The 72089-nt window shown below is 34.5% G+C and overlaps 2 protein-coding genes across 2 annotated transcripts; one reads left to right on the plus strand and one right to left on the minus strand.

The window, feature by feature from the left end:
* The first annotated feature begins 13093 nt into the window (after window positions 1-13093).
* On the plus strand, window positions 13094-32562 carry LOC130968335 (protein SEEDLING PLASTID DEVELOPMENT 1). The gene is made up of 9 exons (XM_057893541.1): window positions 13094-13676; window positions 15519-15733; window positions 18403-18553; window positions 19508-19699; window positions 29342-29504; window positions 29579-29808; window positions 30648-30827; window positions 30915-31037; window positions 32074-32562. Exons 1-9 carry the CDS (start codon window positions 13278-13280, stop codon window positions 32365-32367), a joined length of 1947 nt encoding a protein of 648 aa, XP_057749524.1. The 5' UTR covers window positions 13094-13277; the 3' UTR covers window positions 32368-32562.
* A 35626-nt stretch (window positions 32563-68188) lies between these two features.
* Window positions 68189-70547, minus strand: LOC130969105 (malate dehydrogenase, mitochondrial). Its single transcript, XM_057894691.1, has 7 exons — window positions 70201-70547; window positions 69945-70118; window positions 69288-69456; window positions 69136-69197; window positions 68926-69047; window positions 68719-68836; window positions 68189-68532 (listed from the first exon to the last, which is right to left on the minus strand). The coding sequence occupies exons 1-7, from the start codon at window positions 70453-70455 to the stop codon at window positions 68395-68397; spliced, it is 1038 nt and encodes a 345-aa protein (XP_057750674.1). The 5' UTR covers window positions 70456-70547; the 3' UTR covers window positions 68189-68394.
* Between the last annotated feature and the right edge of the window lie 1542 nt (window positions 70548-72089).

Raw genomic sequence — 72089 nt, forward strand, 5'->3', positions numbered from 1 at the left:
GTGCAGATTCAAACTGTATTATGGAAGGTCTGGTCCCCACAAAATATTTTGAAAAAACTACTGAACGCCTTAGCTCAATAACGGGTGAAAGGCTAAGTATCAATTTTAAAATAACCAATGTTTTTATTGAAAAAGGAAATATCAGTATTCCCACCGATTTCATCATCTCAAAAGAGATAAAAAATGATGTAGTTTTGGGGACACCTTTTATAAATCTTTTGTTTCCTTATCTGGCAGATTGGCCTGGACTTACCTCTTTTGTAGGAGGACAAATAACTTTCTTTGAGTTCTTAGACTCACCAAAGCAAAGATCTCTAAACCTAATTGAATCTAAAACCAAACAGATTTATTTTCTAAAACAAGAAATCTCTTTCAAAACCCTTGAATCGCAGCTTTCGCAACCAAAGACTCAAGAAAAAATAAAAAATCTTTTAAACCAAATTGAAAAATCTATTTGTTCTGATTTGCCTCATGCCTTCTGGGATAGGAAACAACACATAGTTGATCTTCCATATGAAAAGGATTTCAAAGAATCTAAAATCCCTACAAAAGCCCGTCCCATTCAAATGAATGAGCAGCTTTTGCAGCATTGTCAACAAGAAATTAAAGATCTCTTGGATAAAAGATTAATCAGGCCCAGCAAAAGTCCTTGGTCTTGCTCTGCTTTTTATGTTAATAAACAAGCTGAGATAGAAAGAGGAACTCCCAGGCTTGTTATCAATTACAAACCTTTGAATCAAGCTTTACAGTGGATTCGTTATCCCATCCCAAATAAAAAGGATTTGCTTAATAGGTTAAACTCGGCAAATATTTTTTCAAAATTTGATATGAAGTCGGGCTTCTGGCAAATCCAAATCACTGAATCAGATCGATATAAAACAGCTTTTACAGTTCCATTCGGGCAATATGAATGGAATGTAATGCCTTTTGGTCTGAAAAATGCCCCTTCAGAATTTCAGAAAATCATGAATGATATTTTCAATCCATACTCAAACTTTGCAATCGTTTATATTGATGATGTCTTAATTTTTTCCCAAACTCTGGATGAACATTTCAAACATGTTAAAACTTTTATGTACATCATCCAAAAAAATGGACTCGCTGTTTCTAAACCAAAAATTGTTCTTTTTCAAACAAAAATCCGATTTCTTGGTCACATAATCTTCCAAGGAACAATAACTCCTATTGAAAGATCAATTTTGTTTGCAGAAAAGTTTCCAGATTATATCCTCGATAAACCCCAGCTCCAGAGGTTCCTGGGATGTCTTAATTATGTTTCAGATTTCATCCCGAATCTGAACAATCTCTTTAAGCCCCTCCATGATAGGCTTAAGAAAAATCCCCCACCTTGGACGGACAAACATTCGGATATCATCAGATTTCTTAAAACCAAAGTTCGCAATCTTCCATGTCTTTACCTACCCATTCCTCATGCATTCAAAATTGTAGAAACTGATGCATCAGATTTAGGATATGGTGGTATTTTAAAACAAAAACTGCATGATAAAGAAGGTATCATTGCATTTACATCCAAACACTGGAATTCTACTCAACAAAAATATTTCACAATCAAAAAAGAAATTTTAGCCATTATTTTATGCATCACAAAATTTCAATCAGATTTACTCAATCAAAAATTTTTAGTCCGAGTTGATTGTAAATCAGCTAAAGACGTGTTACAAAATGATGTAAAAAATCTTGCATCAAAACAAATTTTTGCCAGATGGCAAGCAATTTTAAGTGTCTTTGATTTCGACATTGAGCACATCAAGGGTAACTCAAACTCTCTCCCTGACTTTCTCACGCGTGAATATTTGCAGGGAGATAATCAAGGAAAAGATGCCTAGAAAGGCAACATTAGCCTCGGTAAGAGGCAGAGGTATTCGCCTAGCCCTTCCTGGGCCGACAAAGAGATCTGGGTCAAGTACCCCAACTGGGTCATCTACCCAACAACCTTCCCCTTTAACCCAAGAGCCGACTGGGTCATCTACTCAGATCACAAAAAATGTAGTTGAGTCATCTACTCAACCCCCAAGTAGCCAAACAGCCAAACAAACAAAGGCAGACTATGCCTTCCCAATCCAAATCTTGTTGGCCTTACAAGATGCAGGCCTTACAAAACTTCATAAAAAATCCTGGGCTGACATATGTGACAGCTCAGATGAAGATGAAATAGACCTTACCAAACTTATATCACAAATGGCAACTCAAAAAACCATTTGCAATGATCCAAAAGGAAAAACAATTGCCCAAACCATGCCACCTCAATCAAACCAAACCCACCCTGTCAACACTCAATTAAAACAACCAACCACATACATTTCAAAAAACAAGTTCTCTTCTGTCCTTCTAATGGAACCTGAGTTTTGGGAAAAATCACCTTTTAAAGTTATTCCTAAAGTCTTTCCACCAGGATTCCATTTTAGACCAACAGCCCTGAATAAAACCAGACAGTTTTATGAATTCATATTAGTGGATTCAGATTCAGTCTCAATAAAACATTATAAAGATCCTAAAGATGCCACCAACATAACTCATTCAACCATTCAAATTCTAAAAGTACTCGCCCCTAATCAATTTGGTAAGAACCCAAACAATACAAAAAAATTCTTTAATCCTTATGACCCGATAGGATATTCTTACTGGGATTATGTGGATGCCTGGACAAGAGTATTTTGGTTGCAAAATAATCAGAACAGACATTCTTGGCTCATTTATTTCAAGAAAAATACCAATTATCAATTCCCAAATTGGTTCACCCAATGGTGGGATTACTTTGGCCCTCTACCAGAAATCTTGCCCCCACCTGCCGATGAGGGGTTCAAAATTTTCACCAAAAAATTTGACCAACAGGAAACAAGCATTCCTGCAGATCTTCAATTTTTCTCTGTTTTCTCCCTGGCCTGGGTATTCTCATGGCAGTACAGGTACGGCAAGCAAGAACATCCAAAATCACCACCTATGCTTCAAAGGAATGTCTATGTAAAATGGTGGTCTCAGTTTGATGCCTCCATGGCTCATCCAGACAAAGTTCGTAATTGGTTCAAAGAGCACCCCAAGTTCACCAAACCATTCGACCATGAAGAATCAGTATTTCTCAACCAGAAAGCCCAAATTGCAGCAGCCCTTGCAGGGGCCCAATCAAAAGAAACCTTAGCAAGACACCTTCAAGAAATCATGCAGATGATAGAGGAAGACAAAAAACACAAAGATGATCCTACTCCCTCAGAAGAATCATCAAGTGATTACAATCAAAATGAAGACGATTGTTTTGGAATCAATCTAGGAGAAGATTAGAAGACAAATTTGCAAAAAATAATTTGTATCAACTTGTTCTGTAGCAATAGTACCGGTTAACATAACCGGCACTGTAGAAACAGTATTTTTCTCAACTATAAAAGGAGGCTACGCTTTCATAGTAAGGCACCCTTTTCATTTTACAAAAAACATAGAGAGAAGTTAGTGAGAGATGCTCTGAGAGTTTCCCTTGTAAGCTCTCCAGCTCTTCTTCCCTCTTCTCCCTTTTCAATACATTCAATAAAAATCTTTTATTCAGTTCTTCATTTTAGTATTTCCATATTTATATTTCTGCAATTGCATATGCGTGCGGACTACCGCCACATCTAACTTCATATTTACCTACCTGCTCTTGCATATCATACTACATTCATACTAACGCTTACCCTTCTTCCCCTTTCCCTCCTTGATCCACCTCGGGCCATCAGATATGTAGTTAGATGTGGTATCAGAAATGTCGAGAGCTCCCCAATCAGAACCTGGCTCTGATACCAGATGGTCCGAGGTGGATCAAGGAGGGAAAGGGGAAGAAGGGTAAGCGTTAGTATGAATGCAGTATGATATGCAAGAGCAGGTAGGTAAATATGAAGTTAGATGTGGCGGTAGTCCGCACGCATATGCAAGTCAGATATGTAGTTAGATGTGGCGGTAGTCCGCACGCATATGCAATTGCAGAAATATAAATATGGAAATAATAAAATGAAGAACTGAATAAAAGATTTTTATTGAATGTATTGAAAAGGGAGAAGAGGGAAGAAGAGCTGGAGAGCTTACAAGGGGAACTCTCAGAGCATCTCTCACTAACTTCTCTCTATGTTTTTTGTAAAATGAAAAGGGTGCCTTACTATGAAAGCGTAGCCTCCTTTTATAGTTGAGAAAAATACTGTTTCTACAGTGCCGGTTATGTTAACCGGTACTATTGCTACAGAACAAGTTGATACAAATTATTTTTTGCAAATTTGTCTTCTAATCTTCTCCTAGATTGATTCCAAAACAATCGTCTTCATTTTGATTGTAATCACTTGATGATTCTTCTGAGGGAGTAGGATCATCTTTGTGTTTTTTGTCTTCCTCTATCATCTGCATGATTTCTTGAAGGTGTCTTGCTAAGGTTTCTTTTGATTGGGCCCCTGCAAGGGCTGCTACAATTTGGGCTTTCTGGTTGAGAAATACTGATTCTTCATGGTCGAATGGTTTGGTGAACTTGGGGTGCTCTTTGAACCAATTACGAACTTTGTCTGGATGAGCCATGGAGGCATCAAACTGAGACCACCATTTTACATAGACATTCCTTTGAAGCATAGGTGGTGATTTTGGATGTTCTTGCTTGCCGTACCTGTACTGCCATGAGAATACCCAGGCCAGGGAGAAAACAGAGAAAAATTGAAGATCTGCAGGAATGCTTGTTTCCTGTTGGTCAAATTTTTTGGTGAAAATTTTGAACCCCTCATCGGCAGGTGGGGGCAAGATTTCTGGTAGAGGGCCAAAGTAATCCCACCATTGGGTGAACCAATTTGGGAATTGATAATTGGTATTTTTCTTGAAATAAATGAGCCAAGAATGTCTGTTCTGATTATTTTGCAACCAAAATACTCTTGTCCAGGCATCCACATAATCCCAGTAAGAATATCCTATCGGGTCATTAGGATTAGAGAATTTTTTTGTATTGTTTGGGTTCTTACCAAATTGATTAGGGGTGAGTACTTTTAGAATTTGAATGGTTGAATGAGTTATGTTGGTGGCATCTTTAGGATCTTTGTAATGTTTTATTGAGATTGAATCTGAATCCACTAATATGAATTCATAAAACTGTCTGGTTTTATTCAGGGCTGTTGGTCTAAAATGGAATCCTGGTGGAAAGACTTTAGGAATAACTTTAAAAGGTGATTTTTCCCAAAACTCAGGTTCCATTAGAAGGACAGAAGAGAACTTGTTTTTGAAATGTATGTGGTTGGTTGTTTTAATTGAGTGTTGACAGGGTGGGTTTGGTTTGATTGAGGTGGCATGGTTTGGGCAATTGTTTTTCCTTTTGGATCATTGCAAATGGTTTTTTGAGTTGCCATTTGTGATATAAGTTTGGTAAGGTCTATTTCATCTTCATCTGAGCTGTCACATATGTCAGCCCAGGATTTTTTATGAAGTTTTGTAAGGCCTGCATCTTGTAAGGCCAACAAGGTTTGGATTGGGAAGGCATAGTCTGCCTTTGTTTGTTTGGCTGTTTGGCTACTTGGGGGTTGAGTAGATGACTCAACTACATTTTTTGTGATCTGAGTAGATGACCCAGTCGGCTCTTGGGTTAAAGGGGAAGGTTGTTGGGTAGATGACCCAGTTGGGGTACTTGACCCAGATCTCTTTGTCGGCCCAGGAAGGGCTAGGCGAATACCTCTGCCTCTTACCGAGGCTAATGTTGCCTTTCTAGGCATCTTTTCCTTGATTATCTCCCTGCAAATATTCACGCGTGAGAAAGTCAGGGAGAGAGTTTGAGTTACCCTTGATGTGCTCAATGTCGAAATCAAAGACACTTAAAATTGCTTGCCATCTGGCAAAATTTGTTTTGATGCAAGATTTTTTACATCATTTTGTAACACGTCTTTAGCTGATTTACAATCAACTCGGACTAAAAATTTTTGATTGAGTAAATCTGATTGAAATTTTGTGATGCATAAAACAATGGCTAAAATTTCTTTTTTGATTGTGGAATATTTTTGTTGAGTAGAATTCCAGTGTTTGGATGTAAATGCAATGATACCTTCTTTATCATGTAGTTTTTGTTTTAAAATACCACCATATCCTAAATCTGATGCATCAGTTTCTACAATTTTGAATGCATGAGGAATGGGTAGGTAAAGACATGGAAGATTGCGAACTTTGGTTTTAAGAAATCTGATGATATCCGAATGTTTGTCCGTCCAAGGTGGGGGATTTTTCTTAAGCCTATCATGGAGGGGCTTAAGGAGATTGTTCAGATTCGGGATGAAATCTGAAACATAATTAAGACATCCCAGGAACCTCTGGAGCTGGGGTTTATCGAGGATATAATCTGGAAACTTTTCTGCAAACAAAATTGATCTTTCAATAGGAGTTATTGTTCCTTGGAAGATTATGTGACCAAGAAATCGGATTTTGTTTGAAAAAGAACAATTTTTGGTTTAGAAACAGCGAGTCCATTTTTTTGGATGATGTACATAAAGTTTTAACATGTTTGAAATGTTCATCCAGAGTTTGGGAAAAAATTAAGACATCATCAATATAAACGATTGCAAAGTTTGAGTATGGATTGAAAATATCATTCATGATTTTCTGAAATTCTGAAGGGGCATTTTTCAGACCAAAAGGCATTACATTCCATTCATATTGCCCGAATGGAACTGTAAAAGCTGTTTTATATCGATCTGATTCAATGATTTGGATTTGCCAGAAGCCCGACTTCATATCAAATTTTGAAAAAATATTTGCCGAGTTTAACCTATTAAGCAAATCCTTTTTATTTGGGATGGGATAACGAATCCACTGTAAAGCTTGATTCAAAGGTTTGTAATTGATAACAAGCCTGGGAGTTCCTCTTTCTATCTCAGCTTGTTTATTAACATAAAAAGCAGAGCAAGACCAAGGACTTTTGCTGGGCCTGATTAATCTTTTATCCAAGAGATCTTTAATTTCTTGTTGACAATGCTGCAAAAGCTGCTCATTCATTTGAATGGGACGGGCTTTTGTAGGGATTTTAGATTCTTTGAAATCCTTTTCATATGGAAGATCAACTATGTGTTGTTTCCTATCCCAGAAGGCATGAGGCAAATCAGAACAAATAGATTTTTCAATTTGGTTTAAAAGATTTTTATTTTTTCTTGAGTCTTTGGTTGCGAAAGCTGCGATTCAAGGGTTTTGAAGAGATTTCTTGTTTTAGAAAATAAATCTGTTTGGTTTTAGATTCAATTAGGTTTAGAGATCTTTGCTTTGGTGAGTCTAAGAACTCAAAGAAAGTTATTTGTCCTCCTACAAAAGAGGTAAGTCCAGGCCAATCTGCCAGATAAGGAAACAAAAGATTTATAAAAGGTGTCCCCAAAACTACATCATTTTTTATCTCTTTTGAGATGATGAAATCGGTGGGAATACTGATATTTCCTTTTTCAATAAAAACATTGGTTATTTTAAAATTGATACTTAGCCTTTCACCCGTTATTGAGCTAAGGCGTTCAGTAGTTTTTTCAAATATTTTGTGGGGACCAGACCTTCCATAATACAGTTTGAATCTGCACCTGAATCAAAGAGTGCAATGGTGTCAAAAACAAATCTCTAACGACAATTCGGACATTAACACGATGCTTCATGAAGGAGAATACATTTATTATTCTTAAAATTTGTTTTACCTCATTGTCGTTAGAAATTTTATTTTCTTGTTCCTTAGAGCACTCAGTTTGGTTTAAAAGAGAACCAAGATCCTCATCACCAGATTCTTCTTCTTGTACCAATTGTGAGAGAATAAGATGATGATCGTTTTGGTTTCTTTTGATTTCTTGGATTTCTCTCTTAAGGTTGTTAACCTCACTTTGGAGGTCCTGAATGGTTACGGGACGAATAACTTGTTTTTCTAATTTTTTGAAAATAGGTTTGACGTCATATTTGTTATTAAGGACCAAACTTTTGGGTTTTTTCTCCTTTTGTAAAGATCTTTTTAGTTTCAAAAGAAAGTCTTTCTTTTGTTCTGGATTGTCAATAGCCTCGATTGCATCAAATAAGAGATCTTGATCTTTGGATAAACATTAATTTGCTTGATATCTGAATCTGAGGATGACTCAACATCATCAACTTGGATGTTGTTGATATTATTATCAGAAGATTCTGGTCCAGAGTTATCATCTGAACTCTCAATCATAAGATTATTAATCTGTTCCTCAATTGAGGATCAAGGTTCAGATTATTAATCTTTCCTTTTAACCGACAATATTTGCTAACATGTCCTGGTTTTTTACATGTGTAACAAATAATGGGGTTTTTCTGGGGATACTTTTGGAAATTCTTTTGGAAACCTATTTCATTTTTAGGTTTTTGAAAACCCTTTTTGAAACGTCTGAAATTCTTTTCAGGGTTAGGTTTAAAAACTTTTCGGTTGGAAGGTCTTTTAGATTTCCTTGGATGACAAGCAGGAAGACCAAATTGTTCACAGAAAGTTCCCAAATCGATACGATTTTGAGTTTTCTCACGAGCAAGTTGCCTTTGGATTTTATCATCTTGACAAATCTTTAGGGCAACCTTTTGGATAAAAGAAATGAGTTGGCCATAACTTAACTCATCATAGGGTATTATCCCATCTGGAGTTAAGCTACGAATTTTGTCCCTTACCTTATCTCCAAGTGATTTGGGGAGTCCAGCAAGAAATTTTTCTTTCCAGAAAGGTTGTTGACTGTCTTCTCTGGTATAAACCCTAGTAAGAAAGGTATCTTTATACCATCGAAAGTCAGACAAAGTTTTGCATCTAAGATTGGAAAGCAATTCCGCAGAACGATCTTTCCAAAGAGATGGATCACCAATGAAGTGGCTTGCTATGGTAAAAATTAAGGTATTTACAGCATCGGGGATAGGTTCCCCGTCGTCACTAATGATGGGTTCGTTCTGGTCGTTGACTTTTATGGCAGAAAAGATTGAGTGTTTTTGGTTATCGGAAAGGTAGTTATCCCACCATCCCTTCAGTTGACCACTAAACCCAGAAACAATAACATTGGCTATAGCTTCTTCAGAGGTATCATGGGCTGCTTGATAGGCTGTTCCTACCATTGTCATATGCTGGAGCATACTCATGATATTATATTCCGTTTTGCCATCTATATTCCATTCATAGACATTATTGGCATTGAAGCTAACAAAACCTAGTTCTCTTTCTTCGAGAGCTAGATCTGGAGCGGATACACGATTATAACCATACGTAGAGGGTTTAGTTAAACCCTTCCACTTGGTCAGAGAGTTGCTTAAAATGGGACTGATCTTGAGGGATGATTTACCAGAATCATCACTTTGCTCAGAGCAAGATTCATTGGATTCAAGTCCGAGGGCATTAATGGCTTTGGATGAACGACTTTGAATACGAGAAGTAGATTCACCAGAGTTTGTAGGAGTTTCAGGGATAGTAGTGAAACGGTTCAAAAGTTAGTCAATTTTTTGAATAACTTCCGAATCACTAGATTGTTGTTTTAAAATGGTGGTTTTAAGACTTTGCTTAGCCTTGCTGCTTATTTTGAAAGGTTTAAAAAGAGGTTTCTCAATACTTTTAGAAGTAGATGTTTCAGAAACATTTTTCAAAGAGAAGGTAGATCCTGAAGATGAAAGGTTGTCACCCAAGCATTGTAAAAATCTGTTGGTATAATTTGATTGTTCAATGAGATTTTTAATATCTTTAGGGGCGACAGCTTCATCCACATTCTTTGTTTTAAAAGGAGAGGCCATAACAGGATTATGTCCTTCCGTATTTGAGATAATAAAAGCTCCTTTTGGAGGAAACTCAGATCTAACTAAGTTCCCATCTTTGACTTTCCAAGTTGAAATAACATTTGCTGAAAAAGAAGTTTGTTTGGTTTTAAAAGGATACTCAATATTGTTTTTTATGGAGTAAGCATGAACCATTCAAAAAAGGAATATGCAATCTAACATCATTTAAAATTTGTAATATTTTTCTTTGAATGATGAGATTTGAGAAGCTGTATATGTACTTAAATACCATTCTCTTTGGAGGTCATACTCTTTAGAGTTAAGGTTTTTAAGTAAGGCTTCTCTGTTTATAATGAATTCCGTGTTATTCATTTACCATTCAAAGAAGAATATGTTGGAGATTGATGGGATGGAATAGAAGATTCAACTTCATATTCCACGTCACCATCATCTTCTTGGTAAACTCCTTGAGAAATGCTTGACTTGTTTTGTAATCCGGAAATATGTATTTCAGAATTGGCTGGTCTCGACATTTTTGAAAACTGAGACTGGGAAGTTACTGAAAAAGATCTTCTTGCTGAAGCAAAATCATTAGATGTTCCTGCTTCAAATCTAGAAGAAAAAGAGTTTCGTCTATCAAAGAAAATCTCTACTTTCCCTGATTCATCTTGTTTTACTTCTCGCAAAAGAGGTGCTTGTCTAGGTTGCGTTGGAATGGCTCTGTCAATTGACCATGATTGGGGAGGTCAATTTCATCCATCTTATGAGCCTTGGGATCATAACGTTGGCCTTTGTCATGTCTGTGACAAACAAAGTGGTCTCACGATCTTGGGACTTAAGAAGGACTCTAGAATTACAAGTGTTCATGACCTTGTATTGAATCCTATAGATTAAAGCGGCTGGAATGGAACCTTCTTTCATGTTAAGACCATGAATTCGAATGTTTAGGAAAAGAGTCAAGAATGTTAAGGTCTAACAGACTGACTGTCTTGTTTGGGAAACAGTTGAAGTAAACTGGACCATGTCCAAGACTTGTTTCAACTGTTCCGATTAAGGAGTCTTGGAAGTCATTGTGTCTAATATCTCTAAGACACATGAGGATAGAGTCATTCAAACCTTCTCGGATGAGTGGTTTGACTGCAACTTGGACACACCCTATGTGAAGATATCTGTAGTGACGGGCATGTTCTCTAACGGATTGTTTAGTCAGGAGATGGAATTCCTCACCGGAATCGGGTCCTAGAGGAATATTATTTTCAGCGGTTTTGATGATATAATCAGATTTTCTCTTGTTATCATCAGGGACATATAACTCGTCTTGTGGGATTTTGGGTATTTCCCAATTATCAATGGCTTGATTGATATCTTCGAAGCAAACTTCTTCTTCAAAGATGTTATGTTTGGGGGAAAGTTCCTCAGGACGAGTAACTTTCTCAGTAAGGGGATTGGAAGAGGAATGGATCGGAGAAGGCAATTGAAGTAAGCGAAATTTGAGTGATAGTTTAGTGATAATATATTAGATGCTACGATCTCTAAACAAAAAAAATACATAAATACATATATATATATATATATATATATATATATATATATATATATGTATTCATCCTTTCTTCTAGTGCTCCTAATTAAATTATTCTTCATATATATGTATTTATGTATTTATGTATTTATGTATTCTTCATATATATATATATATGGTGAATGTTATGGTGCCTATCATTTTGTACGTAAGTTACTAAAAAAGGTAAATAAATAATATTTAATAAATTTTATATGATTTATTTTTTACTTTAAAAAGGAAGTTAGGCAATTTAGACACCATAACAAAGACACCATAGAACTCACTTATATATATATATATATATATATATATATATATATATATATATATATATATATATATATATATATATATATATTCTACTGTTGTATTAAAAACATGTTTTATCTTTATTAGAGGTTGACTTTGGAGAACTAGAATTTTATATTTGTCTTTTGATTTACTTTTTCTAACCGGCCTTTATTTCACAGGTCAAGTTTAGAGTTTGATTCTGTATCTATCTTTTGAAATTCTATTTATATACTTGCCTCTTTGATTTTATGTACAAGGCTTCTATTTAATCGCTTTTCGAGTGTAAGTTTTTTTTTGTCTTATTTTGTTCATCCTTTCTTCTAGTGCTCCTAATTAAATTATTCTTCATATATATGTATTTATGTATTTTTTTTGTTTAGAGATCGTAGCACCTCAACACTTTTGATTTACGTCCTAAGTATAAAGTTTTGTGTGGTAGAATGTTACAAAGAATAAAATATATAGTTGATGCAAGTAACAATGACCTCTAGTTGGAGTACTCTTATCACTTATCATTGATATGAAAAATAAAAAAAATGAGAAAAATAGGAGGAAGAATAACTAGAAATTAAGGTTCAAATAGAAAGAAATTAGAGTTAAATAGAGAAATAAAGACTAAATCAGTAATAAATTACAATATGGCTAATCAAACTAGCCATTAGACCTTGAGTGTGGCACATAATAGCTACGTCAATATTAAAATTATTGAGTAATCACTAAAAATTATTAAAAAATTATTATAATATCCAAAACTCAATCTTAAATATTATTATAATAAAAGTTAAAATTTGAAAGACTAAGATTTTATTTGAAAAACTTAAAAAGTAATTTTTTTGAGTTTTTGACTTATGAAAAATAGTAGTATTAATGTCTGGTGCAATTTTTAAAATCAAATTGTAGCTTTCTAAGAAGCTATTTAGGAGCTTACAAAAAAGTTAAAAAAATGACTTCTCTCATAATACTATTGCTTTTTATCACATTTTTTTTATAAAATAAGCATTTTTAGAGATAAAAAACGCAAATACAAAATAATTTATTTATAAGTTACTTTTAATATAGTCATTTATTGTTTAAGTTATTCTATCAAAAATAGTTTAATTAAGCTATTTACCTAAACTGAGCCTAAGGACTCATTTGGAAAATTTTAAAAGTAATTTTTTTGAATTTTTAACTTATGAAAAATAGTAGTATTAATGTGTGGTACAAATTTTAAAACCAAATTGTAGCTTTCTAAAAAGCTATTTAAAAACTCACAGAGAAATTAAAAAAAAAAACTTCTCTCATAATATTATTGTTTTTTATCATATTTTTATAAAATAAATATTTTTAAAATTAAAAATCTAAATACAAAATAACTTATTTATAAGTTAATTTTAATATAATCATTTATTATTTAAATTATTTATTTAAAAAGAAACTGCCAAACTGGCCTTATAATAATATAATCCATGAATTTTAGGAACCAATAATTTACAATGTACTCCGTTTCCTTCTCTTCAACAGTCATCTCCAATTCATTTCCATTCGAAACGGATATTCTGATAGATCCCGTTTCATTTCCGTTGGCTTTCCTCCCTCTTAACATCCAACCATCCATCACCAGTTTCTCTTTCCCTTCTCTTCAACGTTCATCTCCCGCTTCCAAAAGAAAAAAAAAATACTGACTTTCTGAAAACCAAGTTCCCTGTTCTTCCCGCCAAAACAGATGCTCCTTCAGCTTAATCTTCTTCATCTTCCTTACAACCACCAACCTTCCCTTCCGAACTCGATAATCCCTAAACCTCTCACTCCACCAATTTCTTCTCTTCCTCAATCCTTCCCTCGAACCGGTTCCGGTCGGCGAGCGAGTCTTTCGGCTTGCCACAGTTTGGGTTCACCGGTTTTCTCGTTGCCGGAGGATGAGTTGGACGTGGAGCTGGGTCGGCTTCTGGCGCTGTTGCCGGAGGAGATGCGGCGGCGGGTCAGTGATCACCCGGAGCTGCACCAGCTGATGGAGGTGGTCATGGATTTGGGTCGGAAACCACTGGCTAGGTTTCCGTCCGGTGATTTCGTGATTTCGGAGTTTCCAATAACGGTTCAGGATATCGAGCACGCTACGGCTCAGGTACGGTGCCCTCTTCCCACTCAACCCTCATCTGTTTGAGATATTTCCGTTGGCTGCGATTCTTTGTGCTTCTTTTTGTTTTGAGGGAGTGTTAGATACATTTGGTTAGTTATAGAAATTATTAGTTAATAAAACTTATGGGTTTCACTGTAATTAGTTAGTTAGTTAGAGTTGTTGTTGAATTAGATTTAGTGTTAGGAATCTGTTAAAGACTTAAAGCACTGCACTCTGTGGCATGTGCCTGATATTATATATATATATATATATATATATATATATATATATATATATATATATATAGTCTTTTAAGTTTTTTGCTCGGAGATTATGTAGGGTGGAACTATATACGGAAGATGGTTTAATGGTGAAAGACTTAAGTTGAATGGATAAGATTAGGTGCAAAGTGCAAACTATAGAAGTAAGTGATGAAAACTAATTTATTTTTTAATTAAAGAAAAATGAAAAATGAACAAATCTAGGTTCGGTTCCTTTTGGGTTTCAGTGTTATTCGTTAGATGTGAATCAAATTAATCTGAAGGCATGTAATTATAAACTTTCAGTTTAGAAGAAAAAGGAAAAGAAAAAAAACTTCATAAGTTTATATTTATTGTTATTTCTATGAATAGTTTTCAGGCATATTTGATGTTTAATTGCTAATGAAATCAATTAACTGAAGTTATAGCATAGAAGGAAAAAAAAATTGGATACAGCCTATTAAAGGCACACCAATTGGCTTCCAAATTCCAACGTAGGAAATTCATTTGGTTTGGTTCTAATTATTTAAAATTTTCTCTCTGTCTAAACCTTGAACACCCATAGATAATTTTGTAGGGGATTTAGATTCTCTGATTTTTCTTTAAATCTTGATCATAACTTAATCTATTAGAAAGAAAAATCCTGATCATGTCATATATCATATTTTGAAAGAAAAACACACAAATCACTTGTCTGTAGGTAATTCTTGATCCCTTTACTGAAAAAATCATGTTTATATCCGAACATGTCCATTGATGCTTTCATGTTGTTAAGCAAAATAGGATTTGAATCCTTGTTCTGGACACTTCACACGAAGTGAGTGTGCCGTCATTGACGTTTTGCTGAAGCATGTATGAGCAATTAGCTAACAACAGGGAATCCTATTAGGTGCCACCAGTGCCTAGTTGTAGTTGGGTGTGTGGGAATATGATTAAAAAGTCCCACCTTCTAGAAGTTTTAATAACTCTCAATGCAACATAAAAGAACAACCCGGTCTTTTCTTGTCAGGTGGGTTGACATCATACCATTAATAATTGTGCTATATCATAAATTATGTGCATTTATAAAATTAAAATCTATGTTCTTTTCAATGGTGTCATCTGAGTTCTTTCTAGTTCTCACTCTTCCTCTACTTATTTTGGCTACCCTCCATCTGAAGTATTCTACTTAATCGGGCTTTTGTAGGTCTTCCTTTACTTATCCAATTCCACATTGTTATTTATCAAAAATTGATCTTATTCTCTTATTGGTTATTTTCTGTTCAACATGCAATTGTAAACATTATTTACAATTTAATAGTTTAATACATAATTTCCTTATCAACTTGAGTCATAACAACTCTAAATCTATCCAGGAGGAGAAGAATGTTATATAGGTTGCTTAGAAGCAAGGAAATTGTAAGTGTGAGACAATTTTCTTTTTCATTTGCCTATTTGGTCGAGAAGAATGTTGTCTAACTTGCTTCGTGAAGTGTGGAAGTATGAAAGTTTGAGAATGATTTTCTTTTTAATTTGGGCTAGGACCATAACTTCTAATTGATCTTGGAAAGCTGTACTGTAACTGCCAATTCACATAACTATAATGCAGGTTGGTGATTTTGCTATTGATAATCGAGCTGGAATCAGTAGGACTTTACACCGGATTAGTGCTATCAGAAACCGTAAGGGGGCAATCATTGGCCTAACTTGTCGAGTTGGCAGGGCAATTTCTGGGAGTGCTAAATTGTTGCAAGATTTGGTTCAAGATGGGGCTTCTTTGTTGCTCATTGGGCCTCCTGGAGTAGGAAAAACTACAATTATTAGGTGAGTGATTCCTTTATTTTATGGTAAAAGTGAAGCTAGATATGAATGGAAGTGATGTCCCTGAAGTGTGCTATTTTGATGCTTCCTTCCACTTCTTGGTGGATGTGTGAATATTCTAGGTGCTAATTTGGGGATGGAACTGGGGCAGCACGGGCAGATATTTGATTACCTATACCTACCTTGAACACCCACACGTCGCCCTACTCCCAGCCCCATTCTGTTCCATACCCAAACCGGCAAGTATAAACCTGTTTCACTCTGCCCGGAACAAGACCACTAGATAGATTTACAGTCTTTGAAACATCTATAACATGATGATTAACAAATTGAAGAATTAATCAGTAAAGTTCCCAATATGATTAAGTTCTTAAAAAGCATAATTAAGCACAACTATAATCTAAATTGTTCACAACACATAGAATAAAGATACTCTCACAAGTCAACAGATCAAAATAGCTTTAAAATATCAATATAATCTTTAAGAGGTAAATACTAAATCGGTACTCAAAGATTTTGACACTGACAAAATAGTACTTGATTTTTATTGACAAAATAATCCCTGAAATATTTTAAAATTTGATAAGCGTGTCCCCGAGTTTGCCGGAGAACATCTCTGGCAAGCACCATGCTGACGTGGCCACTGTGTTTAGATGACCTGGCAAAAACCTCCAACCCTGATCCCTCCCCTCCCCAACGCACTCCCCCTTCCCCTCCCCCTCCCCCTCCCTAATGGACACTCTTGCTCTCGCACTCTCACTCTCTTGCTTTCTCGTAACAGCGCGAACACGAAGATCTCGTTTCAGTCCTTAGGCTTCATCGGTGTTCCTTTGTTACTCTGTGCGCATTCTATCAACCTCGTGTTGTAGATCTTCGCGTTCTGAGGAGTAGTAGCGTTGTCACCCTTGGAAGGCTAACCAGACTCTGAAACCGTTATTTCCAAGCTTCTGTTTCCAAATCCTAGAGCATCAATGGCGGATCTCACAGGAAGGTAACAATGTCGGTCACTACGGGAACAAGGTTCGTGGTGAAGGTGGCGGAGGAAGGAGGGAAGGAAGAAGCGAGAACTGCCATGCTGTGCGGCGTTGAGACCTTAATCTTGCGGTCAAGGCTGTTAGCGTCGAGGTGGTCTTCGTTGTTGTCGACGGTCGTGGTGAGGTACTCGTAACCATTGCATTTCGCGATTCATTGTTAAATCCACTTTGATTCTCTATGAACTAACAATTTCGGACCATTACCGTGGTTAAAGCAAAGCTAGGCATAGGTATTGACGGAGGTGTCGGGCAGGAAGGGGAGGATGCGGGTGGAGAGCCAGGAGTGTGCAGCGGAGATGTCGGAGCTGATGCTGGCGACACAGGAGTTCTCGAGGGAGAGGGAGACAATGAGGTCAATGGCGGTGTTGGAGAAAGCTTGGAGGATTTCAATGTTAAGCTTGGAGGATTTCAATGTTAAGAGTCATAGATCTTAACCTTGTTGATGAGTGTTGACTGTTGACTGAAGAAGCTTTGCTACTTTCTTTGGTGATTGAAGGTTGTTACCCAGCGTGCATAGTTAATGCCCACTCCTGAAACTGAAACTGGAACCATGAGCAGTGTCAAAAGCAGCAACACGGTGGGGAGGGGGAGGGGGAGGGGGGAGGGGGAGGGGGGAGTGCGTTGGGGAGGGGAAGGATAGGGTTGGGGTTTTTGCCAGGTCGTTAAAACACAGTGGCCACATCAGCATCGTGCTCACTGGAGATGTGCTCCGTCGAACTCGGGAGCACGCTTGTCAAATTTTAAAATCTTTCAGGAACTATTTTGTCAATAACAAAAAGCAGGTATTATTTTGTCAACGCCAAAATCTTTCGGATACCGATTTGGTATTTACCTCTAATGCTAAACTAAAGGAAGCTTAAATTTATCACAACACAAGAAAATTCACCAACTTTGTTAATCCTTATCAGACATTCATTCATGGGCATTTTAGTTGGAGCAATCTTTGTCTTTGAACACCTTCAAAGGTATCTGTAATTAATTATTCATAAAATTCATAAATTAGAATCTAAAATAATCAACGTCTCCAAAAAAAAATGCTTTTAAAATTATGCAAAACGAAGTAGTGGATCTTCAATATATATATATATATATATATATATATATATATATATATATATATGACAAGATGGCCATTACCCATACTCACCTCATACTCAAATAGGAACAAGTGGGTTTTATCCAAACTCGCCTAAAAAATTCAGTCAACTGTTGAATAACTGACTCGAATAGAGTCGGTTGGGTCGGGTCAAGTCGGCGCAAATTGCCTTCCCTTGCTGGAAATGATACATTTCGAAGTACACACGTTACTATAGTATATAAAAATACACTGGTTTTAGTTTTTCATAACTAATTTGGAAGTAGAAAATCATGGGCCTGACTTTTGCAATTTGCTGTTTTCCATTCCTTCGTGGTTGTGATATCTTTTCATCTAACAAAAATAAGTACTTGAAATTTCTGTTTATGCTAATGCTTTAATTATGTACTTATGGAATTCATAGAATAAGGGAATTGTCGGCAATGTATACTTGGCTAATGTTTCTCTGATGATACATTTCTTATATTGTTTTTCTATCGGTGTGCCTTACTTCCTGCTTCAAGTTGGAAATATTTGTATTTTATTTTGTTCTATATACACAGGGAAATAGCTCGGATGTTAGCAAATGATTATAAGAAGCGTGTGATGATAGTTGATACCTCCAATGAGATTGGTGGTGATGGGGATATACCACATGCTGGAATAGGCAGTGCTCGACGTATGCAAGTCCCCAACGCTGATATGCAACATAAGGTAATGGCTGTGCTAAAGGTTAACCTGTTGGTTATTTTGTGGATAGTGTGTGTAACTGTATTATCTCTCTATTTTCAATGATTCAGTGGTGACTGAGAATGAATACCTTGGGGAGGGATTGCAGTTCATTCTGACCAGATAATCAGGCTTTTCCACTCCAGATTAGATTGTCATTTTAAATATAACTACCTATACATTTCCACCAGATTCTCTTGTTTCATACTTATACAATGATATTTGATTTATTATGGAAATCAGCTGAAAATTTGATCTGGTAGGTTCAGATTTTACTTCGGTAAATTTTCAATTCTGTTGCATTTGGGTGTATACCAGTTTTATGAATTAAAAAAGGCAGCCGGTGCAAAGCATCCGGCTTGCACAGAGTTCGGCAAAGGGCTGCATCCAAATGACATAATGTAGGTAGTGCAACTTGATGGGTGGCTGATTCCATAGCTTGAACCTAACTTTAGGTCATACATAGATAACTGGATTGTTGTTCCAAGCTTTCCTTCACCAATTTTACCCATTGTGATTTAATATTTACCTTTGGTCGAGTAATAGTTGGAATAGATACAACTCTAGAAGTAAATTTTCCATCATTAAACTATGAACCAATTACCAAAATTTTCATTTTAGGCTACCACTCCTAAACATAAAACTCATTGTTTCTCAAGATTTATTTAAAGGTTAATTTATTCCAAATTACCTTTCTCTTGACTCAGATTTTACATCAATTATCAAAACACACTACATATATTTCCAGACCATGTAATGTGTAAGAGATATTCTTTTTCTTTTTTTTTTGGGCGGTCAGGGGGGGGGGGGGGGGGGGAACAATAAAACAGAATAGTTGATGAAAGTGGTAATCTCTTGGTGGTGTTTCTGATTCTCTATCCCTTGAATGTTTTTTATCTTCCTTCTGACCAGATTTTTGGTGCCTATTGTATTGGTCAGGTATTAATAGAAGCAGTTGAAAACCACATGCCACAAGTGATTGTAATAGATGAAATTGGTACAAAACTTGAAGCAATGGCTGCTAGTACTATCGCACAGCGTGGAATCCAGCTTGTTGCCACTGCTCATGGAGTCACAATTGAGAACCTAATAATGAATCCATCATTAGAGATGCTAGTCGGAGGAGTACAGGTGAGGTATAATGCAACACCTTCATCTAAAGAAAAATGACAAGTTGATTGTCATAACATTTGATATAGATTTAGTTTTTGAAATTGTGTGTGATCTAAAGTGACCATGCTCTTAAGGCGACACCCTCTTGAGTTCTTGTAGCTTTGAACGACATGGGAACATGTTCGGGATCCAAAAATGGAACTTTGAATGTGAAACTAGGGTTAGTGTATTTCATATCTTTATAGGATGAGTAAATAACCATTTTGGTACTTGAAAGATTCAGATTTTGACAAAACGGACCTCCGCAAATTTGTTTTTGACAAAATGAATCTCCACTGCTCCATTTGACAAAATCACCTTATTGTTAACCCATCACTCTGCACGATTAGGCTATTTTTTCAAACGGAACAGATATTTAGAGGTTCATTTTGTCAAAAACAAATGTAAAGGTCCGTTTTGTCAAAATCAAAACCTTTTGGGTGTCAAAATGACTATTTACTCCTGCAGGATTTTTCACTAGGATGACTTCTCAATGACATACAGAAATCATAGGAAGAATAACTTAAGGGCCTGTTTCAACATTTTCTGGTTTTAGGATTTTATGGAAAAAAAATGGTAGAATCTTATTTTCTAATTTCATAACCTGTTTTCACTCTTTTCTTCACAAAATTCTAAAAACGGATAATATAAAAATGAAAACACGAACCAAACAAGCCCTAAGGGCACCAAAAAAGTTTGTCTTGATAGAGAATGATGTCTTTTGAATTTGCATGCTTGAAGTTGTGTCATCCATGGTTCAGATTACAAGGCAAGGAAACCAAACAAACATGAGTTTGACTGTGTGCAAGGGCACCACTGATTGCTACAAGACAACAACAAACAACAACAAAGTCTTATCTCCATTATCCTATATAATACATTCAAGATACTTAAATCTGTTTATTTGTGGTAGGGGTGTTTTTTCCAATTTTCACTTGTGTTAGTGTTCTCTTCTGGTACTAAACTCACGTTATATATTTCATCTTATTACGGCTTATGCACAAACTACACACCTCTAAAGATTCTCTCTACAAATCTAATTTCTCATTAAATCTTTTCTTGATTTTCCCATAAGTACGATGTCATCGGCAAAAGCATACACCGTGATAAGTGTACTTGGATATGCTTGACAATACTTCCAAAACCAGTGCCAATTGAAATTTTTTCTGTCACACCATCTTTAGTCTTTACATTACTTGTAATCCCATCATATACGTCCTTAATTTCATGAATATATGCAATCCTTAGTCCTTGAAAACCTTCTGTTGACTAGATCAAATCAAAATCAGATTCCTAATTCTTTTCATGAATCTTTTATGTAAATAGAATTAATTATAAATCTTTTTCTTTTTGGGTTTAGCTTAATTTTAAGGATTTTATGATTAGAAATCTTTCTTTTATTTTAGGCTAGTATTTTTCCATTCTTTCCTATTTTCTAGTTATTTCTATTTCTGTAATTCCTCTATAAAGAGGCTGATTCCCTGTACATTTGACAATACAATACATTCAAACACTTCAATTTGGTATCAGAGCAGGATCTCTGCATTGTGCCTCTGATTTATAGTTATAGCTGACAGTTCCTCAATCATTAATCCTGAACAGAAGGAGAACACCACTCCTACTCCATCAGATTTAAAATCTGAACAACGGGTATTAGTTAGTGGTGACTCCCATTCAGTTTAGATCACCACATTTCGACTCAATAGGTCAAACTACCTTAGGTGGTCTCAATCAGTTTAGATGTATATTCGTGGAAGAGGGAAGATTGGATATCTCACCGGTGAGCGAAGCCAGCCTAACATCACTGACCCACAATATCATGTGTGGGATACCGAAAATTCCATGGTGATGACATGCTGGTGAACTCAATGGAGGAGAATATCAGCAGTAATTACATGTACTATACCACAGCCAAAGAATTGTGGAATAGTGTCAAGGAGATGTACTCTGATCTTAGGAATAAATCACAGATTTATGAACTTACTATAAAAGCTAGAGAAATTCAACAAGGGAGTGACAGTGTCACCAAATATTTTCACACATTGAAGCGGGTGTGGCAGAATCTTGACTACTTCAATAACTACAAGTGGAATTCAGCCGCTGATGCCAAACACCACCAACAAACAGTGGAAGAAGGGAGGATATTCCAGTTTCTTGCAGGCCTCAACGTGGAGCTAGATGAAGTTCGTGGCAGAATTATTGGAAGAGCAATCCTACCCTCAATTGGAGAAGTATTTGCTGAAGTTAGAAGAGAGGAAACTCGTAGAGCCGTGATCATGGGAAAAGGCAAGACTGAACAAACCTCTTTGGAGTCTAATGCACTTTTAGTGGCACCTGCTGCATTTAAAAGTTCATCAAATCAGAAGCACCCCTCCAAGTACCTTAGGATTCTAAAGACAGCATCCATGTGTTCTTGACCAGGTGAATGCATAAATTGGCTTACCATGCTCACAGCAAAGGCTATATCCGGGCGTGTATGGGATAAATAGATTAGCCTCCCTACCAACCGCTAATATCTCCCTTTGTCCATTACATTTTCTAGTTCAACTGGCTTCAATTTTAAGTTAGGCTCTATAGGTGTTTCAGCAGCTTTACAACCAAGTAATCCCGTTTCTTTTAAAAGATCTAGAATGTACTTTCGTTGGTTCATAAAAATGCCTTCCTTAGACCTTGCAAATTCAATTCCAAGGAAGTATTTTAATGAGCCAAGTTCTTTGATTTCAAATGCTTTGACAAGCTTCTCCTTCAAGTCTTTTAGCTCCAAAAAGTTATCACCTGTCAGAATAATGTCATCCACATATATAATTAAGATGGCAGTTTTATTAGCTGCTGAATGCTTATAGAAAAGTGTATGGTCAGCTTGGCTTTTGAGTATAACCAAGTCCCTTCACCACCATTCCAAGTCGTTCAAAGCAAGCTCTTGGGGATTGTTTCAATCCATAGAGAGATTTCTTTAGTTTGCACACTTTATTCCTCCCTAGTTCAGCTTCAAATTCAGGTGGAAGTTTCATGAACACCTCTTCCTCTAGTTCCCCATTCAGGAAAGCATTCTTTATATCCAATTGATGTAAAGGCCAATTGTAATTCGCAGCAAGAGATAAGAGAATCTGCACAGAACTGAGTTTGGCAACTGGAGCAAAAGTCTCTCGATAGTCTACTCCATAAGTTTGTGTATATCCCCTAGCTACTCACTTAACCTTATACCTCTCTATGCTTCCATCAGCATTGCACTTAATGGTAAAAACCCACCTGCAGCCAACCAATTTTGTATTCTGTGGCAGATCTACAATCTCCTAAGTTTCATTTTTCTTGAGTGCATGCCACTCTTCCAATTTGTTTTCAGAATTGGTTTCCGCATCTTGTTTTGCAATTGTTTCAGAATTTACTTGGTTAGTGAAAGTTGTATCCTCAATATGTAAGATAGGAGTCGGTAAAGGTTCATGCAAAAAATTTTCTTCCCCTTAGATTCTCCCCCTGAAGAGAATTTTTTTGAAAAAAGGTTTTATGTTCCAAAAAAGTAACATCCATACTTACATGAAATTTCTTGGTGTGTGGATTGAAACATTTATAACCCTTTTGACTTGGGGAATAGCCAATAAAAATGCATTTTTCTGCCCTTGGATCAAGTTTACTTCGATATGAAGGTGTATGTAAAAACATAGTGCAACCAAATACATTTAAAGGTAAGTCAGAATGCAACCTACATGCTGAAAAATTCTTTTTGAAAATATCCAACGGTGTGCAGTAATTTAACACACGTGTGGGCATTCGATTTATCAGATAGGCTGCCGTTAGAACAGCATCTCCCCGTAAATACTTTGGAACATTACCCTCAAACATAATGGCACGTGCTACTTCAAGAAGGTGTTTATTCTTCCTTTTAGCATTGCCATTTTGTTGGGGTGTATTGGGGTATGTAGATTGATGTTGAATACATTTCTTTTGAAGAAATTCACCAAGATTTTTATTAAAGTATTCAGTGCCATTATCACTTCTTAATATTGAAATTTTTGTGTCAAATTGTGTTTTTACCATTGTTGAAAAATATTGAAAAATTTTAGAAACCTCAGATTTTTCATGCATGAGATAGATCCAACATAGTCGTGTGTGGTCATCGATAAAAGTTACAAACCATTTTTTTCCAAATTGAGTTGTTATTTTTGATGGACTCCATACATCACTATGAATCAAGTGGAAATGTTTAGATGCATGATAAGGTTGAGAATAATAAGGAGCTCTATGGCTCTTTGAACGAATACAACTTTCACATTTAAGTAAGGAAGAATCAATATTTTTAAACAAACTTGGAAACAAATGTTTGATATATGGAAAACTAGGGTGTCCTAGTCTATTGTGCCAGAGAATTATTTGGTCCTTTATAGGCATAGAACTTATACCACTAAATCCTTGAGCTATTTTATCCTCCGAAATATCCTCAAAGTGATAAAGCCCATCCATCATCTTAGCACTGCCAATCATCTTCTCCGAAGTCCGGTCCTGAAAAATACCATGAGTGTCAAAGAATGTCACAGCACAATTGGAATCATTGCAGATTTTACTAATAGAGAGAAGATTACAAGAAAGCTTTGGTACATGTAGGACATTTCTTAGGTCAATGTTTTTGGACAGTTTAATTGTATCTTTTCCAGCAATAGATGAAAAACTACCATCAGCAACTCTAATTTTTTCATTTTCAAAGCAAGGAGAATAAGTTTTAAATAAAGGGGAGAGGCTGGTCATATGGTCAAATGCACCTGAATCGACAATCCATGGTGTATTCAAGTTTGAGGTGCAGTTAAGGGACATAGGAATACTAAAATTACCTGTTTGAGCCAAAGAACCACTAGGAGTACTAGACACAGAACTGGAATTTAACAGCCTTATGAGCTGCTCAATCTGTTCCTTACTCAATGATGATTTTTCAGCCTCATGAGCAGTTGGGGTAGAGCCCTTGTATGCATTTTCCAAGTCAATAAACACCATGTGTAGATCCTTCTTGTTAATACGGCACCTCTACAAAATTCTATTGAACAAATGTATAGCCTTGGTGGGGATTCACCAAGCATAAAACTAAAGTGGTTCTCCAAATATATCTCCAGTCTCCGTTTCCGTTCTATCACCCTCTCCGATAACTTTATGGTATGACTCATGAGTTTAATTCCAATGTAGTTTATACAATTTTTTATATTCCTGTTATTCTTTTAATAGGGACTAAGATATTCTTCTTCCACTCATTTAACATCTTCTTACACTTTAAATATCTATGAGAATTTTGGGTAAACAACCAACGCCTTTCCTTTTTAAACTTTAATCAGAATATCGTCTAAGTCTACTATTCTTCATTTGCTTTAGGGCTTCATTTATTTCAAAAATCTCGATTTATTTTTAATAATAGTTTTAACTTTTGGTCTGCTTCCCTTTTTTGTAACCGACTAGAGCATAAAAGAGTCTTTTGTCCCTCATTAAAAAACTTGTGAAAGTAGCTCTTCCATATTTGATTAATGCTCTCATTTGTGTGAAAAAAGTCACCATTCTTGTCCTTAATGCACTTAACTTTATGCAAATCTCTCGTCCTATTTTCTTGGCTCTTTTCTATCTTGTATATAACTCTTTCCATTTGTTTGTATCCAAAGACTGATAAAGACCCTTGTATCCTCTTGTTCTCACTTTGCTTACTGCTAACCGTCTCCTTTTTAGCCGTCTTGTATTTTTCCCAATTTTCGTAATCAGGTTCAAACACCACTCTTTAAAGCATTTCCTCTTTACTACCTTCTCTTATACACTTGTGTTCTACTGCCATGACTCGTCTCTTGCTCTGATACCTCTTTTGCCACGTCTAATAACTTCTACTAACTCATCCACATCTAATCATCACTTCTGTGTCTGTCTCACCTTGCTTCTTCTACTCATCTTTGAAAGTTTATTTGTTTTTAACCTTTCATTTGCCACCTCTTGGTTCCGGGTTTTTTCCCTTCATGCTTATTCCTCACTTTTCACACAATGCAAAAAATACATGATGAGCAGCCTGTGTTGTGTAGTCAAACTCTCTCTCAGAGTAATTCTGTAGTTAGTGGCAAAATTTCTAATGGACTCTCTCTAACAAAAGGAAATCGATTTGAGGCTTGTCACGCCATTCCTATAAGTCATATGATGTTTGTCTCTCTTCTTAAAGCAAGTATTGGTTTTACCCTCAGTATGGACAACTCCAGAAACACGACTCCCATGGATTCCTTCGTATCCATTCCCATCATTTCTGACATGATTGTTTAAGTCCCCACCTGATATCTTATCTCCAAACAATATGTTTTGAACTAAACTTCTCTGCTTAGTTCGTTTAAGTAGGAACTAAGCTTAAATATAGTTTTGAATACCACCCTCAAACTAATGGCCAAACCAAGATGGTGAATAGGTGCCTCGAGACATATTTGCAGTGTTTTGTAGGTACAAAACCCAGACAGCGGCCCAAACTTATCTAATGGGCAGAATTGTGGTTAACACCACCAACAGTGCTTTTACTAAAACAACTCCATTCAAGGCCTTATATAGAAGAGACCTTCCCACTTTCCTCCAAAGATTCACCTTCGGCAATAGAGGTGGTTAACGAAATGCTGGCAGAAAGGGATGCTGTCCTGGATGATTAAATTGGCACCTTAAGTTAGGCACAAAACTGCATAAAGAATTAGGCTGCCAAGAAGTATAGGGAGGTGTAATATGCAATAGGAGATAAGGTGTACTTGAAAATCCAACCCTATAGGTTGAAGTCCCTTGCCACAAGAGTCAATCAGAAGCTCAGTCCTCGGTTATATGACCCATTCAAGGTTGTCGAAGGGGTTGGGATAGTATCATTTAAGTTACAATTCCCTCGCACGCGAGTATACACCCTTTGTTTCATGTATCCCTGCTGAAGAAGCCTGTTGTTGAGAACATTCCCTGTGAACCCTTACCCAAAGACCTTGTAGAGGATTGGGAAAATTGAGTGAAGCCTCAATTCCTGACTTGTGCAGAAATTGAGAACAAAGGGAATGCCATGCTGGCATGTGGGTGTGCGTGTAATGCGTGTGTATTTCCTGTTAGGGGAAAGAGGGATATAAAGGGTAAAGAGTGAGGAAAGAGGCTGAGGCTAATTTTGGGAGTTGACTTGGGAGAGTGGGGCTGCTATGCCCTGTTTCTCTTTGCTTCTTGTGTATTTTCTTCTATTTTCTCTTCAACTGTGAGCTGAGATCCAGACTCATCAGTTTGAATAATGCAATCAACCTACTTCCTCTAGTCCCTGGTTTGTGGTTTCTTATAGAATGCTGTCAGGAAACTCATGGGGAATGGCAAAGTGGTAGTTTGAATGAGAAAATGATGCCATAGAAATGAGAGGGCAATGATTCAGGTGTTTCAAACCTTGGAAAATGGATGAAAATGTATAGTTGGAAGAAGAAAATCTAGGTTCTTAATGTTTCTAGGTTTTAGGAACTAGTTAGTGGAATAATGTTACATGTTGCAAAGGAAGGTATTGGTGTAACTATGTTGAATAATGGAGAAAAAGAGGTGTTAAAATCCATGGTTAACCATGAAAATAAGAGAGTAAACAGTAATTCAGCAAATGGGAGAAAGGAATATATTACTCTTATGTGATGTATCTTATATGGGAGGAATACTAGCATCTATTTATAACAATAATATAATCCTAATACTAATAAGGAAATAATGATAAATATCAAAGCTAATCCTAAGATATCGTATTGGATACTCTTTAATATTATATGACTCGTGATTTCTAACTCTTCCCCTCAAACTTGAGCATATAGATAATATGCAACATGTTTGGAACATAAATAACTTACAAGAGAGATTATTTGATAAGGTGAGACATCAAAAGATAATCTCTCCATTTCTAAGACTCCCCCCAAGCTAGAGCTTACTAAGCTTTAAGCCTGTTAGTCTGTCACAATAATGCCCTTAAAGATAAAATATGGTGAAGACAAAACTGTTGAAGACGGAAGAAAGCCAGTGGCAACTACCAGATACATGCTAGGGCCAGCGGAACAGCTGGAGATGTTTAGGCTCCAGCAGGAACAGCTAGATATGTGTTGCAGGCAGCTGGGACTGTCAGGACATGCCAGCTTGGGCCAGTAGGAAACCTGGGAAGGTGACTTGGTTCAACAATTATAGTCTTCTTTCAAGATGCCATAGAGAGCATACAATTGGGAAGACTCGGTGAAAGATAAATATCACCATTGTTATGATTCATAATGGGAGGTTGGAAGAAAAACACAACCCAATAATCATCACATTGTGCCAAGAGAAGAACTAGAGGCCAAAAGTAAGAATAATAGATGCTGGAGGACGTTATGCGGACAACAAAGATGTCAAACGAGCAAAAACCAGGAGGATCAATAGTCATGGCACCCATTAGGGATAAAATCAAGTTTGTTGGTGCTGTAGTGGACTAGTGGATGGATCAAGGAGATAAGCACATATCCAGAGTGCGCGAAGAGGTGAGCACTAAGGTAGCAATTCCCAAAGGAGGCGGTAGACCTGCCGTGGAGACAGCCATGGATGATCAAGGCAGCAGTGCTTGGGGAAAAATGGAAATGTAGAAAATGCAAAATAGGAAAGATGGTTGGATGAGAAAAACGCAACCACATCCGGAGAAAGGATGGTGAGGCGATCACAGCGGAGTGTGAATTGTTGGACAGTGACGCTGTTGGCAGGGTTGAGCATCGGTGTTCAATGATGAAAATGTTTAATTTGTGTGGAAGGATATCCAGGGTCTTAAAGTTTCTGGGTTTTAGGCACTACTTAGTAGAATAATGTTACATATCCCAAAGGAAGGTATTGGTGTAGCTACATTGACGTTAAAATCCATGATTAACAAAGAAAAGAAGAGAGTAAAGAGGTATCCAGCAAATGAGAGAAAAAGTATATTACTCTTATGTGATGTCAGTTTCTATTACAGTATGGTTGAAATTTTGGCTTTTGTTGCCCCTTTTCTTCCCTCTCTTCTAACTAAAAGTTGATTTCCGGCATAGTTTAGTTTGGCCTTGTGTCCTATACAAACCTCAAGCCATAAGTCTCGTGCTGGAAGAAGTGTCTTAGAGATATAATAAAGGGTTAAGTACGATTTTGGTCCCTAAGGTATAGGCCAAAAATTCTTTTTGCATACAAAATCGTCTCTAAGGTTTAAAACCAAGTTTTAAAATCATCCTTTATATTAAAATTTTGGAGTAAATTACCCATAACAAAAAAATTATAAAATAAAAAAATAAGAGAAAGAGAATGTTTCTGCTCCGGCGAAGGGGGAAGGGAAGAAGAAGCTGTTCCTCGATCCACCTCAAGTTAAACCTTAGGGACGATTTTGTATGTAAAAAAAGGTTGGGGAGGAAAAAAAGTTTTCGGCCTATACCTTAGAGACCGAAATCGTACTTAACCCTATAATAAAAGCCAATTATTTGCTTTGTTGTCCTAAGAGCATGAGCTTTTGAGAGGAAATGGTCTATGACTTAAAGTGTAGCCAAACAATGATGATGTTATATTTTTCTTCATCCTCCATATCCTATTTACATGAGCAACTAAACCTACGGGCATACATTTATTCTTTTTGGTTACATCAGCTCTACTATCATTTTCTAGAGTGTGACACTGGGGGATGAAGAGGCCAGTCGCAGGGGTGTCCAGAAAACTGTGTTAGAGAGGAAAGGGCCATCAACATTTAGTTCTGGAGTGGAAATTATCTCCAAGACACAGCTGAGGATTCATCGTAGCCTTGAAGCAACTGTTGATGCTATTCTTTCTGGTAATTTTCTTCATGGCAAAGTAAATGGTTGTGGATTGATTTATGACTCCATGCTATTTGTCTTGTTGGTATAGGTCGTCTTCCAAATGTTGAAGTGCGCAAAATGAAATCTCAAGAACAAGAAGAGAATTCACCCAAGGGACCTGTTATTAACAGTTCTCCTAATGGCAACGTTATGTATGAAGATGCAGTAGAGCAGGCTGATGACCAAAATGATCAAAATGTATCTCCTTCTCAGTTGCCTAATGATATGGTAGAGGATTCATGGGAACATAAAGTGCCACTTCGCCTGTTTTGTTATGGGGTAAGACATCATTTTCCAACAGCTTTTACAATTCATGATATCAGATTTTTTTTCTCTGTATAATTACATTGAGTTTGAAGTAGATGACAAGGATATTTGCACATATGAGATGCAACAAATTTGGTGGTTCAGTGTTTGCATCAGAAGAAACAAACTAAAGTTTTCATTTCTCTGAATTTATTAAATATCTTCCCATGGTCAAATCTCCCAGTTATGCCCTGCCCTGATGATTATCCAATGAACTTATTCATAATAACATGTTCTCTGCTATTGCTAGTGAGTAGTGATTGAGGAAAGAAATATTTTTTTTGGTGACTATTGAGGAAAGAGATATGGAAGGGAACAGTGTCTTCCCGTTCCATCTGAAAAATAGATAGTTCTAAAATTATACATAACATATATTTACACTTACAATAACTTTTTCCTCCTAGTTTAAAGAGAGATCAATGGATAACAAGAAAAGGAAAGGTATTAGACTATTGAATGACAGAGGGATCCTACCTCTTAGAGAAATGAATAGATAACAAGAGAATAAGTGACGATATTGAAAGACATAAAACTAGAAAAAGATATCTAACTGTTATCTACAACATTCTACCATTTAGGATTTGAATATGTGAAATATCTAACAAAATATCAGAAAGATAAACAAGAAACAATGAGTGAGGGAGAATGCATTCTTCTGTTTGATTGAAGTAAAGAAACCAAGGAAAACCAAAGCAATGAACAATGCATTCTTTTTCATCTATGTTTTGTTATGTCCTATTTACAATGCATTTCTTTTTCATTTTATGTTTTGTTATGTCCTATTTAACTTACAGAATGATCATTAATTATAGATTTTAGAGGCCACTGTTATGCAAGGGGTCAACCAGTTGAAAATGAATGATGCAGCCCTTCAATTGACTGATAATATTAGTGAGGCACATGCCTTGCTTGCCTTGCAAGCAAAGATTAAAAAGAATCCAAGGATCCAAGCTGCTGCTAAATCTCATGATATTCCTATATATGTAACAAAGGTAACAATTACCTAAAATTGCCATGTGTTATTATAAAAGAACACTTTATCTAAAATTTTTGCGTAACATTGTTTTCCCACTTTGTAGACAAGTTCATTGGAGCAAGTAACAAAAGCCATACAGGCATTAGTAGATGATCATGAAAATGGTTTAAAGGATTCTGTATCAATGGATAAGATTAAACTATCAGAGAAGATTGATGCTTTGGAGGTAAACATTGTAGTTTGATATAGTTCTGATTTCCTATACACCCCCCCCCCCCTTTTTCTCTTCCCTTTTTTTCTCCTCATGCTGTAGGAAACAAGTAGCTTGACTCAGTTGATTGTCGAGTCGGGTTTTATAATTATGGGCACTCCTCGTTCTATATCACATACATATAAATATACGGTTTATTCTTGGGTTACCATAATGACTTCCAACAGCCCGTAGATGGGTTCCTCTGTATCTACAACTCAAATAACTTAAACAAGATAATCCATAACTTTTAAGGGTGTACATCACATGAAGGACAATTGCAATTTTCATTTCATTCTTTCCATTTGAGATTATGTCATAAATAATTCGTCTCTTAGGTGATAAGTAGGGTGTACACAGTTGGGTCATTGGTATGTATGGTGCGGGTGGTATAGCGTATCATGGGGCTATTTTGGTGGATACTGGATTGAGAGGTGGTTCTGGTGCTGTTGGTGTCATGGTGGTTGCCGGTAGGTGGAAGGCTGGTCATGGCTCTTGGTGTTTGTTGATGAAGCAGCAACTGAGGGTGAGGGCAGGCATGCTATGCAGACAGGAGCACATGTGAAAAATATGAATAAAGTGAATGCTCAAAATTGTCAGTTGTAGCAATAAAATTATCTTGGCATAAGTAGAGTAGGATTTTTATGGCTCTAGAGAAATACTAATAATTTACTGGTTTATGGTATAATAAATATTTTTGCCGTGGGTGATGCAACTGAATGCCGGGTTGCAATACATGTGATAAGTATAGAAAATTGCCTAACGAGGCGATGATAGATGGAGCAGGATCACTGTAACTGGAGTGAAACTGATGGAAAATGTCGCCATTGGGAACAATCAACTGAAGCGGATACGGATTCCCATGGTAGCAATGACAACAAAATGCTGCTTATATGTGGACATTGAAAAATACCATGCCCATTGATATCACATGATCTTTTACAACTGAAATTCGTTATATTTCAGTAAAATGGACTTGCAGATATCTGACAATATCTTTTTCACCTTTCAGGAGGCAAGAATGGCTATCGAACATACCGTAATTCCGAAGGGAGAACCTGTGGATCTACTTCCAAGGACATCTCACGTACTGTCTCTTCAGCTGGACCTCATTCGTAAATACCAACTAGAAGCAAGGAGAATCGCTGGAGAGTCAGATGTACATTTGCGCATCCTTCCATCCCATTATATGACAGATGAAGAAGCAAAAACTGATGAAATTTCTGAGTTTGATGATTTTGCTTCCAATGGCAGCGCCAATGGCTCACCATACAGCTTGGACAGATTGCCCCTTCTGCCTGAGTAAGTAGTATATGGGCTTGGTTAGTTGTATATATTGTATTCAATTATTCATACATACTTGAAAGATAAGAAATAATTTGAATACTTTGTGTTATTCTGAACTGTACGGGACCTCGACAATTTCTGTACTAATTTGTAAATTATACATATAAAATCATGTTTACAATAAATGGAGAAATACAGGAAATCCAGTATGATAATCTCACTTATTAACAGCCAATGAATCTGGTGTGGTTGTGTTGGTTGGTTGACATGGTGGCAAGAAAAGGTGCCAAATCGTGGTGAAGTAAAAATATAGTTGGGAATTGAAAAGGAAAAATGGAGGGACGGCGGGCAGAGGTTCAGGAAAATCAGTGAAAGCTAGGGGGACGGAGAGGATGTGATTATGCTTCCAGATCGGAAACTCTCATGCCAGTTTGAATGAGAAGACTAGAAGAGTAATCTGAATTATTGAATAACTTGTGTGTTACTCTAAATTGGACAGGATTTCTACAACTTATACACACTAGGATTAGGCAGGAGACTAAGATAGCTATATATACTTTCATAAAGTATATAAATTAATTTAAGATTTAATAACTAAAAAAATAAAAAATTTATTCATAAATTAGATCATATATAAAATTGTGAAAATATAGAATTGAAATATGTTCATTTGACTTCGTGTAATCATTTTTATCTTTGTTTTTTTAGTCATTTTTATTTGTTTTTTTTTTTTTGGTCTTTCTATTACATTTAAATATTATAGTGCAAGAATGAAACTATTAGATAAAACGCTTACATTAGATAAAACGCAAATATGAATATAATGCTTTAATAGCTGAAAATTAAGTAATATTTAATTTTCTAATTTTATTGAGTAAAATGATAATCAAACTTCTGAAGATTTCAATTTCAGATTAATTAATTTATGAGAAAAAAAATACTAATTTAGTCATTCACAATTGTAAATGATAGACACGTGATGTTTTTTTATCAATTCATTACGTAAAATTTAACGGTGATAGTTATATGTACAGTTAATTACTGTGATGTATCTATTTATGAAAAATTGTCATGTAGATAATTTTTGGAGTAAAAATTTACCTATTTTAGTAGGATTCATAATAAATAAAGAGTTAATAAAAATTATATAAAAACTCAAAAGATAAATGATTTCCTGTACAAAATTACATCATTTCTATGCTTGTATGGCAGTAACGAAACACATACCATTGTAGATAATGAAATACATAGACAATTCTATTTTGTTTTACACTATTCATTGACAGAAAGACATACATGTCTCCGGTTTGCTATTGTGGAGGACTTAATTAGTACTTTTTTAAGGCTAATTAGTCCGAGGTCGAAATACTCGAACATCTAATTCTCACTTTACTTTTATTTTTATGAATCATAACATGTCTCCGGTTTGCTATCGTGGAGGACTTAATTAGTACTTTTTTAGGGCTAATTAGTCCGAGGTCGAAATACTCCAACATCTAATTCTCACTTTACTTTTATTTTTATGAATCATAACACCTTATATTTTCAACAATATTATTACAACTAAGTGATATTTAAACTAAAAATGTGAATTGTTAAAAGGAAAAAAGAAGTGGTATATAATGACAAAGATAATATATAACTAATAAATATAATTAGGCAAAGAATGAAAAAAAATAAAAAATAATTATAAAAACATTATATATTATATTCTAGTGTTTTAAGGAGTTCATCATCCAATACATATGCTTAGCAAATTTAAAATAAATAAATAAATAACTATAGTCATTAACCAGATTTTTCTTATGGTTTAAATAGAGAAGAGTGAAAGACATGTGATTATTTGACAGAAGATAAAAAGGTGAAAAGTTAATGTTAATTTAAATAGTAATTATAAGAAAGAGTAAATATTTTAGAGATGATAAATTATATTTTATTATTAATTTATACCTATTATAGAAAAATAATGTTAATATTAAAGACATAAAATAACTTATCTAAACGTAAAACATAAAAAAAATGAAAAAGTAAGGCCAAGTGTTAATTTTTTTAAAAAGAAGAATGAGAAGAAATTGACTTTATATAACTGAATGAAAACAAATTTTATAATTCAATTATATCTATTAAAACAAAATAACATTAATATTGGATATATCGAATAATTTAAGAGAAATAATTAATTAAAAAATATAAAAATAGAAAAAGAATTCTGGACATATAATATAAAGATAGAAAATTATAAATAAATAAAAATACGATAAAAATAATATAATATAATATAATATAATATAAAAAGTTATGCTATTTAGAAAAAAATTATGTAACAAAATATAAAAATGTCAAATATTTAGAGATGATTTTAAAATTATTATAATTTCTCTTTTAATATATTCTAAATAGATAAATAGATGTTGCAATAATTTTCAGATAATTATTTGATACTAATTTTCTAAAGTACATGTACCAAAACATATCAACAATAAAATAAAGATAAATTGGCGTGATATGAATCATATCTCTACTTCCCATCAAGCCGTGAATGGATTATCATTTCTTGATTGTGCATTAGTTTTTAAAGTTGTTTAGTAGAGTAAATACTAAATAGGCTGTTGGTGGTCAACGCATCTTCTAACGGTAGTTTGAAAGGAACATGCATTGTAGTTGTTGGTGTACCATCAAGCTTCTCCTTGATCAAAAATGGGTCAATTTTTGTCCCATTATGTTGGACAAAATTATGAGGTCTGCTAATCGTTAGCTATCGGTAAAAAGTAACACTCCACTCAACAATGAATATATACTAGTTTATCTAATAATAATAAAACTTTTTTTATTGTGCAATCTAAGCTATCTAGATTATTAGAAGTTGGAGCAAAGTTGTAATTACGTTTTAATTCTGGAAAAAACTTTACATATACCTTTTAAGACTAATACATATTTATTTATTTAACTTCCTATTTTAATATTGTTCAATTTGTTTTTTAACTGTATTATCGTTATTTTAATCTATGATAAAAAAAATGACCTTTTAATATTTTTTAAACCTCATATGAATAGATACACATTACTATTTGAGGAGCAAAAGACTTGGTCATTGAAGTAAGAAGTCAAAACTTGAGCAACACATAATGTCTCTTTTAAGTAGTAAATTCTGGTGTTACTTGTCTCGATCCATCAAATTTAAATGGAATTTTCTCTCCTGTGATGCGATAAAGCAAATTGTGACATTCAATAGTTGATTCTGTTTTATTAAACTATTCTTCCACTTTAACCCATGACAATAATAAAGAAGTCTCGTGACCCACAAATTCAGTCCAACAAAATACATAAATTTAGTTACAATTTTAGTCTTTATTATCTTATCTTGTCTTTATGTTATCTTTTTATCTTATCTTATTTTTACTTTTATCTTTCATAGATAATGCTCTATATATATTTAATTTTACCTTCATAATTTACAATTCAATTCAATTCAATGCAATTCAATCAATCAATAATCAATAAAAATTTCTTTATCTTTTCTTTTCATTTCCTATTCTTTTACAATTTTATCATGGTATCAGAGCCATTCTTCTTATTCAGCGTTCTCTTGCCTTGATTCTCTTTCATGTGTGCCTTTGGATGAGAGTGGTGCAGTTTCAACGTTTTAGATAACTTCTCGAGTACCGCACGGTCCTTTTTGTAGTAGAGCCTCTTATTTGCCTTAATTGCTACCCAGTTCACTTTGCAGTACTCCGGATCCTGCAGGAACACTATGATGTCAATGGTTGTAAGACGGAATGGATTTGGAGTCATAACTTCTATTGTTTTCAAATTCAGCTTCAACAACTCCTTCAAAATTTTTTTACTTCTCATCTTGGCAACCATGATGACATTAAAAACAGTTTCCAAAAAGAGTTTAGAATTTTTTTTTGTAAAGATAAGATAAGTTAAGAAGATAATATAAATATAAAATAAGATAAAATAACAAAAATTAAAATTGTAACTGAATTATGTATTTTGTTGGACTGAATTTGTGCGCTATGAGACTTCTTTATTATTGTCAAGGGCTAAGGTAGAAGAATAGTTTAATATGTTTGATCTTTTCACTATAAGAAATTATCGTAGTCAAATTTTATAGAAATGAAAGTAAAATTTGGAGTTATGTTTGATTGATTCACTGAGCTTTCAGCTTGTGTATTGTTATCTGCCATTAAATCGAATAGAAAAAGCTCTGATACCAACTCTCTATATAGGGATGTATTTGATCCCATAACACGAGATTATGTTAGCTGAGTCACCAGTTCTCTCACTTATTGTACGGTTGTTTCTGGTGTGATTATGTATTTAAGGGGTAGCCATCATAGGCGATCACTGATAATGGCCTAGTCGCCATTACTAAATCTACATTTCACTAAGAGACTTTGCAATTTCAGGTGCATTTTATTTAATAGATGAAGGGATAAAGAAAAATAAAATTTATACATAAAAAAGTTAATATAATACAAAATCTAAATAGCAAAAGAAGATGCAGTGTATCTAATGACGAGTAAATGGATTTCAGCAACAGAAAAAACAGAGCAAAAATAGAATTTTAGAAGGATTTTAAGAGAGAAGCGGAATTCATACACAAAAAAATTGAAATAGTACAAAATCAAAATAGCAAAAGAAGATGCAGTGTACCTAATGACGAAAGATAGCAACAACAGAAAATAGCAACATAGATAAAATAGCACAAAAGAAGGATTTTAAAAGGGTTTTCTTTTATTTGGAGAGAAGAAATGAGGAAAAAAATTATAATTAAAAAATTACATTAATATCCTTATGACTTTTATTTTTTTAATTGATTAAAGGGTAAATTAATAATTTTATATTTATTTACACATTTTTTAGTTTTTATTTTAATTTAATAAAATTATTTATATAAAATTATTTACACATTTTAGTTCATTTTATATATGCTATTATTATCTTAATTTTTTTAAAGAAAATAATTTCATAACAATGTATAATATCCATAAATAATAATTATATATAAATACAAATATTTTTATTATAGAATAAATAATGTTATTGTTTAATGTCTTCCTTTTAACTAAGGACTATACCAGAATTAATGAGTCAAAATAATACCATTAAAATTTATAAAAAAATAAAATTTAACTAAATAATTTAAGTAATAATATAAATAGTACGACAAATTATAATTTTTTAAAATATATAAAATTTTTAATATTGATTTATGTATTATAGAAATTATATTCTTACAAAAAGATTATACATATAAAAATTTTATTATTTTTTTATTTTTATTCACTTTTTAAAAAAAAATTGGCATAGACATATCCTAAAACTAAGGCTGATTCACCAAAATAAAATAAAATAAAAAATAGTTAACTATTACATCAATATAATGCTTGAAAAAATATGCTAAATTTAATTCAAAGAACTCGACATACCTGTATAATGTTTTATTTTAATTCATTTTTCATAAAACATGGCATGAAGGCTATTTTTAGATATCTTACAAAATATCATATCAAAAATTAATCTTTACCGTCATTTTTTAGAATATGTACTTAATATATAGTTATTTTTAATTTATCGCATATTTAAATCTTTCAAAGATTTATTTGTCTTTCGTATCTTTTGAGATTATATTTGTCACCGATGTGAACTTTCAAATACTGATTTGATAGTTTACCCTAATATTCTTGTGTAAATACCGAAAATTTAAGTATTTCATAAAATATTTCTGTAAACTAATCAACAATGATCTCTAATCTTGAGAAGGCTGGAAAAGTATATCTATAGATCTTAGGATGGTGAGGTACTGTGATATCCAATTTGAGTTTTACTTGAAAAGGTCTCTAGAATATCTAAAATTGTTAGGTTAGTGGATTATCCAACTTGAGCCACAACTTTGTTTTAATAAGTCTTGCAGAAAGAATTTCTAAGAATTTTAGGCAGATGAGGAGGAGCCCATCTAATTTAACTCGACGAACTAAAAAGATTTGAGAAAATAATATCTAATATTTTTAGTTTGATAAGATATCCAACTTAAGTCTTGTTTAAAAAGGTCAAGAGAATATCTAAAATTGTTAGGTTGGTTTTAATCCAATTTAGGTCAAAGCTTAGTTTGAGTAGACTTGTAAAAATAATAATATTTAAAATTTTTAGATTAAGCTATAGGTCAATCTGAATTAAAACTTTATCTTAAAAAAATGTTTAATGTAAAATATCTATTTGTATATTTTTTTTATTAGTGGATTTCTCAATTTTTCTTAAAGACTGGATGTAAGTATTTTGAGTAGAGTCAATATATAAAAAAAACAAATGTAGATCATAGTAGAATACAATGTCAATCCAAAAAAGTGAAAACCAAAGAAAGATCGTCCTTTTAATAATGCTATTAGTAGAATAATAAAGGGGTAATAACTATATCTTTTTTTTAACTATGCATGTGCACAATATCTTTTGGCAATGCAAGAAGAGTTTAACTAATTCAAATAAAATGATGTTCGGGTGTTGGTTCCTAGACAGAGTGGTCATACAATCATTGAAATCAAATAGGTGTTTAGAAAGAAATTTGATGAAAATGGAGTTAAAATTAGAAAAGAGGCTAGATTAGTAGTTAAAAGTTATAATCAAGTATCACAAATTTCATCCAGTCATTACTTTATATGGTTTTGAAGTAAATATTATAGATGAATGTGTATACCGCAAGTTCAGTGGGAGTAAATACTTTTTTGTCTTATATGTTGATGACATTCTACTTGCCCGTAACGATATAGATCTGTTGCGTGAAACTAAGAAATTTCTATCGAACAAATTTGAAATGAAAGATCTTAGTGATGCCACTTTTGTATTAGGAATCGAGATACTAAGAGATTTCTCTCAAGGTATTCTAGGATTATCACAAAAGAACTACATCAAAAAGAGTTTAAGTAGATATGACATGAAAAGTTGTAGACCAATAGACACACACGTAGCTAAAGAAGACAAGTTCAGTCTCAAGCAATGTCCCAAAAATGATCTTTAGATATATTATCTTTTGGATTTTAGATACTATTTTATTTGGGCTTTAGAGTTTAATAGGTGCCATGCTCAAATATAAATAGTGCCTTCAGGGTTTCGGTCCCCAATATACCAAAGCCACCTCAACAACTCTTTCCTCATCAGAGGAGTTGTAATTCAACCGCCTAGAAATACAGAAGGCTTTAGTTGAGAAAGATCGAAAGAACTACAAGATTGAGACCATTCTTCTGTCAATTTCTGATTTTTATGACTAAAGGTACGCTTCCGCATTATGATATATAATTTTTGGTGATTCAATATGGATGATCTAAGTTAATGAAATAATTTATTCCAACAAGTGGTATCAGAGCCATCCATAATTTAATTATAAAAAATATTCAGTTTTATTTTTTATTGAATCAATATATGGATCAATGTGTATATGTGTTCCTTACATTATGATATTGGATATATAAAAATATACATATATATGTATTATGTGAGCGACTGTGCGTGTATATATATATAAATTTAGTATTGTTCCGATCCACAAGACATATTATTGTGGCCATTTGGATTGCTTTCAGAGTTTCAGCCGTTTATATATATATATATATATATTATTAATTTGTTCAATTACATACATATATATTGTTGTGTGCTTGTTACGGTGAAACTTTGAAAGCAATCCAAATGGCCACAATAATATGCCTTGTGGATCAGAACAATACTAAATTCATATATATATATATATATAGACACACGCACAGTTGCTCACATAATACATACATATGTATATTTCTATAAATCCAATATCATAATGTAAGGAACACATATATACATCGATCTATATATTGATTCAATAAAAATTAAAACTGAATATTTTCTAAGCTTAAATTATAGATGGCTCTGATACCACTTGTTGGAATAAATTATTTCATTAACTCAAATCATCCATGAATCACCAAAATTATATCATAATGCGGAAGCATACCTTTAGTCATAGAAATAAGAAATTGATGGAAGAATGATCTCAATCTTGTAGTTCTTTCGATTTTCCTCAACCAAAACCTTCTTTATTTCTAGGCGGCTGAATTACAACTCCTCTAATGGGGAAAAGAGTTGCTGAGGCGGCTTTGGTATATTGGGGACCAAAACCCTGAAATCACTATTTATATTTGAGCATGGCACCCATTAAACCCTAAATCCCAAATAAAATAGTATCTAAAGTCCAAAAGATAATATATCTAAAATCCAAAAGATAATAATCTAAAGAACAAAAGATAATATCTGGTTTTATTCTCATTTAATTTCAAATCTAAAGTAATTATGACTTATTCAATTTAGCATTTATAACCATAAATGAGATCACCATTATATAAGTCATTTAATTTGAAATAGCATAATTTGTGATTATAATTAATATATGTATTACCCACAAACAAATTAGAAAATTAAAATAATTTTCTAACAGATCAGTGCATGGTTAAATGTTTCAACTAACCCTATAGAAGGTACCGATCAAAAGGACAAAATATTTTGGAGTCAAATTCATAGCTACTGTGTAGAATTTTGCACCGACATGACAAGGAGAGTAGTTGCATGTAAGAAACAATGATATAAGATCAACAAGGCTATTGCACAATTTGCTGGTTGCTACAATCAAGCTAGTCCAAACATAAGAAGTGGTTCGAATGTTGATGATATAAAGGACTTGGTTTATAAACTTTATTCCACAAATTATGGTAAAAATTCACTTTTGAGAGGCATTGGAATATGCTTCGTTTGGAGCAAAAATAGAGAAGCCAACTACCTACACAGAGTGGAGGCTCAAAGAGAACTAAGATTTGTACAACTAGAGCATACTCATCCTTATTAAATCCAGAAACACCGTTGGCTGACGAAACCGGTGTGGACTCTCTCGTTCGCCCACAAGGATCAAAGAAGAGCAAGAAAAAAGGCAAGAAAAAAGTACAAATGTTTGAAAATCTTAGCGAAAAGAAACCATCAGTTGTTAAAAAACTATCTCTCATGAAAGATATTAAGAATGTTAGAGAAAATGAACTAATGGAAAGGAAAAAAGAAAGAGAAAAGGAGAGGGAACATAGAGCAAACATCATGACAAACAAAGAGAAGGAGTTACAAATGTAAGTGGCAATAAAAGAACAAGAATTACAAACTCAGAGGTATATTAAATAAATAGAGATAAATGCAAAAGAAAGGGAAATGGAAAGGATGGCTAAGGAAAGGAAAAGATAAATGGATATGTAAATACTTAATGTTGATACATCTACAATGAGTGAAAAACGAGTTTTTCATGAGATTGCATGTGAGAAAATAATCAATAAGTAGCTTACTTAATGGTTCCTTGTAATCGTAGAGTTAAGTAGTATGTTTTTATTTTATTGTGTATTGCTGGTATCTGATGTAGTCTGTTTTATTCATTTCTGATGTAACTTTTTAAATTAGTCAATATTATTGTGCCATTATTGTTTATGAAAGTGACTGTTGCAAAACTAGCTGTTTTAAACTTAGGCAAAAAAAAATTAGCCATTGCAAAGCTAGCCATTTTAAACTTAGACAAAAAAAAAGAAACTAGCCGTTAAGTAGCCGTTGAGAAGTAGCTGCTTGCGGACACACTTATAAATATCAACTATCAATGATTTAGCAACTTCATTTCAATTCTTATTTCTTACCTCAAAAGAATAATAAAAAAAACATCTTAATATATGGCTAGAAATTTTGATGGTATGTTTAATAAGGCTTTGTATGGTAAAAAAAAGACGGCAAGATAACACACTCATAGATAATTGGATCCATGAGTGTTTATTCGATGATTCAGAAGAAGAAGATATCAATAGAAGATTTATTCCAACTCCTCGTAGATGGATCAACAAAGATCGAGAAGCAGGGCATGATCGCCTTTTCCAAGATTACTTTGCAGATGAACTAGTGTATAATGCTGGCATTTTTTTATGAAGATTTCGAATGAGAAGACATGTGTTCCTTTGGATAGTAGACACTCTCTCAAACATCTATCCGTATTTCTAACAGAGGGTCGATGCAATTGGAAGAAGAAGCTTGTTACCACTCCAAAAATGCACCGCTCCGATACGAATATTAGCATATGGTGTAGCAGCTGATGTTGTTATGTACGCATAGGCGAAAGCACTACAATTGAATGCTTGGAAAAATTTGTTGAAGGTATCATTTTGGTGTTCGAGGTTGAATACTTGCAAAAAATAACTCCAAATTATATACGACGCCTGCTACAAATGGCGGAGGATCGTGACTTTCCTGGCATATTTGGTAACATTGACTGCATGCATTGGCAATGAAAAAATTGTTTAAAGGCGTGGAAAGGTATGTACATGAGTGATTATTGTGGTATTACAACCATAGTACTTGAGATTGTAGCATCTTCAGACCTTTAGATATGGTATGTGTTCTTTGGAGTTTTTGGTTCAAAAAACAATATCAACGTGTTAGATCGTTCTCTAGTGTTCAATGATATTAAATGACCGTGTTCCGGAGGTAAATTATACTACTAATGGTAATAATTATACTATGGGATACTATTTAGCAGATGATATTTATTCTAAATGGGTCACATTTGTCAAATCAATCTCAAAGTCACAAGGGGAGAAACGCAAGTTATTTGCACAATACCAAGAAGGGAAGAAAAGATGTGGAGCGAGCATTAGAAGTGTTGCAAGCACGCTTTGCAATTATACGTGGTCCAGGTCGCTTTTGGAAAAAAGAAGAAGCTTGCAAACATAATGAGAGCTTGTATTATATTGCATAATATGATTGTTGAGGATAAAAAGACACTTATGCAAAAAATTTTGCTCAAGGCTTAGAATATGATGATGTCGAAAACGGCTTATCACAACCTCAGCTGGGAGAGGAAGATTTTGCACCATACCATCAATTTCTCCAAAAAAATGCTCAACTTTGAAATAGGCAACAGCATAGACAGTTGAAAGAGGACTTGATTGAATACATATGACAATTTCACAATGCTTGTCATCAACTATAAAGTTTAACTATATTTTTTTTGTATTAAGTAATTTTATAAATTAGTATGTAATTCCGAATTATATATTATGTATTATTATTATATATGAATTTTTTTAATATTAATATCTTTTAATAATAATTTTTTTTAAATTTATAAATTTAAATAATTTTATTAAAAAAATAATAATTATATTAATTTTAATTAATTATTTAAGTGGGACCAATAAGAATTAAAGTTAGTTCTTCCTAATAGAGAAGAGAAAAATATTTTATTTTTTATTTATTGTTTATATGACGGGATAAGAGGAGACAATGGATGATATTCATGATGGAGTTGGGGTGGCCTAAGGGAGATGATCAGGTGAGTTTTATAGGATTGGGATGTGTGCTAGGATTTAGGGGTATTCATGGATCGGATCCGATCCGTATGTCCGTGGTGTTTATCTGAATTCGATCCGAAAATTACGGATATAGATCCGATCTGTAAGACTATCGGATCGGATCCGATCCACACACTAATCGGATCGGATTGCGGATTTTGTGTAGGTATATCCGCATATCTGCGTATCCGCAAAAATAAAGAAATAAATAAGTAAATATTCTTTTTATGTTTTATTTCAACTAATAATTATCATATATGTTGTATTATTTTAATTTATTATTTAAGAAAAATATGTTTAATATTATTTTAAGAGTAAACATATTTAAAAGAATAGAAAAAATAAATTTTATTGATATTTTTTAATAAAATTAAACTTTTAAAAATATTTTTGTGTTTTGCGGATATATCCGATATCCGATCCGATCCGCAAATCCACATCGGATCCAAGCTTAAAAATTACGGATATGAGATTCGATCCGATCCGATCCGATAATTTTAGTGCATATCTGATCAAAATTTTGGCCATATCCAATCCGATGATGCGTTCACCCCGACTAGGATTCTGGATTGCTGCTAGTGGTGGACTGCTTCTGAGGTTGGAGTAAGACATAATTATTTTAAAAATAATTGTAATGTTATGAATAATTTTAAAAATAAAAAAATGTTACTACTGTCAATTTTCAATTTAGTTTAAAACCTTAAGAATTAAAATGATACTTCACTATTTATTTTAATATCTAAAATAAACTTAATGTTTTAGATGCAGCCCAGTTATAATTTTATTTTCAATTTCATAATTAATTATTTTTATGAAATGAACTTTGTGATCTAACATCTTATTCAATGCAATATCTTTTGTGGCAATGTTTCTTATAAATACCTTGTAAATATGTTTGGTACATCTTTTAAGGTATTTGTGGTCGAAAATATTCCATTTATTATTACTTGAGAATTTTCTGCTTCTTTACGTTCATAATATCCCTCCTTGTTTTTGATAATGTAAAAAGGAGAAAATTTGGTTAAGAATGATACATATTTAAAAATGTATATTTTATTTTCAAAAAATATATATTAAACTTTGAAAGAATATGAATTTGAACATGAAATATCTTTGGGTGAAAGTTTTCTTCTATATTTCTAATTGAATGTATGACTTAATTCTTTTAAATTATTATGATTATTTATTTTGATGAATGAAAAATATATGTGATGCAATACAAACATATTTTATGTAGAATAAAATTATTTGTTGAGTGACCAAAATAAATTTCAAGTATTGATGACGAAGCAATAATTTAAAAAATTATCAAATTTTGTCAAAAGAAAAGTAAATCTTAACCAAAAAAAATTAGTTACAAATTTAAAAATTTTACTTATCATGAAATTCAGAATACAAGCAATGAAAATGATTGCAGAAAAACTAATTTTATGTCTTATGTTAAAAATATTTTAAATTACGTTAAAAATTTTAAATAATTAAATCAAATTGGTTTGATAAAAACTCATTTAGATTTCGAAAACACATTTTTAGACATTTTTTGAAAGATTACGGTTGATAATTTTGAATTAAATAAAATTCAAACTATCAAAATTTGAGAAACAAATTTTTAAAAGTTTATTTGAAAATATCTATTTTTTTCCTACTGAAATCACACTCCAAGCACTCCGAATGTCCATTCTCACAGACTTATGCCATCAAATTAATTTGAATTTTTTAGTTTTATAAGTGATTTGTATCACCATTTCATAGATAAATTGTATTTACCCATAAGCATCATTTGTAATAATACTGAGATTAAAATTCTAATCTTTCATATATCACCTTATAAAAGAAAGAATTTGTAACTCTATCAGCTGCCTTAAAGTTGGAATTGCTTTAGAATTCACTTAGAACCAATATAGCTAAGATTTCACAAGGCAGTGTAGTTTTCAAAAAGTGTAACAAAATGATTGTTAGTTGTAGAGATTTATCAAGCAAGCATTAAAACTTTGTATATAGTGAAAATTTTCTGGCATTTCTGTAATGAAAACTGAACATAAGTAAAGAGGTTATACCAAACCCAATAAAAATAAAGTTTATAATCTCTTTTCCTTAAAATCTTTAATTTCATTGAAATTTATGTTTCAAAATGTATGAAAATACAATTTTTTTATAAGTACTTAGTTAGCGTTTAAAAGAGAGACAGAGACGACTTAGAGACAGAGACTGAAATAAATTTCGGTATTGTGTTTGGTGTAAAGTGAAGACAAAGACTGAAATAAGAATAAGCTCTAATTTAATTTGCACAAGGGTAAAGTTGAAATTAATTAATCGAAATGAGAGTATTTTAGGTATAAAATATTTTTAAAGTTTCAATCTCCGTTCCAAATAATTTTAATCCCCTATGTTCCTACTTTTTAAAGGTACTGAAATTTTAAAATTTTAGAGATGAAGACTAAAATTTTAGTACCAATCTCTGAACCAACAAACATGATATTGAGTCTCAGTCTTTCAGTCTCCATCCCAGTGTCTCAAAACAAACGCTACCTTAGAGTTTGCTTACAAATCTTTAAAAGTATTAATATAATTTCATTTGTGCATTTAGTTTATCTTTTTTCAAGTAGTACAGAAAATAATAATACATGATTTAAACTCTTAAATTTTGCTTATGATACATGGTTTAATATACTTGTGCTTGTTGAATAACAAGCAGCATAAGAGCTTAATTTTCTGAATATACGTTGGCAGGAAATCAATCCGCACAAACTACCGGCAAGTATATCGAGTCGTATCAAGTAGTAAAACTCACAAGAGTAAGGTCGATCCCACAGGAATTGATGGATCAAACAATTTTAGTTGGGTGATGAGTCTAGTCAAGCTAATATTGAAGAGAGTTAGTGAAATTGATTCAACAGAATATAAATTGCAAGAAAATAAATGCTGAAAAGTAAAGGACAAAAACTTAAATGGCATAAAGTGTGAAGTACTAGAGAATTAAATGCTGAAGGAGTAAATAAAAGAAACTTAAATGGCTGAAAATATAAATGGGCTGAATCTTAAATTACAAGAAATGTAAATGACTTGAATCTTAAATGATAAGAAATTAAAAGCAAGAATGTAAACAGCAAGGTAAATTAAATTGCATGAAATGTAAAGAGATCTTGGGTGCTGGGAAATCAAAGAAGCAGTGAACAATTGCAATTAAAGTGAATTCAGAGAAATCTAAATTGAAGAAAATCAAAGGGAAAGATTCATTAGGAATTGGAGATATCATAATCCACTATGAATCAAATGGGTCTCAACTACTTTCTCAATCATATGAGTAGATCTATGGCAGATTATAATTGATTGGATCCTAATTCCTTGGCAATCTAATCTCTCTAATCACAATCAATCTTGCCAATTCCTTGATCTAATTGTCATGAGAAGAGGTTAAGCATGTTCTCTCATCCATAGGCCACACAAACTCTCAAGACCTCAATTCCTCCCAAATAGTATTGGTCAAGAGAATTGTGAAGGATAGAGCTCCAATTCTAATACTTGTGATTCTTCTTCAGAGGCTCACACAAGCATTCAATTGAATCAAACCCCTTTCCGGAGTAAATGATTCACAATCAAAAAAGAAAATATTTCATAGCTACACAAGCAGATTGAGAAGAAGAAGATGTTCATTCATTCATTAGGATTACAGTAAAGCTCCTCCCCCTAATGAAATGGGGGTTTAGTTCATCATTGCTTAATCCAAACAGAAAAGGAAAAAAAAGTACGTAAACTAAAAGAAAAGTACAGAGAAAATGATTTCAGGGTTGCCCAATTAGGGTCCCTGCTTCCCAGCCTCCTTTCTAACTTAAATTATATCCTATTTATACACTTTTCCCATTCAGTCTTCAAGTCTTTAGATGTGGGCTTTGGCCTTTGTTGAAGCAATTTAAGAGTGGCTCTTGGTGATGTTGATAAGGACGTTGGCAAACTAACGTTCATACTTGCATGGGTGCCATTTGTATTAAAGTTGGTGATCACCGTTTGTGTGCAAACGATGACTCAAACGTTGCATGCAAAATCCCTTCTGGACGTTGCCACTAACGTTTGACTCAACATTGGTGCACCAACGTTCGTCTAGCCACGTGTGCGCGTCGCCCACGCGTACGCGTCAAAATAGTATTTTGCGCATGTGCGTTGCCCATGCATTCGCAAGACTGGCTAAAATTCACTTTCACGCGTGCGCGTTATCGAAGACATTGGGGGTAACGTTTCCACCAATGTTGGACCCCCTTTTTCATAACGTTGCCAGCAATGTTGGTGAGCCAACTTTGGTCACCAACGTTGCATATTAAGCTTGGAACGTTGCCTAGTGGTGCGGAATTTATAACCCACAAACTAACCGGCAAGTGCACCGGGTCGTACCAAGTAGTGCCTCAAGTGAATGAGGGTCGATCCCACGAGGATTGATGGACTAAACAACAATGGTTAAGTGATTTACTTAGTTAGACAAATAGAAAATGGTGTTGAGAGTTCAAAAAGCATTAAACAGGAAACTCAGAATATCAGAAGACACATAATAAATAAGTTGGGAAAACAATATGGAGAAGATAGTTAAGGATTCAGAGTTATCTATTTTTCGGATTGACTTTTCTTATTAATCTATTTTAATCATGCAAGATTTAATTCATGGCAAACTATATGTGACTAGACCCTAATTCCTTAGACCTTTCTAGTCTCCTCTAAAATTCATCAATCACCAATTCCTTGGTCAATTAATTCCAATTAGGGGGTGAAGTTTAATTCTAGTTATTATGCCACAAAAATCCTAATTATCCAAATATAAGAGGATTATATGTCACGTATCCCGTTAAGTCCAGATAATTAGAATTTAGGAGAAATTATTTTCAAGTTGTTGTTCAAGTAAAGAGCTTTTTCAAGTTATACAAGAACTCAATTAGAAAGAGGGTCATACTTCTGTTCCACCCAAATTCATAAGATAAAGAACGAAAACAATTATTGAAATATAAATCAAAACATGAATTAAAATAGAAGAATAATAGTATTAATCCATACAATAGACAGAGCTCCTAACCTTAACAGTGGAGGTTTAGTTGCTCATGGTTCAGAGAGAAAATAAGGATTCAGGTAAAATGTAAAGTTCGGAATGAAAATTGGAATAGAACCCCAGAAGAGAAGTTTCTTTTCCCTTTTATATCTAATCCTAATTAATTTAAAATCTAATTTCTAAAACTAAATAATATCTTTTCCTATTTTTAAAATAAAGATTAAAATTTAAATCAGAATTAATTATAGCAATCAGCGTTTTCTGCACGTGGCGCATGTCACGCGTACGCGTCGATGGTCTTCTTCGCGTGTCACGCGTACGCGTCAGGTACGCGCACGCGTCATTGTGCAAATATCCAAATCACGCGCACGCGTCAGGTACGCGCACGCGTCGCTCCTCGCTGGTCATCTCCTTTAATTCTTGTGCTCCTTCCATTTGTGCAAGCTTCCTCTTTTTCTACGGAAATTCCATCAAATCCAACCAAATGCTACCTAAAATAAACAAAATTGCACACGACTCAAAGTAGCATTTATAGTGGTTAAAAGATAATTAATTCTTGATTAAACTCAATCAAATTAAATACAAATTCACTAGGAAAAGATAGGAAAGATGCTCACGCATCACAACACCAACTTTGGCCACCAACATTGCTTTGTACTCCTTTATCAACGTTTGAGGCAATGTTGGTGAGCCAACTTTGGCCACCAACGTTGCTCCCTTATCCTCTAGCAACGGTTGAGATAACGTTGGTGCGCCAACTTTAGCACCAACGTTGCCTTCTTTGCTTCTTTCTTACCCTTCCTCTGCTTCTTTTCACCTATCATCAACCAAACAAATGCATCAAAGTTTTGCCATAATCTCAAGATTTTTGCCTCATTCATAGCATCAAGTAAATCTTGCATAAATCTCATGAAAATGCACATAATTAACCATGTTTGATTGAATCAAGATATGCATGAAATTCTCATCCAAATACTTACTTATTGCTCAAGAAAGTGCATGAAACCAAATGAAAACAAATGAAAAAAGCTTGTGAAACTAGCCTAATATGCCTAGGTATCACAATACCAAACTTAAATCTTGCTTGTCCCCAAACAAGCAGTAAAACGTGAGAAGAATGAATGAAAGCAGAAAGAAATATAGGTCCTTATTGGAAGACAATCAATCTTGGTTCATGGGATTTCATGCAAGATATCTTTGAAGCTCAACTCTTATTGATTTCCAGGTTTGAGATGTCCCTTTAAGTATTACTAAGGTGCTGCTATGAAACCTTTTTATTCATTGATCCTTGGTATTTGATTTTTTTGCTTTTCTTTTTTCTTAGAAACTTATTCTTTATTTGCAGCTTAGTGTTCTGTGTTAAGGCAGCTTTTTAAGGTAAGTTTTCAGTCAACACCCTCGATCCAGTTGGCTCAAGGTGTTGGGTGATGAAGCACCCCTCAGACTTACTAACTCAAGCCTCTCCTCAACACATACACACCACAGGCACTTGGCTCACAATTCATCCTAAAGACATTGATGCCCAGCACCTCTTTGGGTCACTAAGTGCTTTGTAACTAGGTTTCTCTTGATAGTGGACTTTTGGTTTATAATTTCGGGTTAGTTAACCCAAGTTACCAAGTGTTAAAATACTCCTTAGAACCTAATCATCCAAGCAGATCCTAGTACAAAAACACCACAGGCATGTATCTTAAGGTTCAAGCTATTGGTGCCTAGCTTATTCTTTGTTTCTTTCCATTTTTTGTTGCCAACGTTGGTGCTGGCCGTTGGTCGCCCAACTTTGCCACCAACGTTGGCTTTTCTTCCCTTCTTTCTTGTTCTTTCTTTCTTCCAGGGATATTTATTCACTAAGGTTTCACATACAGCAACTAAGTTCATACTTAAGGGACATTCTACCCTTCATCTTTATTAGTGAACTTGCTAAATAATCAAACATGTACCACCATTAACCTTATTCTATTTCCTACCAAATTGGACTATTACTCTTTCTGTTTCACAACATTTTCTTTTATTCAAGCAAAAGGGACAAAATCATACATTCAAGCAAGATGGAAATGAAACAAGCACTTAGACTAGCACACTTAAATGACAATTAAAGAAAACAAACTGAATATAAATGACTTAAACTAAAAGTAAACTTATAAAGCAACTATGGAAGCATGTTCTTCCTTATTAAATTTGATGAGCAAAGAGCAGCACCACCTTTCATTCTTAGGTTGCTTTCCTCTCTTCTTCTTCTTCTTTTTCTCTTCTTCTTGGTCTCCCTCTTGAGGATTGCTGGTTTCTCCTTTTTATTATTTTTCAGGTTGATCTTCCTCTGCAATCAATCCGGCACTCACCAATCTCTGCTTCAATCTTGCCTTATTTTTTCTTATTCTTGCCAATTGCCCTTCTCCTAGTTCAGTGACCTGTTGATATGGTCTGATCTCCCGGCTCAATACAGGCATACTGGCAGTTAGGTAGCTGAGCTTGGCTTGAGTGTTCATATCATATTCAGCCCTATCTAAGTTCCTGGCTTCTCCAGCTACAAGATGTAGGTTTTTCTAATGATCGAAGTCCTAGAGGTATCCCTTGCTGAGCTTGTTGTTGAGATATTTTGTGGAAGGATCCTTGGAGTTGAGTAAAATGTTCCCTTTGTTGATTCAGTAATGTTGATTGAAATTCTCTCTGTTGATCCATCATTCTCAGTTGGAACTCCTCTTGTTGCTCTTGAACTTTCATGTATTGTCTAGATAGGCCATCAATGACCTCTTGAATCCGGCTCATGTCCATAGTGGCTGATGGTGGAACTTGTTGCTCTTCTACTTGTTGTTCCTCTCTTCTTCTCTTCCTTTATGGCCTTCTTTGTTGTTGGACAGCCGTGACATATGTTATTCTCTCAATAGTGATTGGCTTGCCTGGATGTAACCAAATAGGATTTGCATCTTCTAGTGCCACCTTAGCCTTTATGCATAGACGAAAGATGGTGCTAGGGTAGTGGAGCCAAGATTCAAGGGAACTCTTTTCAGAAATCTTTTGGATGTTCTTGGCTATAAGCTCATGAACTTTAATCTCTTCTCCTATCATGATGTAATGCAGCATTGTGGCTCTCTTGATATTGACCTCTGACGTGTTTATACTAAGTAGGATGGATCTCCTAATGATCTCATACCATCCTTTGGCTTCCGGGGTGAGGTCTCCTCTTTTTAGAAACTTTGGCATTCCATTAGAATCCCTCACCCAGTCAGCCCCAACTATACAAATGTTACTGGTAATCTCATCACAATCAGGGTCACCATTTACTCTTTCATGGTAACTAGCCTCTTCAAAAAGTGTTGTTCTTAAGCCAAGAACCTTCATGATGATTTTTGGACTGAAATCAACTTCTACACCTCTTACATAACTCTTGTAAGAGGTGTCAATGCTTGTGTATTTTCTCACTGTGTTGGCATAGAATTTTCTCACAATATTTACATTTATTCTTGTGATTGGAGTAGTGAGGAGCTCTCATCTTCTTCTTTCAACCTTCTCTTTGATCCTTTGGCACTCATCCTCAGGAAGTTGGAATGGTATTTCAGGCAATATTTCTTTAGGTCACATCCATTCAAGTTGTATATAATGGAATACTGACTTGAACCTCCATTTGTCATAGGGGATGTCCTCAACGAGCTCTTTTTCCTTCCTCCTTTTGGAACTTGATGAGGCTGCCATTTTGAACTTAACCGAATAGAAGATAAAGAAAAGGGTAAAGAAGATTGGCTAGTGTAGCTTGTGTAAGGTAGAATGAAAGAGTGGCTTAAGAATGAAGTAAAGTGTTTGATCAAGTGAAAACAAGAGTGATTTAAACAAAGGGGAGCATACAGGTATGATGTGAAGTTAAGGGGTTACAAGAAGTGAAATATGAATGAAAGAGGATGTGGCTTTGGAGTGTGAATTCGGACCAAATAGGAGTTATTTATAGCAAGAAGTGGTGAAGAATGAATGGTGGGGATGCATTTGAGATGTTGGAGATGGAGGGTTTGCATGTAAGATTGAATGAAGACAAGGATTGCTTCCTTATTGGGTAGGTTCGGTCATCAAGGTGACACACCTAACTAACCAATGTGTAGGATTGTGTTTCCCAATGAGCAACTTTCAAAGACATGTGACTTGCTTTTTTGCTCTAGGATAGCCATGCCCTTCCTTGCCTTGTCCTTCTTCATCAATCTTGTCCTCCTATTCACAACAACGAGACAAAAAATCAAATCACACATACTTGGCGGTAAAAGAAATGAGAAGCTATAACTAACTTTTGAACTTTTGAAAATATTGGCTAAGTGTTCCTAATGAGTCAGCAACCAAAACGTGACTCTTGCAAGCATATATACAACATTGGTAGACACCAAACTTAGTGTTGGCCATGTAGTTCAAAGGGTCAAATTCAATTCCTAGGATGTATATATTATGAGTCTCATGCATCATCTTAGTGCCTTGCACACCAAACTTGTTATCCACCATGTGATTTATGCAAAAGTTCAATGAAATTCTTGTCACCTTTAATTCATTCATCATAAGGACCAATTTATTTTCTACTTTCAAAACATAAACTCAAAATGATGCAGAACATGGTTTATTTCTCATGAAATTCAAAATTTGAAATAACTTTGATTCCCACCATTTATACTCATAGCATATGTAGGACACCAAACTTAATGTTTGGCTATATACTTCAAGAGAATGCTTGAGTATATATCCTAAAATGGCTATATGTTCATCATGCTTGAAAACCATCTTAGGGTGCCTTTAGGCACACCAAACTTAGAAATTAATCATATGCTTCATGAAATTCTTAATGCAGAAATCAAATTACTTGTGAAAATCTGAATCCATGATAGAAAACCATTGATGATTAACACTAAAGCAGTAAATGGAAATGCTAAACATGTGCTGCCTCCCATGGAGCGTTCTTTTATTGTCACTAGCTTGACATTTATTTTCTGTTAGGGTGGCTAATGGTCATAGTGTCTCAGTTTGTCCCCTCTCACTGTAAGCCTCCTTCCTGTGTTTTGATGGATAATTTCTATATGCTCCAATGAGAGTATTCTGCTGACAGTGTAATATTCATCAGAATGTGGAGGTGTTTTCAACTATTGGTAGATCAACTTCACTTTGTCTCCCTCTGAGAACCCTTCAGTTGGGACCCTCTTGTTCCTCCACCCTTTAGGCACCTTTTTAATGTCAGGGGACTTCTTCTTCACTGTCCCCTCTGATGTCTTTTCTTGTAGCTCTTTCACAGTTTTTTTGTTCTCTTGCTCCCTCTGCTTTTCTTCAGACTCAAGCTTCTTCCCCACGAGTGTCTTTGTGAACCCTAGATATGGTTCCTTTGGCTTCTTTTTCCATTTTAAGTCCTCATCCTCAATTCTCATGTAGTCTTTCTTTTCAGCAGGAGGTTGCATTTCCTTGAAAACATTGAGAGTTATTTGTTCATCGTGTGCCATTAAGATCATCTCTCCTTTTTCTACATCTATAATGGCTCTTGCTGTGGCTAGAAAGGGCCTTCCCAATATGATTGAATCACTTCCTTCTTTATCTAAGTCTAGAATCACAAAATCTGCTAAAAAGATGAACTTGCCCACCTTGACTAGGAGATTTTCTACCACACCATTGGGTATGATGAGTGACCTATCAGCTAGTTGCAACGACATTCTTGTAGGCTTCACTTCCTCTATAAATAGCTTTCTCATCATAAAAAGTGGCATTAGGTTGATGCTTGAGCCTAAATCACACAGGGCCTTATCAATTGGCAAGTTGCCAATGGTACATGGTATGAAAAAACTCCCAGGATCCTTGAGTTTTGGTGGTAGGCCTTTCTGAATCACAGGACTACACTCTTGAGTTAGGATCACAATTTCTTTTTCTTTCCAACTTATCTTCTTGTTGATGAGCTCCTTTAGGAATTTCGCATATAGTGGCATTTGCTCTAATGCCTCAGCAAGTGGGAGGTTAATTTCTAGCTTCTTGAAAATTTCTAAGAATTTGGAAAATTGTTGATCTTTGATCTCTTTTTGCAGCCTTTGAGGGTATGACAGAGGAGGGATATAGGGCTTCACCTCCTTTCTTTGCTCTTGTGGTTGTTCCTCAAAGACTTGCTTTCCCTTCTTTAAGGCTTGTGGTTCCTCCTCCTTCTTAGAATTCTTCTTGTCATTCTTGTCCACTTATGTTTGTTCCTTACTGTCAGCTTTGTCATTTTCCAATGTCCTTCCACTCCTTAATTGTATTGCCTTGTATTCTTCTCTGGGGTTTGGAATGGTGTCACTTGGAAATGTGTTGCTTGGTCTTTCAGCTGGCTGCTTAGATAATTGCCCAATTTTCCTTTCTAGATTCCTCATAGAAGTCTCATAATTCTTGTTGACCATCTCCTGATTCTTTATTATTTTCTCCATCATCATCTCCAAGTTGGAGATTCTTTGGACTTCTTGCTGTGGTTGTGGTTGAGTGTGGGATGTTGATGGTTAATGGAAGTTATTTTGGTTAGTTGATGGGTTATTTGGTGGATAATAGGTGGATGTGGGATGATTGTTTTATGATTTTCTATATGGATTTTGGTTAGTGGATTGATGGTTTTGGTGGTTTGTGTTGCGGAAGTTGTTTGGGTTGGAATTTCTCTACCGAGAATTCTGGTTTTCTCCCCACTTTAAGTTGGGGTGTTTCCTCCATGAGGGGTTGTAAGTGTCTCCATGGAACTCATTTGGTCCAGAACCTTGGTTGTGCATGTATTGAACTTGTTCATGCTGCTGTTCACCATTGTATGCATCATAGCTCTCTTCATTTTTCTCCCACACAACTGGTGGTTAGTTGGTTGTACTCACTGCAGTTAGTTGCAATCCGTCCATCCTCTTTAACATCATCTCCATTTTTTTGTTGAAGTTGCTGGTGCATGAGCTTGTTCTGAGCCAAGATTGCATCAACACCTTTAAGCTCAAAAACACCTCTTTAGGGAGCTGCTTGTCTTTCAGAGGAATAGAAATATTCATTGTTGGCAACCATGTCTATGAGGTCATGTGCTTCTTGTGCGGTCTTCATCATTTGCAATGACCCTCCTGAAAACTAGTCCAATGCTTTCCTTGACTTCATGAATAGACCTTCATAGAAGTTTTAGAGCTTAACCCACTCACTAAACATATCCTCTGGGCATCTTCTAATCAAGGCTTTGTACCTTTCCCAAGCTTCATACAGTGACTTTTCATCTAGTTGTCTGAAAGTTTGCACATCAGTCTTGAGCTTAATGACTCTTTGAGGAGGGTAGAACTTGGCAAGGAACTTGCTAACCAAATCATCCCAGTTGGTAATGCTTTCTTTCGGGAAAGTTTCTAGCCAGTGAGAGGCCTTGTCTCTTAGAGAAAATGGGAATAGGAGCAGATTGTAAATGTCAGGATGTACTCCATTGGTTTTGACAGTATCACAAATTCTCAAGAAAACAAAGAGTTGTTAGTTTGGATCTTCAGCAGCACTTCCTCCATATTGGCAATTGTTCTAAACTAGATTAATAAGTTGGAGTTTGAGTTCAAAATTATGAGCATGGACATTGGGAGTTAGAATGTTGCTCCCACAGTTTCTTGGGTTAGGGATGGTGTAGGAACCTAACACTTTCCTTATAGGCTGGCCATTGTTGTTGGCCACATCCTCTGGTGGATTGTGGAGGTTATCCTCCATCTCTTGGTCTCCCTCTTCTGAATCTTCTTCTCCAATTACCCCCCTTCATTCTTGCTTCTCTTCTTAACCTCAAGGAGGTTCTCTCTAGTTCAGAATCAAAAGAGGTGGATGCACCTCTTCTTCCCCCAGGCATACAACACAAACAAACCAAAAATGAAACAGAGCACTCTATTGCTAGAGTAGTGTCAGAGTTAGTAGGCACAATGTGTCAAACAGTTACTAGGCTTTAAAGAAAACAAAGAAAAATGCTTAATCGAGACTATCACCTACTTAATCATTGTTAATCTATATCAATTCCTGGCAACGGCGCCAAAAACTTGATGGCAGGAAATCAATCCGCACAAACTACCGCCAAGTATACTGGGTTGCATCAAGTAGTAAAACTCACAAGAGTGAGGTCAACCCCATAGGGATTGATGGATCAAGCAATTTTAGTTGGGTGATAAGTCTAGTCAAGCTAATATTGAAGAGAGTTTGGTGAAATTGATTCAAGAGAATATAAATTGCAAGAAAATAAATGCTGGAAAGTAAAGGACAAAAACTTAAATAGCATAAAGTGTGAAGTACTAGAGAATTAAATGCTGAAGGAGTAAATAAAAGAAACTTAAATGGCTGGAAATGTAAATGGGATGAATCTTAAATTGTAAGAAATGTAAATGACAGAGTCTTAAATGATAAGAAATTAAAAGTAAGAATGTAAACAGCAAGGTAAATTAAATTACATGAAATGTAAAAGGATATTGGGTGCTGGGAAATCAAGGAAGCAGTAAACAATTGCAATTAAAGTGAATTCAGAGAAATCTAAATTGAAGAAAATCAAAGAGAAAGATTCATTAGGGATTGGAGATATCATAATCCACTATGAATCAAATGGGTCTCAACTACCTTCTAAATCATATGAGTAGATCTATGGCGGATTGTAATTGATTGGATCCCAATTCCTTGGCAATCCAATCTCTCTAATCACAATCAATCTTGTCAATTCCTTGATCTAATTGTCATGAGAAAAAGTTAAGCATGTTCTCTCATCCATAGGCCACACAAACTCTCAAGACCTCAATTCCTCCCGAATAGTGTTGGTCAAGAGAATTCTAAAGGATAGAGCTCCAATTCTAATGCTTGTGATTCCCTTTCCAAGGCTCACATAAACATTCAATTGAATCAAACCCCCTTCCGGAGTGAATGTTCACAATCAAAACAGAAGATATCCCATAGCTACACAAGCGGATTAAGAAAAAGAAGATGTTCATTCATTCATTAGGATTACAGTAAAGCTCCTCTCCCTAATGAAATGGGAGTTTAGTTCATCATTGCTTAATCCAAACAGAAAAGGAAAAGAAAGTATGTAAACTAAAAGAAAAGTATAGAGAAAATGATTTCAGGGTTACCCAATTAGGGTCCCTGCTTCCTAGCCTCCTTTCTAACTTAAATTTTATCCTATTTATACACTTTCTCCATTCAGTCTTCAAGTCTTTGGATGTGGGCTTTGGCCTTTGTTGAAGCAATTTAAGAGTGGCTCTTGGTGACGTTGATAAGGACATTGGAAAACTAACGTTCATACTTGCATCGGTGCCAATTTGTATTGAAGTTGGTGATAACGTTGGTGATCAACGTTTGTGTGCAAACGGTGGCTCAAACGTTGCATGCAAAATCCCTTCTGGACGTTGCCACTAACGTTTGACTCAACGTTGGTGCACCAACGTTCATCTAGCCACGCGTGGGTACGTGTCAAAACAGCATTTTGCGCTTATGCGTCGCCCATGCGTTCGCGAGACTAGCTAAAATTTCACTTTCACACGTACATGTCATCGACGCGTACGCGTCACAGCAAAATTTTCCAACTTCAATTTGAGATTTTTATCGAAGACGTTGGGGGTAACGTTGGTTCACCAACGTTCCCACCAACGTTGGACCTCCTTTTTCATAACGTTGCCAGCAACGTTGGTGAGCCAACTTTGGCCACCAACGTTGCATATTAAGCTTGGAACGTTGCCTAGCAACATTGGTGAGCCAACTTTGGCCACCAACGTTGCTCCCTATCCTCTAGAAACGTTTGAGGTAACATTGGTGAGCCAACTTTGGCCACCAATATTGCTTTGTCCTCCTTTATCAACGTTTGAGGCAACGTTGGTGAGCCAACTTTAGCCACCAACGTTGCTCCCTTATCCTCTAACAACGTTTGAGGTAATGTTGGTGAGCCAACTTTGGCCACCAACATTGCCTTCTTTGCTTCTTCCTTGTCCCTCCTCTGCTTTTTTTCACCTATCATCAACCAAACAAATGCATCAAAGTCTTGCTATAATCACAAGATTTTTGCCTCATTCATAGCATCAAGTAAATCTTGCATAAATCTCATGAAAATGCACATAATTAACCATGTTTGATTGAATCAGGATATATATGAAATTTTCATCCAAATACTTACTTATTACTCAAGAAAGTGCATGAAACTAAATGAAAACAAATGAAAAAGACTTGTGAAACTAGCCTAAGATGTCTAGGCATCAATATATATATAAAATAATTTGTTAACACAAATCTGCATAAATATTTTTCTAAAGCAGCATATTTTCATGCAGCATCAAGCTTGTGTAAATCAAAGCGATTAAAGCAACAATGATGTGCAATAAGCCAAATGATATATATATTAAATCCACTAATGCAAGGGCGGCATTTAAGCCAAATAAACAGCTAGTTGGCCAGAACCATTTGCGGCGTGGGCAAGTGATTGTGGAGTAAGCATAATATCATATCCTCATCGATATGATACAAATTAAAGCTTTAATTTGAGCGTGGACTATTACAGGGTATTTTTGTCTTCACCGCTTTTACAAGCTTTTCTGATCAACCGTGTCTATAATATATGGTTTAATTTGAACAAGACAATCTCGGATGAATAGATTCGGTTTTGGACGGCTTAAAAATTTATTAATTAGCTGTAAGTATAGCCAAATCTGCAAAAGCCATGGTGGATAATACTAACTTTAAATGTGATTTGGAGCAAAGTTCAAAAGTTGTATTTAATTAAGAAAAAAGTATATTTGTACATTAGAATTGTTGTTTCAAGTTTCAACTGTGTACACTTAATAAATAACTATTAATTAGATGAATCAAACTAGAAAATCAACCTTTAATAGTCATCCTAAATTCTGAATATAACTAAATTTTAAATTTTCAAGAAAATGGGATCAGAAAAGTAATTTTCATATTAAAATAACAAATGGGAATTAAAAAATATATTTAATATTAATAAATTAATGAATACTAGATATAAAAATTGGTTTCCAATAATTTTTTTGGATTATAGTGTTCACACACTTTTGTTTCTCATTTTCTCCATTTATTATTATTATTATTATTTTAAATAGACATCCATTTAAAGAGTAATACTACATGACCAGTAAATATTATCCTTTTTAATTAGCACTTGACTAGCAATAATTTGCATTTATATTTACAGAATTTTGTACACAAAAAACATATATTTTTTATCGATATTTATCAGAGTTTGTACACACACATGAATTAATACAGTTTATGCTTATACTTTTCAAAATTTACACCTATAAATTAATAAAATTTATTTATTAAAAATAATTTAATATTTATATCAGTTAAGTGATGAACAAAAATATTAAAAATTACTTGTCCCTATGCAAATAACATTATCCCAATTTGCTTTCCACTATCATCCAATAGGGACTCTTTTAAGTTTTAACCCAAATCCTAAAGATTCCGTTCGTTGTTCTTATAAATAAGTTGCTTAAGATGTACTATGAGCTACTACACTCACTAATAAGTTTTGACCAGTTTGTGCTACCTGGCTACTTGTTTCTTTCTTGTCACTTTAAGAATTTCTTTTCTAAGACTATGGCCATTTCAATTAAGTCAAGACCATTTGTTCTCCTCCTAATTCTTGTGGCATTATTGCTTATAGTGAATTCAGAGGCAAGAAATGTCTCTAAGTTGTCTATAATGGACAATAAGATTAAGAATAAGGTTCTGAAGCGCGAATTGATCAACACCAACAATGTGAGACGACATAGCAAGTTGCAACCAAGAAGGTTAATGCAAGGAAGAGCAAGAATACAGAGAATGTCTCCCGATGGGCCAGACACTCAACATCACTAGCTACTCATATCAAATTGAGGAATTATATTTGATCAAATGTCTTTTTCGATTTTTAACTATTTTAAAAAAAATAAAACACTTTTTTGTATATAATTTAAAAAATTTTAGTCGATTTTTAATATTTAAGTAATTGGTCTAAGCGATACCTGTTAACTTGTTAGGAGTCACTTATATCGCTAATAAGGACTGCTTAGATCAATTATTTGAATAATTGAGAACTAATTAAAATTTTTTAAATTGTTAAAAAATGTTTTGTTTTTTGGACAAATAGTCAAGAACCGAAAATGACATTTACTCGTATTGTTTAAACAATTATCATCTTTATTTTGAATAAGTATCAATTTTTTATGTATTTAGATATAACTACCGAATCTAAATACATAAAACAAGTTTTTTTTTTAAAAAAAAAGAAAAATATTACTTTTGTTTTTGATTAATTGTCTACTTTATTTTGTTTGGTATAGAATAGAAAATTAATCTTTCAGTTAATAATTAGCCAACAAATAAATGAGATGAGAGGAAAATATAATGTTTGGTTGTTGCTGTTGAGAGAGAAACAAAAATTTTAAATAGAGAGAGTAATGTTGGCTCATTATTTGAAAAAAAGTATTAATTTTCTAACGAAACAGGATGAAAATTCAATGTACTTGGACAATTAATTGAAAATAGAAGGAATATAAGATTTTCTATTAAGAGAGCAATTTTTAAGTGGTTTATTTTCTTTATCAATTATTCTAGTTCATTTATAATGGCTCTCACAAAAAAGTTGTTAAACAACCCTACTATTGTCCGAATATAATTTCTCTATGAAATAGGTGGTAATCGGAGATATTACTGTTTCCACTTTCCACCCGGCAGATCAATCCGAATAAGCTCAATAGAAAATAATAATGTGGGTTTTCTCATGTTGGTATTTTAATCTATTCAAATGTATTAATAAGTTCAAACTTGAATGCTTTGACATCTACTTGTTTTTGGTTTGCTGCAAGGGTAAGCTAGCAAACTGAAATTCAGAGAAAATGAATGGGGGTGATGTATGTGAAGCAATTTTTGCTAATAATTTGTCATCTCATTTTTATTTGCACTACTTAAGTTTGTTTCAACTCTTCTTTAAATTTATTATATTCTCTTGCTGTGTGTGGCGAATAATCATCTATAAAGAGAGATGTCCACTCGAACTTTGGCTTAGACAAATTTAACTTGCGTTGTAAATATATGGCTTATGGCTCAAACCTAAGCTTGTTATTTTTTATTGATTTTTTATCCAAATTTGAGACATCTGTTAAAAAATTTGACAAGAATACAAATCTATTTAAAAAGCATATTTAGTGAATAATAACTCAAAATAATAAATTTAAAAAATCTGAATTAACATTAGATACATTTTAGAATTTATAATTTAAATTTTATAAATCATAATTTATTTATATGTCAATCGTTAGCTACATATCATAAACAATTTTTTTCATCTAAACAAATCAGAAACAACTACATCTACGAGAAAACATCAAGGTACATCTAATATATACAATCTTGACTAACATGGGCTATTAATTTTTTGAATTTAATTTTGGGTTTATTATGAGTATTAGATAAAAATCCAAACTAAAAATTATTTATGTTTATAAAAAGAAAATATTTTAACAAATCAGCCCAATAAACTTTATAAATTTTTTTCAAGTCTATAACCTGACATTTTTAGCCAATAGACTTTATAAAAAAAATTCAAATCTAGCATTTTTAATAAATCTAAATATGCTTACTTTTTTTTTACTTTTAAGTTGTTTTACTTCACCTAACAAAAAATTGTTGTAACATATGTTGTTACCCTCCTAAATATGAATATTTGTGTCAGATTCTATACTCTATTTCAAACTCTTTTTTACCACTTTTTTTTTTCTTCTAGTAAACTTTACCAACTCCAGGAAGGTTGGTTTTCTTTATCCGTCAAAAGGGAGTTAGTGTATCTATAGTATTTTTCTTTGAGCATACGCACAAATAGCGAATTAGGCTTAGTAGTAATTTGCCAAAACTGTTTATCCAACAAGGCTAGGTTTTGGACTCTGAGATCCTTGAATCCCAATCTGCCTTTCTTTTTGGGCCTGGTCATACAATCCTAACTAATCCAAGCCATCTTTCTCTCCATTCCATTTTGACCCCACTAAAACTGTCTTAGAATACCGTGTATTTCTTCCACTAGAGAATTTGGAAGCTTGAAACATGAAAGCATATATATTGGAATAGCTTCTCTGATAGCTCTGATTAAGACATGTCTTCCACCTGCTGATAACAGATTCTTCTTCCAAGCCTAAACTCTTTTCTAAACTTTATTCTTTATTGCACTGAATGTAGCCCTTTTAGATCTCTGAATAATGAATGGAAGACCTAGATATTTATCTTGGGCTCCCATACGCTTTATATTAAGTAACTCTGCTAGCTGTTGTTTTCTGCTGAGTGGGGTGTTTTGACTAAAAAAATTGCTGATTTGTGGAGGTTAACTTTCTGCCCGCTAAGCATCTCATATTCATTTAGTAGAGATATGATATTGTTGCATGATTCCTCATTAGCCTTCCTAAATAAGATACAATTGTCAGCAAAGAGAAGATGATTAACAGTTGGAGACCTTCTGTGAATCTGAATCCCCTGAATAGATTTATTTTGCTCTGCCTTGTGTAACAGATAGGATAATCCTTCCGCACAAAATAGAAATAGATAAGGTGATATGGGGATCTCCTTATCGAATACCCCTTGTTGGCTTAAAAAAGCTATAAGTTTGACCTTCTACAAGAACAGAGTAAGAAATAGTAATGACTAATTCTCTGATCCAAGAAATTCATCTAGTTTCAAAACCCATTCTCTCCATGATGAACCATAAAAAACTCCACTCAACATTATCATATGCTTTACTCATATCCAATTTAATAGCCATTTAACATTTCAATCCACACCTCTTAGTTTTGAGATAGTGCATACATTCATGAGCTATTAGAATATTATCAAAAATTAATCTACCCTTTAAAAACGCACTCTGGTTTGGACTTATTAAATTATTCATAAACTCCTGACGTCTATGTACCAGAATATTGGAAATAATCTTATAAAAGATAAGCTTCCAACCTGTGATATGTCTCTAGCATTCGGGATCTTAGGGATCAATCAAATCTGTGTACGGTAAAACGCCTTGAGCATTTTACCTCCACCAAAGAAGTTACGAACCACCTTAAAAAATCACCACTCATAATGTCCCAATAAAACTGGAAAAATCATGCTGTGATGCTATCCTCACTTGGAGAACTTTGAGGACAAACGCTGAAAGTAGATCTCTTGGTTTCCTCCATAGAGATTGGTCTTATTAGCCTCCGGTTTATGAAAACTGTAACCGGAGGACTGAAATCGCTGAATATGTCACCAAGTTCTAATGGGTCAACGGATGAAAATATTTTCTTGAAATAATTTTCATCCACCAGAGCTCTATGGATCTGAAACCACCTCACCATCGTTCCGAACTAGTCCCCAGATTTTATTTTTCTGGTTTCTAGCTTGGAACTTCTGATGAAAGAACTTTGTGTTGCTATCCCCTTCATTTAGCCACTTGCATCTTGATTTTTTCTTCCAAAAACTTTTTTCTTTTGATAGCTCCTCTTCTAATTTTTTTTCTCTACCTCTAACACCTCTAGCCCACTAAGATAACCTGCTATCCTCAACTATTCTAGCCGAAGATTTAGTTTTTCAATTACCTTCTTAGAGTTGGATTTGTTATGATGCTGCCACTACACTAGACAGTGCCTACAACACTTTAATTTCTGTGCCAAAATGAACATAGGTGAGCCATTAATTTTCATACTTCAAACTTCTGCTATTAGTGCCCCTATATCCTCCATCTCACACCATCGCTCCTGAAATTTAAATATTCTTTTGGTAGACCATCATCTTGGAGGATCCAAATCAAGTAAGAGAGGAGCGTGATCTGAACCATTCTCCAATAATCTTCTTACCACCGCATCTAGATAAGTCTCCCTCTAAACCATTCCAGTCATAAAACGATCAAGTCTCTTCCTAATTAACACCTCTCCAGCCCTCCTATTTGACCATATGAATCGTTGTCCTATCATCCCAAGATCAACCAATTAATTATCGTTAATGAAACCATTGAAATTTTTAATAGAGGCATCAGACCTTAAATTCCCTCCCTCATTTTCTCCATAATTTGTAATTGCATTAAAATCACCCAAAATGATAAAGCTACCTTCAAATTGTTGAAGTCGAGAAGAAAGTTCTTCGAATTGATTGATTCGAGTCAGTTCATTAGTGCTTAAGTAAACTCCAACCAACCCCCAACTCACATTCTTATTCTCATCTTTAACCGAAGCAATTATGAAAAAAGTGTTTTGAAACAGAATGTGTACTTCCACATTCCATGCTAGAGTCATTCCTCCTGATGTTACATTCAGGTCCACTAGTATGAAACTTTGATATCTGCATGATCTGACTTTACGTTCCACCATTTGAGATTGGTTTTTAGTTTCACAGAGAAAAACCACTTCAGGAGAGTGGGGTTGGCAAATTCCTTTAAGATTGTGGACTGTCAGGGGTCTCCCCAAACCCCGACAGTTCCACATTTGGACTCTCATGGTGTATTAGGTGCCACTAAACGGCTGGCACCCTCCACCATCTCCTAATCCGATCTCCAACAACTCTTCCAGTTAATGATTCTGAAACTATCTCCAGTTCATATTCCGCCCTTCTTTTAGTCTCGGACAGCATTTCTATCCCTCTATGGTTTGATCTAGCCATCTATTTTAGCCTTTTATAATTGACGGAGTATTCAGCAGCAGGAGTACTTGACATGCGGTTTTTAGTTAGGACCCTTGTGTTAGCATGCTTCATTTGGAAACTACTTGTTCCTCCCAACTGGATCTTATTCGAGCTTATAACTATAGCATCTTCTATACTCCTATCATTCTCCTTTTTCTCATCGCGTCTTTCATTCCTAGCAGGACTCTTGAGTCCTTGATCATACCTTTTTTTATATTTGACATTCAAGTTCAAAAATTCATCTACCAGGCAGTTTGGAAGCAGTTTCTTTTTGTAAAGCGGATGACCCGCTTGAAAGCTCTTTTCTCCCTTTCTCTCTTCGTCTTCCTTAGTCTCCACCCTTATACCAATTTGATCAGCTATGATCCATTCTCATATCTTATCTTCCCTTAACTTATTTTTCTTTATATCCTCCAAAAACACAACACACGTTTTGTGGTTATGGCCTATAGTTGCACAGTATGTACATACCGTCCCTAGCCTTTCATACCGAACCGCCACTCTAATTGGAGATTTGTCAGGACCAGCGACCTTAAGAGAGTCTTTTACAGCTCGATTTCCATCAATAACCATCCTTGCTTTAATGATACGCGTCTCTCTCCCTTTAACATCAAATCGTTCCACATCCATCACCTTATCAATCCCTTCACCAAGCATTTCAAGCAACCTCTAGTGTCTTAAAGGTTTTAGGAACCCCCCAAAATTGGACCCATATTGGTATCGCATTGATTAGTTGTTCTCCAATGCACACCCCCCTCTTTCCAACGCTGGACATGGAGAGCATAATCCTTGAAAAGCCATGAAGAGCCTCTCTCAATTCTCATAACAACCCACTCGTTATCGAAGAAGAATTGGAATTGATTATGGTCAATCTCCTTTACTCGAAACTCTACTGGTCTCCCCCAAATTGCTTTAAGCGCCCCATCCATGGTTCCGATTGAAAATGATTTATCAGCAAAAAGTCTTCCAACCAGACTATTAATGCAGTTGTGAATAGCTCCCTTTATATCCTCCTCTGACAATTATATTACATCATCCATCTCTTCATTACTAAAAAAATGGAGCCAATTAAATTTCCTCCACTTTTTGCCATCATTCAGAGAGGTAATGCCAAGAGAAAATAATAGAGAGGAACCTGTATGCATAGTTATCAAACCCAGAGTGGATCGGCCAATTCAATAAAAAATCAGTGAACCAAATCTTAAACCGGTCCAAATGACTCTTCTAACCATTTCTGTAATTGACCCACAAAAAACTGGTTTGACTCGCTTTAAACCGGTCAATTTTGGAACCGGACATATTTGACCAGCGGGTCATTATCCTCAAAAATTAACATTATTGAGTCCGAACTTGGGACTTTATTGATCTTTCACTGGAGCAACTTGACCTTTAATATTATTTGGGTAAATAATTATATATATTATAAAAGCAACGCCAAGCACTTATTAAGTTATTATACTAAAGACTAATAATTATATATATTATACTAAAAGTAATTATATTTAAATTAAAGCAATACAACTTGAAAAATATAAAATATTATTTTTATTCTTCCATAATAATATTGTATTTGTTTATTTTATAGTTAATTTTGATATACTAACAATATAAAATATTTTACATAATTAATAATTACCTCTGTTTTTTTAAATAACTATTTATGTTGTTAATATAAAAAATAATTATTTTTGTTGACATAGTGTTACATAATTAAATATAATACATCAAAATTTTAATTTTATTATAATTGTATATATTTATTTAATTATTACCGGGTCAAACAGTTCGACCAGTGATCCAGTGGTTGAACAATTAACCCAGTGATCCAGTAATTTTGTCGGGTCGATTGCCGGTTCGATTCTGATAACTATGCCAAATGATGACTCTGAATTAAGAATAAAATTGTAATATGTATAGAAAATGTTGACCTTGACAGGACAAAAACTCTGTTTAATTAAAAATCCTAGTAGAACATATTGACCCTTGATGGTCTTATTACTAACATTTAAAATGTCTTGTTTTTATCTTAAAACATTATATATTGTCCTATTTTAGTCTTTTAATTAAAATTAAAAAATTTTTCTTTCAAAAATATCATTTCTTCCGGACTTTCTTTTATATGGCAGTAAAAATTATATTTATTGTTATCACGGTGATTATTATAGTGATTTCAAAATAACAATAAAGAAAAAAAGTTTAAACTTCAATAAAAAAAACTAAAATAAAATGAAATAAAAGTAAAATATTTTAAATGTTGACGAAATTAGAACTTAAATGTTAAAGAATAATTCAATACTTTACTCTATAATTAGTTATAAGGTCCACGACAAGCGTCTAGCATGGATTTGTCATATGCCTTATATATATAGATGACCCTTCTTAAGATTTAATGTTCACTATTTTGTTAATAGCATTTAGCAAATTGAAGTTTAGTATGGAACCATTCTTCTGCCATTGTTTCCTGCAATTGAACAACCTACAAAAACAATATTAGACTCCGATTGCTAATTCCAATCACTGTACACACACATTCCAATCACTGTACACACACATATTTTATGACTTTCTTGTCTGTCTTTGTTTATGTCGGATATATACACAAACCAAGCCTAATAGTGACTACAGAAATTAACCTGAGAAACAGTTCTCTGTTCTTTCTGTTTTTCATTTTCCAAAATCATAAGCATCCTTGCGGCGAAGGCTATGAAGCTAGTAGATCTTCCTTTCAGAATGTTGAAAGAGTCAACCAAATTAAATGAATTAAAACTGCATACACCAATTGGATTATTCAAAGCCATAAATTAATCTCAAAAGGATCACTATGAATCAAATGGTGAATCCTCAATGGGTTTGATAATCAATCTCTTTTGTAACAAGCTGCTCTCACAGATATTATTAAATTGGGGCCTCGACCTAATTCTAAATAACACAACAAAGCAGCCATAACCGCTGCCAACATTACAAATGTCCTGAAATTGCAAAATTTCAACATGCCAAACTATTTAAATTATTGCTTGGCGAATTTGATTCCCTTCTCAATAGATGCCAAGAGCTCAGGCTTAAGGTTTTCAAGGCCTTGTTTCTCATAATCTGAAAGAGCCCCCAATCCCAGAACTTCCTCCACACCATTCTTTCCGAGTCTCACCTGCAAGATATTTCCACATTTTTATCAGTGCCAGGAAACTGAGAAATTACCATGATCACTGTTTCTACAGAAAATAGATTCATAAACCAGATGGCGATTCATGGCTAAATAACAAGGTATTTAATGCATGTGGTGCAGTATTATTTGAAATACGGAATACAAGTGAATGAGCAACAAAGCATTGACCTTTGAAGCGAAGAAAGGAAGTTCAGTGACATTAGATTGCACAAATGAGCACTCAACAACATCTGGGACACCATTGAGGCCCTTGAGACAAGCGTCGGCAAAGAGGGCTCCGGCATAGCTGTAGCAGTCATAATTTTTGGCTTATATTATCTGTGTTAAGATCAAGAATAGTTTCCACATACACACAATAATAAAACCCACACTTACGCCATTGACAAAGTTGCAGAACCCTTTCCTGCCTTGGCTTCAACAACTTCCGTTCCACCATCTTGTGTTCTCTTCGTAAGAGCTACTATGACATCATGATCCAAATTGGCTTTCGGTGTTGCCTACAGTAGTGAAGGATGGTTTTAAAAGGTCAGTAAATGCACACTAAGCTAATCACAGGAAGATAAAAGTTGAAGAACAACAAGGTACTTGAGAAAATAATGGCAGAATAGTGATGCCTGCATGGCCACCTACAACCGGTACATTGACCCCTGCATGCATATGAAAAAGAAGCCATAAGTTGTTATGTAAAATAAAAGTAAGACATTAGTGTAATTATGAGTTTCCCACACTCAACATACCAGCAACTGGAACATTGGCCTTTCCAGCATAAAAAGTTTTTGCCCTAACAACATCAAGGGTGGTGACCCCAAACAACCTCTTCTCATCATATGTTCCTGCTTTCTTGAAAACCTCGGCAGCAATGGGAACAGTGGAGTTCACAGGATTGCTAATCATGTTAACAAGGGCCTGATTGATCAAATAAGTTTAAAAAAAATCAGTATCAAAAAATCTAAACTGACCATAAAAGGGTATATCCTAAAGTGCATTAGCACAGAGCATAACAAATTTCCTCCAAACATAGATTTAATGTGTAAAAATACTCGGTATGCAATGCATTTGATGTGATGAATAGTATACTCCAACCCTGGTCTCCAAATTACCAAATTAGTGTAAAATCTTTATTTTAAATTCACACCTACACATAAACAACTATAAGCCATCAAATCCAATAGAATTATTAACCACTCGGATTCACCAGAATATTTTGTTTTGAATGAAAATGATATAGAAAAAGTCAAAAACCAAACTTCAAGTGCAGCTCATAGAATATAACACATTTCTGATTTCGTTCACCGAAGCATATAACATATTTTTCCTGGCCAAATACAAGTATACAACACTGACAACCACATAAAAACAAAATATAAAAGCAACTAAAGGAAAGATATACTCACCTTGGGGCAGTACTTGGAAATAGCAGTGCACAGAGACTTGACAATGCCGGCATTAATGTTGAAGAGATCATCGCGAGTCATTCCAGGCTTCCTGGGAACACCAGCTGGGATTATAACGACGTCAGCTCCCTCCAAAGCTTTTCCAAGCTCTCCTTCACCTTGATATCCAGCGACCTACACTCACAATTCACAAATAACTCAATCAATTCGCTCCAAAAAACCAGATCTGGTGTTGACGTGGCTAGGTTGTTTGTACCTCAGATCTGGTGTTGACGTGGCTGACATCAGCGGCGACGCCGGGGGTGCCGGCGATATCGTAAAGGGAGAGGCTAGAAACGAGTGGGTTGAGCTTCATGAGGAGGGATAGGGGCTGGCCGATGCCACCGGCGGCCCCGAGAACAACGACCTTGCGCTCGGGGGTCGACTCGGAGGAGTAGCCACGGCGAGCGAGCTGAGAGGAGCCGCGGGACACGGCTGACTGGAGGGATCTGAGCATCGAAGGCTTAATCATTCTGCTTCTGCGGCGGCTTCCCCGAGAAAACGAGAGAAAAGGGTTTGAAGGAAAATGGAGAAGGGATTGAGAGTAATGCGATAGACTGACCGCCTCCCAATTTATAATAATGTAGGATTCTCAAGAAAAGTTTCCAATAAATATTTTGTTCCATATATGTGGCTCAATTTTTAAGAAAATTTTTCAATTTAATCAAAATATGCATGTGGTTCATGCCTAATTGTAAGAACGGGACCGAACCGGCTAATCTGACCATGAATTGGTTATTTGGCCAGTTTGGTTGATCAATTTGATCGGATAAGATAAAAAATCAGAGCAAATCATGTTGAACCGTTTGATTTTGATGAAAACTGACAAATTAACAATTTTGTGTAATCCAATCGGTTCAAAATTCTTTTCTTTTTCTTTTACCAAAACGATGTCGTTTTGGTCTTTAAAAAAAACACTCAAACCCTATTTACCCTAATATCCTAAACGTCACCCTAGTCTCACTACCCCCTCCAGCCCTCCTCGAAGGCTCTCTTCCTCACCTCACCGCCGGCCGTCTTTCTCTTTGGATGCAACTTTGAGTTTTTTTTGTATTTTTATTATTTCAGGTGAAACTCGGATCAATTTGGCAGAATTTTGAACAAAAAGACGAAGTTTCGAAGTTGCCCCCTTGGGAGCTAAATGCTAGCTTGGCGTTTAGCGCCAGCAACCAGCGAACTCAGAAGGCATTCTTCCCCCCCTGGGGCGCTAAACGCCGATCCTGGTGTTTAGCGCCAATCAATCCGGATCCAACCTCTTCTGAGGGGTATCTTTAGTGGATTTAGCTTTTTAAGTATTATCTTATCTTTTATTTTGTAATTTTTATTTACAAATAAAATCTTTTAGGTTTAGAATTTATTATTTTATTTTAGTTTCAAATCAAATTATGTTAGATATAAAAGGAAAAAGATACACCTTTTAGGAGATCTTCGCACTTCCGCACTTTCATACTTTTTAGAACCCTTGTTTTCTCTGTAAGTCATGAGCCACTAAACCTCCTCGGTTAAGGTTAACAGCTCTGTTTATTTCTATGGATTAAGACTATTGCTTTTCTATTTTAATTAATGTATTGATTCAGTTTCAAGGATTGCTTTTGTTCTTCATCTTATGAATTTGAGTAGAACGACAATATAACCCTTATTCTCTTGTGATTCTCGACAGAGCTATCTCGCTTGAACAATAGCTTGAAAGTAAATTCCTCCTAAATTGCTAATTACTTGAACTATTCAGGATATGTGGCATATAATCCTCTTAGCTTTGGGTAATTAGGGTTTCTGTGGCCATAAACTAGATTTAAACTTAACCCTCTAGTCTATGATTAAGTGACCAAGATATTGGCGATTAATTTAGGTTAGAGGAGACTAAATCACTAAGATTAGGGTTTAGTCAATTACAGTTTGCTATGAAATGAATCTTGCATGATTAAAATAATTGGTAAGAAAACTTAATCCGGATGAATAAATGGTGGACGAAATTGTGATTCAAATTCTTGTATCATTTGTGATCAATGTCTTAATTATGGCTCTGGTGGAATTCACAACTCCGTTCAACTAACCAGCAAGTGTACTGGGTCGTCCAAGTAATAACCTTACGTGAGTAAGGGTCGA

The sequence above is a fragment of the Arachis stenosperma genome, chromosome 3, assembly GCF_014773155.1.
Source record: "Arachis stenosperma cultivar V10309 chromosome 3, arast.V10309.gnm1.PFL2, whole genome shotgun sequence".
Taxonomy (NCBI): domain Eukaryota; kingdom Viridiplantae; phylum Streptophyta; class Magnoliopsida; order Fabales; family Fabaceae; genus Arachis; species Arachis stenosperma.

Excerpts from the sequence above, each read along its gene's own strand:
- LOC130968335 (XM_057893541.1), top strand. The coding sequence starts at position 13,278 with ATGCTCCTTCAGCTTAATCTTCTTCATCTTCCTTACAACCACCAACCT. Across the intron at positions 19,700-29,341 it reads TGCTAGTCGGAGGAGTACAG|AGTGTGACACTGGGGGATGA; the intron begins GTGAGGTATAAT and ends ATCATTTTCTAG. Across the intron at positions 31,038-32,073 it reads AGAAGATTGATGCTTTGGAG|GAGGCAAGAATGGCTATCGA; the intron begins GTAAACATTGTA and ends TTCACCTTTCAG.
- LOC130969105 (XM_057894691.1), bottom strand. The coding sequence starts at position 70,455 with ATGATTAAGCCTTCGATGCTCAGATCCCTCCAGTCAGCCGTGTCCCGC. Across the intron at positions 69,198-69,287 it reads GGCCAATGTTCCAGTTGCTG|GGGTCAATGTACCGGTTGTA; the intron begins GTATGTTGAGTG and ends ATATGCATGCAG. Across the intron at positions 69,048-69,135 it reads TTCTGCCATTATTTTCTCAA|GCAACACCGAAAGCCAATTT; the intron begins GTACCTTGTTGT and ends TCACTACTGTAG.